The 72,089-nt window shown below is 37.2% G+C and overlaps 1 pseudogene; it reads right to left on the bottom strand.

The window, feature by feature from the left end:
- Positions 1-40,469: 40,469 nt before the first annotated feature.
- LOC132226574 (ATPase inhibitor, mitochondrial-like) lies at positions 40,470-40,670 on the bottom strand (annotated as a pseudogene).
- Between the last annotated feature and the right edge of the window lie 31,419 nt (positions 40,671-72,089).

Raw genomic sequence — 72,089 nt, 5'->3', positions numbered from 1 at the left:
TTTACCTATCTTAACTTGTACATGTTGACAAGTCCAAGATGCCACTGTCTCTTTTATTTCTCTTCATTTATATTTTTAAGAATTGCAAAGACTCTGAAATTTTACCTTAATTGCAAATTCACAAGTTGGTTTGCCAAAGTTCTATGGATGCTAGTTGGAAGACATGTGATCCTGAGTCAGATACAAAGGATGTTACTGCTCATGGCACAAACATATAACAGCATCATCATGTTTCCATTATTTTCCCCTTTCCCCCCAAGACCCACGGAAACGTTGCAGAGTGACTCAGGTGGATGGCAAAGCACAGACTTACCACGCATTTGGGAAAGCCCTGAACTAATTTTTTAAGGGCATCCAGAAAATAAGCCCAGCCTTTGTGCTGGGTGGAGTCATCCTTTTTATTACCTCTAGCTCTACCTCCCAAGGCAATTTTACTTTAGGTGTTCACAAACATACTTAAAAAAAAACTGAAGAACTGTCTTGGAGAATTGTTTGCCAATACTTCATTTTCCTGGTGATCTCATCATGGTGATTACATGGTTTTCGTATCATCATTATATCTTTTTCTATATGTCTGGTCAGAAATAGAACCCAGATTCATGGTTAACTACTCTCCTGGAATGAATGCGAACCTGATGTGACAAGGACTGCCCACCCTATACTTCTTTGCCCCTTCAGTCTCCTCTGAATCCAACCAGGATTTACAGATAAATGAAAAACATCCCAAAAGGGGATTGCAAGGTAGGAGTAAAAAATTAGTCTCTCACTACTGCAGACTATACCACAGGTCACAAGGGAAAAGGATCTTTGACAAGAGGAAATCTTGTTCCTGAAGTCTCTCTATCCCCTGCATCCCCCTGCTTTCTTCATCAGATTGAAGTTGGTGTATGTGCAGGAACCCCTGGATTTCACTAATGATGTATTTTGCTTCCCAAGTTTGCAGATGACTTAGGTACTCCAGGACCCCTTCTCTAAAGTCAGTATGGATCATCTGCTCAGTCTCTCTCTCTCTCTCTCTCTCTCTCTCTCTCTCTCTCTCTCTCTCTCTCTCTCTTTCAATTTTTCCATCTATTGATGTGGAGATGTGCCAGTTCCCTTAAATTTTCTGTTCAGTTAAGCATATGCACATTTCCAAGCAAAAGTATTAATTTTAATGGATAATAGAGTTTTATCAATTTTAATGTAAAGATTGACTTCAAAAGTGTGTTCCTTTACAGACAGTCTCACTCTGGTAAGATGGCAGTGGGGCAGAGGTAGCCAGTTCTCTTTACAACTGCCATATGAGCTGATGTTAAAGATGGGATACAGAAATAGGAGCAAGGACAGGACTGTTCAGATATGAGAAACAATGAATGACCACACATAAAATCAAGTTGTGGGGAGTGCAAGAAAGCAGTGAATAATTCTGATTTGCCAGATAATAGTGATATGGGAAACAGTGAGCTCAATGCTTAGGAAGCAGATAGAATTATATCAAATTTAATTTTATATAAGTTTATAATTAGTCTTTATGAACCCAAAGGAGGCAGCATGAATGGAAAGGCTAAAAATGGCTCAAGTGAAGTGAAATCTGGACATAGTGAGACAGTTAAGGTAATAGAGGTGATGAAACCATACAATACCTTTTATCCATATTACCTCCAAGTCAGTAAATGCCTCTCTATTGCATAGAAATATCATGAATAATAAATTCATTTTTATATACGGATGCTTAGCAAGTTAATGTGAAAAACAAAATAATATGAGAACTAGGAATTTTGTAAACTATTAAGTTTCGCAGAACATCAAAATATAATGAAAGAAAAAAAGGTATTATCTAAAACTTAATTTAACTTAATTTTCAGATAGTACATTGTCTTGAGAGACTGTGCTGAGGCATGCTAACCATTTTAGATACACTGGTTAAAATGTTTTGATTCCTGTGATTTGTCTGGTATTAGCACCATATTAGACTGTAATACCTGAAACTAAAGTATACTACAGTGATTTATTTTTGAGCTGTAAATCTTATATTCTGTACCGCTATAAATGTGCTAGTGTTGTATAATGGGCCTTTCTTTGTGATAAAACCTGAAATAAAAATTTATAACAATAGTTGGTAAAATATATTATTAATAATCACTTAACTTTAAAGCAAGGAGTTATTTTTATTCCATTTTACAAATAAAGAAATTGGGACTAACTGAAGCTGGGTAAATTATCCAAGTTAATAAGCTGCAAAGCTGTGGTTCAAAATGGCTGTCTCCGAACACAGAGCTAAAGTTTATAAGAAGATTTATGAATCGAATTTGTCACTGAAGAAATTCTAGGATTCACCAACTTTTTAAAAAATATCAATTCAGTAGACCTTCATGCCAGGTCCTGCTGTCATTACCACCATCCATGATGCTCTTTTAAAATTACCACAAAAATAATAATAATAGACTTGCTTTCTTTATAGTGAATTTTATTTACTTCAGGAAGATATTTCCAATCTAAAGAGAAACCAGCCTCACACTTGTCAGAATGGCCATCATCAATAAATAAACAAAAAAGTGTTGGTGAGGATGTGGAGAAAAGGGAACCCTTGTACACTGTTGGTGGAATTGAAAATTGGTGCAGCCACAATGGAAAATAGTATGAAGTTTCCTAAAAAAATTAAAAATAGAACTATCATATTACCCAGTGATTGCACTTTTGGGTATTTATCCAAAGAAATACAAAACACTAATTCAAAAATACATATGCACTCCCATGTTAATTGCAGAATTATTTAAAAATGCCAAAATATGGAAGGAAACTAATTGTCCATCAACAGACAAATGAATAAAGAAGAGGTGGTAATATATACAATGGAATATTACTCTGTTATTTGCAGCAACAGGGATGGACCTAAAGGGTATTATGCTAAGTGAAATAAGTTATACAGACAAAGACAAAAACCATATAACTTCACTTATATGTGGAATCTAAAAAAACAAAATAAACAAAACAGAAATAAACTCATAGATACAGAGAACAAATTGATGGTCACAAAGTGGGAGGTGGATTGCAGATATGGGTGCAAAAGGTGAAAGGATTAAGGAATACAAACTGTCATTTATAAAAATAGGCTTGGGGATGTAACGTACACCTTAGGGAATACAGTAAGACTCTAATAGCTATGCATGGTCTCAGATGAGCACTAGACTTGTCGGGGTGATCACTTTGGAAGTTATATAAATCTCTAATCACTTTGTTGTACACCTGAAACTAATATAACATTGTGTGTCAACTTTAATTGAAAGAAATAATAATAATACATAAAATCTGTTATTTTGGAGCCTACCTAGGGAGAAGATAAGAGCATCTCCTTGATTTTCTGGATCAATGTCATACTTTTCAAAATTCTAATATTACTCATTTCATTGTGCAATGAGACCTAAACATTCTCAGGAGTTTTTCACCATGGTAGGTGAAAGAAATTAAGCCTAGAAATATGGGAAGTGTCTTAATTCCCATTTAGGGAAAAGAGCACTGAGTGGGAATCAGACTTTCTGAGGCATGATTTTAAATTGGGAATTAATGTGCTATATGATAAGAAGTAAGCATTTCCCCATTTCTCTACAATGAGGAAAATTAATTTGATTATTGCTAAAGGTTATAATAGTTTTGAATGTATTTCTGCTGTACTAGTAAGATTCTTGAAATAGGTCAATAATATTGATTTTTCTCAAATGACAGGATCTGACAAATAGTATGCTCTCTATGAATATTTATCAAAAGAATGAATGAATAAATGTAATTTCAATAAAAACAGGAAAAGGAACCAGTGTTAGCCAGTCTCAAGCTGGCAAATGCAAAGTATTTTTGTTCCTTCTTATTTCAAACTTGCCTTCTTTTTAAATCTTCAATAAAATACTCAATTTTTTTAGTAGGGTAAATGAGCAAAGCAAGAACTGGATCTTTCTCCTTACCCTTCTCTTTTTATAGGTTCATTACCAAACTATGTCAAATGTTTTTCCTATTTTTCTCTACTCTCCATTTGTTCTAATTTTTCTTCAATTGAATATTAATACTACTTCCTTCTTCCAAAGAGAGGCTCTAGGAAACATTGAGAAATAGAAAGCCATTTTTCCATCATCAAAGTCCAACTCATAGCTTATGATACTAGTGTCTTCCCATTTATCTTCTTATCCTTAAGTATTAATATCATAACTTAATTTCAGGTGAGGATCTAATTAGTGCAAATATTATTAAGGCCTAAAGAATGTATTATTTTCACTGTAATAAGGGGTAAAAGCCTGAGTTGCAGAAAAGGATCTCAATTATGGAATTAAGGCCTTGGAAAGGTGGAGAGAAACTCTTTAGGGAAGAGAGATGCAGCATGGAGATAAAGGCCATGGTTCTCTTCTCATTCTCTCTAAAATAACCAAACTATGCAGCCAATTATATTCCTCAAACATATGTGCAGCCTTGGTGATTTTAAAGTGCTGATATAAACCATTCCTGCTAAAAGAAACTTTGATGACACATACATAGAACACTAACTCAACTATGATAATTATATTTTTTAAATTTTAATCCACTCCTTCAAAAACCATCTAGATAATCAGTTAAAACTAGGAAGTAAATCTGAGGAGGCAGCTGCACCATTGAAACACTGATAATGGAAACACAACTGTAATTTTACAAACTAAGAAATGTTTGGTAGAGGTTAACTGAAAATGAACCATACATACTCAATACAAAATGTGTAAGATCTAGCTCTAGCTGGTTTTTCTCAGTGGTTAGAGCATTGCCCCATGGACTGAAGGGTCCTGGGTTTGATTCCAGTCAAGCGCATGTACCTGAGTTGCAGGCTTGATTCCTAACATTGGTCCAGGTGAATGTGGGAGGCAACCAATCAATGTGTCTCTCTCACATCAATATTTCTCTCTCTTGTCTCTCCTGAACCCTTCCACTCTCTCCAGAAATCAAGGGGGAGGAAATATTCTCCTGTGAGGATTAGCAACATCAACAAAAAATATGTAAGATCTATTTTATAATGCATAAACATTGGTAAATGAACTAGTTTAAAGAAGAATCATGTTCACTATTGAAAGTATACTTTCTGTGTGTAGAAAATCTTTTATAGCCCTTCCCACATCTTATAAGATCATCTGTTTGCTCCAGGCATTGCTGGGGCACCCAGCTGCATACAAATGTAGGCTAATGCCACCAGCCTCAGCTATTATAGACATATCTCTCCTTTTCTGTCCCGGTCCTCTCTGGCACCACCACAAAGGATGCAGTAGCCCAACTAACCACTTAGCCCACACAAAAAACACACCTGGAGACATGAAGTGTTTATGCTCCCTGGGGCTCTCCTTGAAAATAGAGAATGGAATAAAACCAGTAAAACAGTCCCTCATTCCTGTCTCAGGCAGATAATACTGTGGGGTATTTCACATGGTTCCTCAGAGGTCCCCATGTGGGGTTGAGGCCCAATTGTCTTCAATGGTAACCAGCTTGATGATGTCCTTTATCTAGCTTTCTCTTCTTTGTTTCATTCTTTTTTGTTCTCCCCTTCTGTGCTTGACCAAGAAGTTACTAGCAAGCAAGTCCTTGTCTCATATTCTGGAACAGTGGGTTATGGAAGTGGTCTTAATAGTAGTCAATAGACTGGTTACTTGGTCATAGACCTGAAATAAGAAAGATTAGAAGATGGAGGGCAAGGAGTTCCAGGTAAGTGACATTATGAATGGAGGTATAGGAGTTGGAAAATATGAAGGCTTTTAATCACATGTGAATTTCAAGAGAACATCTATGGTGGAAGAGGTAATAAGCTTCCAACGTATAATAACATATATCAGAAATATTTAATAAACACATTTGTTAAATATTTGTCCCCATAAAGAAAATGACCATTTTTAAATAAAACTTGGTATGTTGTTTGGTAGATATATGATCCTATAGTTATAGGCATACCAACATCTAGCTGTCTATAAGTATTCTCAGAGGGGGAAAATTGTGTAATAAATACTTCACAGTGACACCTGCTCCCTTGTGCTTAGGGTTTAATTATTGGTGTGCCTGATAAGTTTCATCTGAAAGTTTTAGAGATATGTGATATGGTGGCTTTGCGAACTCTTCCAAGCACATTCACAATGTTACAGTTTCTTTAATGACAGAAAAATATAATACAACATAGAATTACATGAGAAAATCTATAGAGTATATGCACATTTAAGATTTTATAAAAGGCAAAGGCATTTGGGCGAGAGTAAAGATCAATTTCTAACTGGCTTCTGAAGGAAAGAAAAATTGGGGAATGGCAAGGAGCAAGAGCAAAGTTGAAGGTGCACAGGGATAGAAATAGTATGTGTGGTGGAAAAGACGAGAGCTCATGCTTATTGTACTCTTTGTATGAGACAGGTCATGCCCTGGGCCACACCCAGACCATGCCCTCTCCCAAATAAAGTCCTCCTGTTATCTCAGCTTTCTCATCTCAGTAAAAATGAAATCTACTCTTATAGTTGATCAAAAACATTTTGGTGGGCTATCTATTTACAAATCTTGTGGGCTCTACTTTCAACATATATCCTGAATCTAACACTTTTTATCACATCTGCCATCAACAAGTAGCCTCGTCTAACCCACAGCCATTTCTCCTGGGCCATTTCTACAGTCTCCTAGTTTGTCTTCCTGCGCGTAACCATGCTCTCCTATAGTCTCTTCTTCCACAAGAAACCGGAGGAACAATGTCATAGAATGCCAAGACAGACCATGTTATTATTCTGCACAAAATACTCTAATATTCCTCTTCCTGATGCAGAGTAAAATCCAAAATCTTTGTTATGGCTTCACAAAGCCTGGAACTTCTCCCCATACCTCTCTAATATAATCGCCAACCACTTTCCTTTTGCCAGGGTGTAACACATTGTAAGTAATTTGAAAATATTTAGTGAATGACTGAATTTATTACTTTAATTTTTTACAGCACTGTAAAGTAGGTAGCACTCCCCATTGTACTAAGAGGGAACTGCACATAGAAATATTAAATGCCTTTATTACAGTCAATAGTTAATAAGACTTATAATTCAGATTTATACCGAGGGTGAAGAGTCTTCATTTTTAATAAACATTTTATACTGCCTTTTAAGAATGGAACTATAAGAAGAGGAGGCATAAATGAGCAGAAATTGTATATTAGTGAGTAGTAAAAGGTAAGGTTTGATAAACTGTCTTTTCATACTAGGTCATAATATAAAATCTCCCAAACTTAAATCCTTCATTTGTTAATGATTGATTCAGGGGTTATAATAAGTTGATTTCAGCTCATAAATCTAACTTCAAAAAGAAATTAAAAATAACTACTGCTGAGATTGTAAATGTTATATATTTTATTGCAATAGCAAAGAATAAATACTTGAACATATCTTCCCCATTAAAAACAAACAAACAAACAAACAAACAAAAACAAACAGGAAACACCTAGTATTTAAGTGCTGTTTGAAAAATTTGCGATTTCCCATGGGAAAAAAATAAAAATAGCAAACTATGTTGCTGCCAGAGGTAGGGGAAAACATTGAAAATATGATTTAGGAATTACTATTTGTTGATGGCCGTAGTTTGGAAGTATATATGTAAACAAATGTGTTCATTTCCAGAGTAAGTATTACATTCTTCAGAATGATGTCAATCAAGCTGATGAAGACTTGGGCCGTAATCTTAAAGTACATTATTAAATACTAGTACAACCATCTCCAAATATTTCATACTGAGTGATACCACTAAATTGTCTTATGAGATACACTACCTGAAAAAAACAGCATGCATGTAGATGATATATGAATGACAAATTAATTTTAATATCCTAAATCATATGTTAAATCAATGAGCTTTTAGAAAACATAGATACTATCCTCAACTCACCAATAACTATTTATAAAATGTTTCTTGTCAATGTTTTAAATTTATAAAGTAAGATAGTTTCATTAAATGCCTTCATTTTTTGTGCTGGTCTCATGCTCTGCATGTTTACCTAGACTCCGAATTCACATCATTGCTTACATTGAAGCAACTTTAAAAACCATTCGGAGAAAGATAAATATCGCTTGATCTCACTCATTTATGGAATATAATGAACAACATAAATTGATGAACAAAAACAGATCCAGAGACCGAGAAGCATCAATCAGACCGCCAAACCTCAGAGGGAAGGTAGGGGAGGGCAGGGGTAAGGGGGAGGAGATCAACCAAAGTACTTGTATGCATGCTTATAAGCCTAACCAATGGACACAGACAACAGGGTGGTGAGGGCATGAGTAGAGGGGTGTGTGTGTGGGGGGGGGGGCGCAATGGGGTGATAAGGACACATATGTAATACCTTAATCAATAAAGAAAAAAATTTAAAAAACATTTTTTACTCTCCAAATTTCATTAGTAAGTAATAATTTTTTTAGTTGTTTTAAGTAAGTTAGCTTTATCTCTCAGTGTACATGAGAAGTTTTACTAGGGCTTAATATTGTCTTACCCTTTTTTTGCCTTCAACAGCACTAGTTTAGTAATTTGTGATTCATTTAAAAATTAGAGATATGATATTAGATGTCCTTACTTTTCACTATATAAAGAGAAAGGCAGCCAAATAATACTTAATTTAATCAACACCTGTGAAAGGAAGCAAAATATTTCTTAATTGAAATTCAATATAGTGACATTGCATATATAAAGTGTGGATATGTCAATTCAAAGATATGGCTTTCAAGGAAAAAAAAACACTTAATGGGGCCACCAGTATACAGAGTGACATATGAATAGCTTCATACTGGTTTTAATTTTCTCTTCCAACATATAAAGAAGTTATCATTCATATTTTTTATAAGAAAGAAACTAAATAAATAAACTGAAAACGAATAACTTTTCTCATACCCAACAGAGAACTGAGTCCATGGGGCAAAGAGAAAACCCAAAATATGGAGACTGAAGAATCCAGAGAATATAACAGTTTTGGTTTGCTTACCCATAGCAGAAACCTCTGGAAAGGTAAACTAATTAGAGCTGAGGCATTTCTACTAGTTCCTTAGTGGAACCCTGACACTGGTTGATTTTCTTTCCAGGAACCCTGGCTGGTTCTCCACAGTAAAGAGTCAAGTAAAGATCCCCTTATGGCTCTGCAGAGGGAGGGGAAGAGTAGCCATTATGAAATATGCTCACGCCTTTTTCCACAGAGCTACTTTCCAGGAGGAAAGACCCTATCAGACTTCATCCCACCTATGGTTAGAGCACTGAGACTCCAGTACCCTCCAGTCTTCCTGTATCACGGAATAGGGTGGTGTGGGCAAGGTAAGAAACTCTTGTGAAGGTCACAGTCCAGAGACACAGACCCATTTATACACTGAGATATAATCACATGTTTACAGAACATTTCCCCTCTCCCAGACCTTACCACAACCACAACAGGGACCTAGTATAGAAATGGTGGATTACACCTCAAAGAGGTCTAAAATGAAGGCTCTGTTTTAGGGAAGCACAAAGACAGCAGGAGAAACAAAAACAAGAACACTAGCGTATTTTAAACTTCTGGAACCTACAGCTATATCAAACATTAAACATGACCTAACTTTCAGGCAGATTAACATTCGTTTTAACATAAAGGCCTGTTTACCTCAGTTCCTTTTACCTAACACACCGTATCTGGCTTTCAACAAAACAACACAATGCATGATAAAAGTCAAGAAAAAAGTCTGAAGCTATAAAAAAAAAGTATCAGAATAAGACTCAGGAAATATTTTTTGAAATATCATATAGGAAATTTCAAATAACTATCATTAATACATTAAGATTTCTTATGGAAAAAAGTGTACAACATGCAAGAATAGATGGATAATATAAGCAAAAAGATGAAAACTCTAAGAATCAAAGGGAAATATTAGAAAACAAAAACACTACAGCAGAAATAAAGAATACTTTTGATGGACTCATTAGTAAAATAAACAAGAGAGAAGAAAGAAGAAAGAACCAGTGATCTTGAAGGCAGGTCAATAGAAACACTACACACTAAAATGCAAACAGAAAAAGAATGATGAGAACAGAACAGAACATCTGAGAACTGTGGGAAAACTATAAAGGGTGTAATATATTAATAATTTTAATGCCAGGAAAAGAAGAAAGACATAATAGCTGAATAAATAATTGAAGTAAAAATGGCCAAATTTTTTCTGAAATTAATGACAGACCCAGCATACATCTAAAAAGCTTAACGAATACCAAGCAGATTAGCTACCAAAAAATCTACACCTAGTCATATCGTATTTAAATTTCAGAAATCAAAAACCAGTAGCATCATACTACTGTATTAAATTTCATTTTGATTTAAAATGAGGTTTTTAAACATTATTTTCAGCACTAGGGTGCTGTCTTGAGATTAAATCTGATATAGAAGACCAAGGTGTGAAGCAGATAAAAAGTACAGTAGAAGAGAAGAGCTGCACTTGTTTAAGAAAGTTCTGTATGGGGAGGAAAACACTGTTGACCCTCTGTCTCATACACCCCATATTCTAGAATAGCTTTGCTTAATACATATCTAATATAAGCTACAGGTGTTATTTTAAATCACCTAGGAATCACCTTTTCAAAAAGTAAAAAATCATAGGTGAAACTAATTTTATAACTTTGTTTTATTTTACCTAATATATAAAAAACATTATTTCACATGTAATCAACATAAACTCTATTAATGAGACATTTTAATTTTTTTTCTTTCACTAACTCTTCAAATTCATTTTTTGCTTATACATCTCAATTCAGATGTTTAATTTTCAATGGAAATCTGAGATTTCATAAACATTAGAGTTAAAAAGGTATATTTGCATACCAATGTTCTTCTAAACATAATTATTATGTTTTCCAAACTAAAATAAAAAGCCATTTTAACTCAAATTGAAATATTAAAATATGAAAAAATTTCAATTTTAATTAAAATTTAATTTTTCAGTAAAATTAATAAAATTTAAAATTCTGATCTTCAATTTTACAAGCCATATTTCAAATGTACAATATTTGTCTGGCTAGAATTTGCCATATTGGACAGTGATTCTAGAGCTTCACATAATACAGCTTGAAAACTACTGGCCTAATCATAAAACTTCTTAATACTATCATTCAGAGGCTAATACCTTACTCACCAAAAAGCGTTCTGCTTTTATTTGACATCTGGGTGCACTGATAAAATCCTGTTCCTAGACCTATAAGGTGGAGTTTCAGACCACAGACCTCATTAAATTCACTGACGATAATATCCTGTGAAGGACTGGGAATCCAGCTAGCATGCTGGCAGTGCTCCCTTTCAGCATGCATATTGCTTTCAAAATGTGAGCATAGCATCACTCTGAGACTTTGCTCATCTCACAGATGGCAAAGTCAGCTCCTTAAATTAATCAGCCTAACCTGAAAGACGTAATAAGTATGAAATAAATTTGGCAGGAGTTATTCCCCAAAGGTTTGTTAATCCATGAGTTTAAAGCAAAGCTGATCGTTGCACTAATAGTTGCTGGTAGTTGCTGAAGATAGCTGAAGAAAGATAGAAACCTCCCAGGTGGACTGTTAAAAGTGTGTGTGTGTGGGGGGGGGGGGGGGGATAAGAACTTCACTGCAAAAGCATAATCATAAAATAAATTATAATTTCAAGCAATAGTAACTTAATTGTGGGCAATAAAAGGTACAGAAATATGAAGGAAAACAATAAAATAAAATTAATGTCTTAATTTAGGCTATTGTAGTTCACAAAAAAAAATGGTAAAAAAAAAAAATTAAAAAGCAATTCTTTAGGAAGCACTAAATCTTGAAAATGTTGGGAACCTTTACAAGGGAATTTTAGCTATCAAATTCCTGAATCGTAGATATGGACCTCCTAGTAGAGAAATAGACAGTAGAAATTCACTATGGGAAACTCCTCTTGTTCTCTTCTTTTCTCTCTTGGTCCTTCTATAGTCCTAGGGAGTGAAAATGAACACCGGCATGGTAATTTACCCTGAATTTGTTGCACTTGAACTCACTTTCCCCTTCTGTCTTCCCAAAAAAGGAGACCTGATCTTACAGTTTTTTACATAAGTTTATGAGTAATGTGAAAAGAAGTATAGATTAGATATGAAATTATAAACAGTACAGAATAGATTTCAAATAACATTGGATGGTTCTATATGATTTCACATGCTCTAATGCAATTGTAATTTTCTCCTAGTTAGTTGGATACTTACATCAAGCGTCAAATCCATGCACTACCTTACTATTAGGGGTGGAGTTTTTTTGTTTTGTTTTGTTTATTTTTAGATAATTAGAGTATTTAATCATGTCACCTACTTCTTTTAAACAAATAACCAACCAAACAAACATTAATCCTTAGCTAAATCCTGAGCATCACAGTCAAGGCTCTCCACAGTATGTTTTCAATCTTTGTTTTCAGATATATCTTCCATTCTAATCTATTTACCCAGGAGTTAAACTGAAAACACATCATTACCACCATGGTACATTTACTGACTGAAAAAATATTGATGTTACAGCTTTGGTCTGAACCAGGCTTTCCTGATTTGATCCTGAAAGGTATGGTGAATCCCAAAAAAGTTCTGGCTGGACAGAGAAGAGGGGCGTATTTTAAAGAATAAGGCTTAACTGTCAAGTGGAATCAAAGCAGTTCGATATTTTAACACTCAGAATTGCTGTGTCAGTGTGTGCCAGCGAGTGTCAATCTGAATGATAAATCTCAAACTTCCAATCATCCCTCATGCACATAATCAAGCAAGTAAATATTGCTTGAACAGAGTAAAATTAAAAATCTACACATTTTCATGTCTCATAGTCTGCTCATAAGATTTCTCTTAGATTACTCTAGTTTTTCCACTGTCTACTTTCAACTCAGCTTTTATGAATCAGCTACAGCACCAGCACAGCTCTGCAGCCTTCCCACATCCTTACAATTGGAAGTAATGGCTGCTTTCTCCTCAGGGTATAGCCCTATCAACAGCTACCATTGGGGGATTTAATTATGGTTACTTCTACATGGGTTAAGGGTAAGGTTTTTTGTATGTTCATGCTGTATATCTATAATGGCAGCCCAGCTGAGTGCCAAATAGAGAAATTTAAGAAAAACCCATAGGTACTGCATGAGTAACCCTAGTTCAAATTTATACCCATTCAAGAACAGCTAAAAACAACTCTTTTGAGTATGTTATATTAATCAGTACATTATCTTTATAAAAGATAAGCTATTGTGAGCATATAGAAGGGAAACACAAAACTAAGGGCTGCTTTTATAAGATGAGAAAGGCTAGTACTAAAGCCCGTTTTTAAACTTTTATGTTTCGACCGTATATTACTTTAATAATTCAGTGGTTTAATTTACTTTTAATAGTTGAATAAGTACTATAATGACCTTTTAACTGTAAATAAAAACGGTAATTTGTTCCCATTGTAACACTGAGTGGGTGTTCTCAACTTTCTGCTGAATAGGCAAGCTGAAGTAACTTGAAATCAAACTTCATGAGCACAGTGACGCCAACCTGCAAGAAAAGTCAAAGCCTTCTTATGCTTCTTTTCTAGATGACCGTCTTGTAACCTATTTTGATTTTATATTTTCACATATTTATGTGTAAAGATTCATTGAACACTAACAAAAATTATTTGAATTTTAGGGCAAAATTGCTTTTAGCTGCATGAAGATAACCTGGCAACCTTACATCCATTCAGGCCTACTTTCCAACTGTGAAGATATTCACTGCATCAGAAATGAAACCTTGTTTTTGAGAGACAGTTTATTATATGCAATACACAGCTTCTGTTCTACTCTGTGTATCCTCAACCTCATATTTATTTGTTTCTGAGACAGAATATGGTATTTTGTTAAAAAGTACTCTATCTTTTTTTTTTATGATCAATCCTTCATTTGTTTCCAGCCTTGAATTTCACAATTCTTTGTTACAAGTTTTAAAGGAACTGTGAATAATAGATCTTCTATTGCTATTTTCTATGTTCTCATTTTTGATTTTTTATTTCAGTATAATCTCTTCTAATGACTATTATGTAGCTACAAGTGGTTTCCACCAGCACAGGTAATCAAAATAACTTCCTGTGTTTGTTCTATTATCTACACCACCTAGTTTCCCTTAGGCTCATGCTAAATGACAGAGAAATTAATTTTCTATACCTTCACTTCTCCTTTTCACCTCTGATGCATACATACACCAAATAAGGGGACAAATTAATATTTTCCTCAAAAGTATTTCAACACCTCATTTTATTTTGTCAATGCTTTTCTTTCAGTATGTTATGCAGTTACTAAAATAGTTGTGGGGGAAAATATGTTAGCTAATAAGACTTTTTAATGTTGGCGTATACATATTCTTTAGTTTTTTTGTTCCTATGTTCATGAAAAATTAATGATATCACAACTTATTTGGTGTATTTCTGTAGCTAATTTCATGTACACTTAAATATCACATTTTCAGCAGTTTAAATTATTTCTCTTTTTTTTACTTTCTCTGAGGTATCTCTATCATAAAAACCCTGTGGTTGTGACACCGTCATGGTGGAACGACCAAAGACTGGACACCAGTCTTTACATGCTTGGCAAGTCACATATGAGTGGGCGGGGCTGTATGCACAGCAAAGTGCACATGAGTGGGCGGGGACTTGACTCTGTGTACCACAGAATGGCAGGACTTGAAGCTGGGTCCTGCGGCATAGCAGGAGTCAGTCTGGATTCCACGTCCCACCTGGCATGGCAGGAGTCAGTCTGGGTCTCACGTGATATCACATGCTGGGCCTCTAGTTTAGAAAATAAAGTGAGAATCTTAGAAGAGATACCTTGTAATGGGCTTAGGTTGGTAGCAGAGTAGGACCTAAAAGGGATTGTATGTCTAAATTTATATTTATACTAGAGACCTGGTGCACGAATTCATGCATGGGTGGGGTTCTTCAGCCTGGCCAGTGATCAGGGCCAGTTGGCCAGCCAGGGGGAGGGACTGTGGGAGATTGGCTGTGGTAGCACACTGACCACCAGGGGGAAGCTCCTGCATTGAGCGTCTGCCCCATGGTGGTCAGTGTATGTTGTAGTAACCAGTCAACCAGCTGTAATGGTCACTTAGGCTTTTATATTTATAAATATACTAGAGGCCCGTTGCACGAAGAGGTTCATGCAATAGGCCTTCCTTCCCCTGGCTGCCAGCACCAGTTTTCCTCCGGCACTCAGGACCCAGGCCTTCGTTGTGGCTGCAGCAGAGAAGCCAAGCCTGTTCAGTCTTTAGTCAGCTTCATTCTTCAGTCTTCAATCTTTACTGGGGCCAGAGCCTTCAGTCTTCTCTCCATGCCTGCATATGCAAATTAACCGCCATCTTTGTTGGGTTAATTTGCATACTCTTCCTGATTGGCTGGTGAGTGTAGCAGAGTGACACCACTTTGCATGTTTCTCTTTTATTAGTGTAGACTAGAGGCCCGGTGCACAAAAATTTGTGCACTTGGGGGGAGGGGGGTCACTCTGCCCGGCCTGTGCCCTCTCGCAGTCTGGGACCCCTCAGGGGATGACCACCTGCTGGCTTAGGCCTGCTCCCCGGGGGATTGGGCCTAACATGGCAATCAGACATCCCTCTGGAAGCCCAGCAGCCCTCGGGGGATGTCCACTTGCCAGTGGGGAGCAGGCCTAAACTGCAATCGGACATCCTTAGCACTGCTGAGGAGGCAAGAGAGGCTCCCACCACCACCGCTGTACTGGCAGCCATCAACCTGGCTTGTGGCTGAGCAGAACTCCTCCATGTGGGAGCGCACTGACTACCATGGGGCAGCTCCTTCATTGAACATCTGCCCCCTGGTGGTCAGTGTGTGTCATAGTGACCAGTCATTCCCAGTCATTCTGCTGTTAGAGTCAGTTTGCACATTACCCTTTTATTACATAGGATAGAGACCTGGTGCATGGGTGGGGGCCGGCTGGTTTTCCCTGAAGGGTGTCCCAGATCAGGGTGGGGGTCCTGCTTAGGTGCCTGGCCAGCCTGGATGAGGGGGTGATGGCTGTTTGCAGCTGGTCACACCCCCTTAAGGGTGGGGGTCCCCACTGGTGTGCCTGGCCAGTCTGGGTGAGGGGCTGAGGGCCGTTTTCAGGCTGGCGGGTGACTGAAGCTCCCAACCTCTCCATTTTTTCTTTTTTTTTTTTTTTGTTCTGGGATTTATTTACCTTCTATGGCTGTCACTGGAGCTGAGAGCTGGCTTTAGCTATAAGGCTCGGATCCAGCTCTGAGACCTCAGCTGCTGAAAGCAGGTATCTGGGTTTGTTTGACTTCTATAATTGAAACACTGTTGCAGCTCCAGCTCTGAGTCCTGGCTGGCTTAAAGCAGGTTTCTGGGCTTTGTTTAGCTTCTATAATTGCAACATTGTTTCTTAGAGTGCAGTGGCAGGCGGGGAACCTTGGCTTCCTCCATCACTGGAGCAAGCAAGCCTCCTGTTCACTTCAGTTGACTGGCTGCCGGCCGCCATCTTGGTTGGCAGTTAATTTGCATATTGCTCTGATTAGCCAATGGGAAGCATGTCAGAGGTATGGTTAATTACCATGTTTGTCTATTATTAGATAGGATTATATGCGGCAAGTTAAGACTTTCTCTTCTTGCTTATTACAATAATTTACATTATTCTGTAAGCATGTCCCAATGTAAAATACATTAAAAGTTTTACTGAAAGAGATATATTTTTATTCCATGTTCCCTCTTTTATACTTTCTATATAATTTATTTGAAATATAATTAAATATAAAATTAAATTAAATTAAAATAAAATTAGAGATTCTAAAAAATTATTTTTTAGAAAAATAAAATTAAAGAGATTCTAAAATTATTTTTAACCAGCCAGTGCACTAAAAGAAATGAACTGTTGCTAAATATTGGTCTTGAAATTTAATGAACAAGCATAAAAATAATTTATGTAGATATGGCTGTAATTACAAACTAAAAAAAGAAAAAATTTTAACTTCAAAAAAAAAAAGTACCAGCCCTTAAAACCTAATATGGCATCCAAATTTGAAGAGTAATGAACTACTCTTTTATGTATGTTATACTATGGAAAGATGTTCAAGGTCACTAATCATCAGATGAAAATTAAAACCACAATAAAATATTATCTCACACTTGTCAGAATGGTTATCATCAATAAATTAACAAACAACAACTGCTGGGGAGGATGTGGAGTAAAAGAAACCTTCACATGCTGCTGGTTGGAAGGTGGATTGTTGGGAAACACTAATATGGAGTTTCCTCCAAAATTAAAAATGCAACTGCCTGAGATACAGTAATTCCACTGTTGGGGATATATCTGAAGAAACTTGAAACACTAATTAGAAAGAATATATGCACTCCTATGTTCATTGCAGTGTTATTTACAACTAGAGGCTCGGTGCATGAAATTTGTGCATGGGGGTTCCCTCAGCTTGGCCTGCATCCTCTCACAATCTGGGACCCTTCATGGGATGTCCAATCAGGCCTAAAACAGCAGTTGGACATCCCTCTCACAATCTGAAACAGCTGGCTCTTAACCGCTTGTCTACCTGCCTGATTGCCCCTAACTATTTGCCTACCTGCCTAATTGCCCCTAACAGCCTCTGCCTCAGCCTCCACTGCAGTGGCTACATCTGGAAAGACACACGGAATGACGTCCAGAAGGTTGTTCAGCTGACCAGTCTAATTAGCATATTAAGCTTTTATTATTATAGATAGCCAATATTTGGAAACCCATCAGAAGAGTGGATTAAAAAAAGCAGTGGTACATTTACACAATGGAATACTATTTGACTGTAAAAAGAAGAAAATCTTACCTTTTGTGTCAACATGGATGGACCTGGAGAGTATAATGCTAAATGAAGTAAGCCAGTCAGAGAAAGACAAATTACCATATGACTTCATTTACACACGGACTCTAATGAACAAAATAAACATACAAACAATATAAAAATAGAGTGGTGCTCTAACCACTGATCCAGGGCTACATACACTTTTTTTGATGCTGCTATTAACATAGGGATTTTTCTATCTGATTAAGAAGAAAGGGGAAGCATGAGATATCCCTTGAAATTACCTACTTTTTCCCAACCTAGTTGAAAAGCAATTTAAGAGTTATTCTTTCTTACAAGCCAAGAGAGAATTAGCCATATATCCTATTTAATATAGAAGAATGATTAACCTTCCTTCTGCCACATTCTCACCTTGCAGCTCAGCTGAGAATTTTACTCTATGATGAACTGAGTTACCGTATCACATCAGTTCTAATTATGTCAGAAGATACATGTCTCCCAATTTGAGAACATTTCCCTTGTCTAAGTAGTCTTTCTGCTATTTGGGTTAATGAATTCTTTCCACCCAGGTGACTATCAGGACACTTTAATAAATATATATTGATCTCCTCTCAAAATAAAACTATATTTATTATTTAAATTTTAATTTTCTCTCTAATTATGAAAAATACTAGAGGCTCAGTGCATGAAATTCATGCATGGGTGAGGTTTCTAGGCCTGGCCAGTGATCGAAGTGCAAGTGTCTGGTGTGGAAGGACAGGTGCCAGCTGACCTCTGGGTACTGGACAGCATCTGGAGTCCCGGGCCCCCATGTACCCCCCTCCACCTGAGACACAGTGACTGAGTCCCCACGTGAAGATGCAGTGATCACGGCTGTATGCCATGGGCTGGGGTGCAGTGTGGTCCTCTGAGCTACCCTGCAGTGCCACAAGAAAGCTAGGCAGGTAGTATGCTCTCTCCCTGCAGGCCTTGCAGACTGGCTCCTGCACAAACCCACAGGGAGCCCAACCAGCCCCTGTGGCCATGGCGGCTGTGGCCCAGCTCACCTGGAAGATGCTGCATGGGTGCGGGTCTGGCTCCTCACGGGTGCCCAGCACCTGAGCACACGGAGGCTTCCCTGGCGCACAAGCTCTGGTGTCCTGTGGGGGGATAGTAGGGGAAGTAAGAGCAAGCTCAGCGGACACTCTGCATTCTCACCGCACCTTCATTCTTATCACCCCCGCCCCCATGTTACCAACCCCACCATGTTTCGTGTTGCCCCATGATGGTCAGTGTACATCATAGCAAGTGGTCGTACTCCCGGTTGAACAACAGCCTGAGAGGAAAATTTGCATATTAGGTTTTTATTACATAGGACTAGTGGCCAGGTGCACAAAATTCGTGCACGGGGGTGAGGGTGTCCCTCAGCCTGGCCTGCATCCTCTCCAATCTGGGACCCCTGTGGGATCGGGCCTAAACTGGCATTCAGACATCCCTCTCACAATCCAGGACCACTGGCTCCTAACCGCTCACCTACCTGCCTGCCTGATTGCCCTTAACCACTCTGCCTGCCAGACTACTTGCCCCCAACTCCTCCCACCCCTGCTGGCCTCTTGCTTCCAACTGCCCTCCCCTGCCAGCTGAATGGTCCCTAACTGCCTCCCCAACCAGCCTCATGGCCCCCAAATGTCCTCCCCTGCTGACCTCATGGCCCCAACTGCCCCCCTGTGCCAGCCTTCTCACTCCCAACTGCCCCCACCTACATTTCTGATTACCTCCAACTGCCCTCCCCTCCTGATCTGATCGCCCCTCACTGCCTCTGCCTCAGCCCCGCCACCATGGCTTTGTCCAGAATGATGTCCGGAAGGTCTCCTGGTCTAATTAGCATATTACCCTTTTATTAGTATAGATTGCTGATGCATTTCATATTTAGCCATCTTTACCTTTAATACCATATTTTAAAAAAAGAATCATAAAATTAAGTTCCTTATCTTATGATTAATTAATGTCACCTAATTAAATTGTCTCAACACTAGTCTCTAAATTTATGCACAAAAATCTGAAATTATCAAGAAACTTATAAAAAGGAACCAGCTAATGCTAATATTTACCTAAATGTAAAGCAAAAGGTGAGTAAAATTTTGGTTGATGAAAGTTAAATCTAAAATGAGTATAAAATAATAATGGTATAATTAAAGGAATTCCAAGGAAAGAAAAATATATGTATTTTTCTCAGAGACTATTACAGTAATAAAAATGAAGTATTACTCCTTTAAGAATCACATCTTGATTACTATTTAATGCTTGGAGTTATATTTACTCAATTGATCTCATTATAACTTATGGCATCAGTTCCTCAATACTGTCAATGGATAAAATATTTTTTAACAGAATACTCACTAAGATGTATGGAGTGATATCATATGAAACTTATCAGCTTAATTTTAAAATATACATCTTTTAAAAAGGAAAATAAATATTTTCATGTTCTATAATGATAAGAAAATAATTTATTATATTAAAGAAGAAAAATTATTAGCTATTAAAATATAATACTTAGTAAAACTAAGTCAATGAATTAAGGGAAATGTGTATAAAATAGCAGAATATTTTAAATTGAAAGAAATTATAAATAGCCTTGCCAGCATTGCTCAGTGGTTAAGCGTTGACTTGTGTCGAGCCAGCAAGACCATGGGTGAACCAAGAGGGGGCGGCAAAGGATTTAGAAAAGACAGACAAGAGAAAAAAGCTGGGGGTAGGTGGGATGCTGCTTCTCTGGAGGAGAGACAGCACCACATCCTGCAAGCCGAGTCTTTATTTTATAGCCAGATTCCATGAGGCAAAGTAAGGGCATGGTCAAGATGTTTACAATGTTCTTGCAGGTTTCAAATCTACTCAATTACATGCACCTGATCAAGCTTTGTTTATTTGCTGCACCTCCCTCCGCCTACATCACTTAGCCACATGGGACCGCAGGTTCAGACCATAAGGTCAAGCTTACAACTATTAGCCTTTGGCTATAATTGTGCTGGGACTTGCATGTGGCTTTGCCACGAGAAGACCATGCCCACTCATTAGTCTGAGGCTTGAACCTGCCCAAACACTGAAGCTGCTCTTCACATTGACTTATGAACCAGGAGGTCATGGTTTGATTCCCAGTCATGGCCCATGCCAGGGATGTGGACTCAGTCCTCAGTATGGGGCATTCAGGAGGCAGCCAATCAATAATTATCTCTCATCATTGATTTTTCTATCTCTATCTCCCTCTCCCATCTTCTCTAAAATCAATTAAAATATATTTTAAAAATAAGGAAGGCAATCCTACTGTAGACCTGCAAAATCAGGTACCACTATCCTAGATCCTTGGAGTATCGTGTTATGACCTTCCCTTGACCATGCCTTTCCCACTGGCTGAAGAGTCAATGAAACCAATAGGATGAGCACACTTTGAGCCAATTATCAATTGTAGGCTGTGCTCTGGTTTCCAAGACTCTGGGATATCTTCTTAAATTCCTTGTGTCCACCTCTAGGGCCCATGCAAGTCTCTTCCTGATTCTGTCTTCTTGAGATAAAATGAAGCTATTTATATGCTTAGCCATAGATTATACTTGGCCTTTCCTGTAATACACATATGCTATCAAATGCAAAGATAGGTTGGCAGGTGAAAAGAGAAGGGTATAAAATAAATAAGGACAGATTAGACATTTTACAACGTGTGGCTCTTACCTTCCTTACCAAAAGACAAAACAAAAATACTTTTCTTTGCCTCACTGGCATCCAGTTTCATATTCTTATAGTTTGTCATAAATTGCCTTAACATAGCACTTGCTACTCTTTGCTGAGCTTGTACTTTTTTTAAAATATATTTTTACTAGAGGCCCAATGCATGAAGATTCGTGCAAGAATGGGCCTTCTTTCCCCTGGCTGCCGGCACCACCTTCGCTCTGGCCGGAGCTGCCTTTCTGCCTTCCCATGCTGCCCAGAGGCCTGGAGCAGCTGGGGCAGTGTGAAAGCCTACATCATCACCATGGCAAAGTGTCCCACCCTACCCCCAGCCACTCGGCGCCTGTGTATGCAAATTAACCTGCCAGCTTTGTTGGGTTAATTTGCATATGCATTCCTGATTGGCTGGTGGGCGTCGCAAAGGTAAGGTCAATTTGCATTTTTATCTTTTATTAGTGTAGATTGATTTTTTTTACAGAGAGGAAGGGAGAGGGATAGAGAGTTAGAAACATCGATGAGAGAGAAATATCGATCAGCTGCCTCCTGCACACCCCCTACTGGTACATTTCCTTGACCAGAATCAAACCTGGGACCCTTCAGTCCACAGTCCAACACTCTATCCACTGAGCAAAACTAGTCAGGGCAGAGAGTATACTTTATTTTAGCAAGAATTCCCAAGATTTAATGCAAGGTCCTGTGTATGGTGAGCGAGAATCTACCTGGTATGCAGAGTTTTTTTAGTAGCCCTTCATATCACACTAAATAATGTTATGTCTTTGTTGGCAGCTGGAAAGCTCTAGGACCAGTATCTACTAGGCAGCATTGCCATGTAAAAGTGTGCTGTCTCTGCATGCTAAATAACTTACAGCACTTTTTTTTCTAAGTTTGATGGCCCTCATGAATTGTTGGGATTTTATATCAGACTTTCTTTTTGTACACAAAATGAAATCTACATATATTAGATGTCATATTCAAAACTACTCATATTTCTCTAATTGATCAAAAAATCATATTAACAGATAGTCCTCACAGTCTGATAATTGACCACAGTAGGAATTACTTATAATAGCTATCAATTCAGAGCAATTAATGGGCAGTAAAGCTTACTGAGAAAGCAACATGGACTGGAGGAAAGTGCTTTTAAATCAATAGAGCTTTTAAAATCTTCTAAATTTCAGGGAAGAAAAAGAACCCCTGATGAACAGACAAATTTCAACCACTTATAAACATCCCCATCACAGTATTATGAATCTTTCAGAGAGTTGGCACAGGAAGGAATTCTGGTTGAATTGTGGAAAGTATGTTTCTAATTATATATAACCTTTTAGATGGTAGTTATAAGACAAGAGAATATAGAGCTTGAATAGTGGATAACTCTATAAAATCAAAGGTACTTCTCTATTCAAAGTTCCCACCCTTTATGCCTACTCAGGAAAGTTCCAACGTAAAGAAGGATTCAAGGACAAAACAAAAGACACTCTTATCACCCAGGAAATTCCAAGGGATTTAGGAGCTCTATATTAGGAACCAGAAACAAAGATCAAATGTTAGAATAAAATATGCTCCTGTGCCACGAACCTAGAGTGGAAATCAATATACCATTAAGTTATATATGGGAATACACATAATTTGGGAATATATATATATATATATATATATATATATATATATATGTAAAATGAATTTAAGGAATATATGTATGTAGAATAAATATATGTTAATTCTTTGTTATAATTTTTCTAGTATTCTATAATTGACCCATATATTATGATTACTCATTTGTATGTCTGTTCTCTCTAAAACTAGGGAGAACATTAGGAAAGGGATCTTAAATCATAATTTTCACCCTTCAGTATATAAAGGATACATTAAGAAGCAAGGAACAGACTCCCAAATCTCAGCGGGAAGGCAGGGGTGGGTAGGTAGGTGGGAAGAGATTAACTTCTATGCATATATGCATATCCTACGGACACAAACAACAGGGTGGTGTTCTCCAGGTCCATCCATGCTGTTGCAAATGGAATTTCCTGGGTGATAAGAGTGTCTTTTGTTTTAATGTTTTGATTTTTTTAATGTTAACATTTTAAACAATAAATATTTGGGACCCTTCATATTATCAAGATTATAAATGCAGTAATTTAAAATTCCTGTTTCAAACTATTGGTCAAAATGCAGTACTGATGCTTCTGAAGAAGAACACAGGATCACATGGACCAATTTGAAGGATACCTAATTAGTAGTTAGATACCAAACAAGAAAGGAAAACTCATACAGATCAGATTATTCATATTTAAGAAGTCTGTGTGAATAAAGAAATGACTCCTTCAGTGTTTTAAATGTTAAACTGATAATATCACAATTGTGAAGATCAAACATTCAATTTGCCATATACCTTAAATTTAGAGAAAAGGTTAACTCAGCTTGGGCAAATATACAAAGTCCTACTTTTTTTTATTATGCTGTCATTTCTGTTTAACTATTGAATTTTGTATATATTATACTTTTATTGGAGACAAAAAAGTGATACTAAATTATACCCCATTTTCTAATTCTTTCATTAAAACATTCAGATCTTAATGATTAAGATCAGAAATTTTAGGTGTGAAATTAAATGTGAAAAAATTAATTACTGCTTGATTTCATATTTTAAAGCAATTTAAACCCATTATTGAAGGCTCTAAGTTTGAACCAGTAATTTGTAAATATTTTTTAATGCTGTAGAAAAAACAAGGAAGGAAGGAAGGAAGGAAGGAAGGAAGGAAGGAAGGAAGGAAGGAAGGAAAGAAGGAAGGAAGGAAAGAAGGAAGGGAGAAAAACTCATAGACACAGAAAACAGTATAGCAATTACCAGAGTGAAAGGGGGATGGGAGGAAGTAGAAAGGGTAAAGGTGATGGAAGAAGATTTGACTTGGGGTGGTGAGCACACAATGCAATATACAGATGATGTTTTATGAAATGTATATCTAAAACCTATATAATTTTAGTAACTAATGTTATTCCAATAAATTAAATACAAATTTAAAAAAAAAGTAGTGAGGGAGAATAGAATTTAAAAGTTGAAAACATTTTAAAATGCAGTCATTTGGGTGAGAATCTGAGAGTAAAATACAGAACAAAATAGAAATTTAAGGTGTAAAATTTACGCTATATACAGATTTAGTATGTACTCAGAATGTCATTTCAATCATGAGGCAAGAAGAAATTTAAAAAGTACTCTTGGTGCTATAAAACCTCATAATGGGGGGAAATAAAACCTACTGATTTTATATATTATTAATAAAAAACTATAAATATTAAAATTTTTTAAATAAAACAATTTATTGAATAGAAGAAAATAAAGGCTATTCATCATTATGTTTAAGTGCATGAACTATGGAGTTAGATCACCTGGATTGAAATCCTGGCTCTGTAAATTACTGACTAATATAACTTTGGGAAAATTACTTAATAATTTTATTCCGGTTATTCATCTGTAAAATATGACAAGCGTAACGACTTCGTACAAGGATTTTGTAAGGATTAGAGGAGTGAATATATTGTAAAGAACAGTGCCCGACACATAGGAAGCTTCACGTAAATGAAGTAGACACGTGAAAACCATTCTGTGTTAAACCAGATAAAGTAACAATACAAGAATGACAAATGAATATTTTAGAAAAAGTCAAACTACTTAAAAATACTGTAAATAGAACTAACAGAGAAATAACAAAGTGAAAAAACTGCCACATTAAATTTAATGGATAGTATCCTTGATGTAAATTTGCAAATAAAAAGAGAAACAAATGAGCCTGTCAAAGGGAAATGGGCAAAGCCAGGAACTTCATCAAATAGTAAATAAATGACAAAAACATGCTTACCCCAGACACTAAGCAAAATAGTAGCTCATAAATAACTTTAGTATAAAAAGGAACTTAAAACTGCAACAATAGTATATTTTTAAAAATCCATGAATCTTCACTTGGATCAGGTTGGCAATTTGACAATTTGAATCAAGATGCTTAAGTAAGTTCAAGTTCCTTAGCTCAGAAACTACATACCTAATATTTTTTCATAGTATAACATTAGGCTTGTGTACAAAAAAATTTACAAAATGTTCATCTAAGCATTTTTCTATTATAGAAAAAAAGTTAAAGCAATATGAATATCAAAAAATAAAGATATATTAAATTATATGCTGTATTTAAATTAAAATTATAGAAGAATATTTTGGGATTTGATAAAATGCTTACAACATAGTATTTGAAAGTGAAATATTACAAAGCTATGTAAGTGGTACTACCCTAATTTTGTATAAGATAGAAGAGAAAGAAAACATTAAAAAGTTATAATAGGTCTATTAGTACCATGAATTTTTAGTGATTTTAATTATTTCATATATTTTTTCATTTTCCTATTTTATAGAATGTGTTTTTGTAATAATTATACAAATTATAATATATTTTGAATGAAATTGTACTTTCTAATCAGACACAAAATACTAGAAACTCTAAGTGAGCAATTTGAATCAATTTTTCATAGTGATTTCATTTTAAATACTAAAGTAGTTTGGGTTTCTGCCTTTACTCTTACAATTACTTGAGTCCAGTGCCATACATGATATAATTTGAATATTAATATTAGAACTAGTTACATTCTTGAATTGACTATTAACATTGGACCAAATGATGCATTAGCCTCAAGTTAAAATTTTTAAATATATTTGTATTGATTTTAGAGATTAAGGGAGAAGGAGAGAGAGATAGAAACATTAATGATGAGAGAGAATCATTGATCAGCTGTCTCCTGCACACCACACACCAGGGATCAAGCCCGCAATCCAGGCATGTGCCCTGACCAGGAATTGAACCATGACCTCCTGGTTCATAGGTTGATGTTCAACTACTGAGCCACATAGGCAGGGCCTTAAGTAAAATTTTTTATAACAAATAACAGTTATAACATTTTGATTCACTTTTCACAAGTGATAACTATACTTAATTTTAAGAAAAATTAAGATACACAAAGTGGGAAAGTGCTTTTCACTAATTTATTTATGCAACAAGCACTTTTAAAAACCTACCATTTACCATGTACTTTTCTAAGCAGTAGAGAGACATCATTGAACAAAAGAATTTTAAAAAATTCTTGTCTTATAGATTTTATATTCCATGAGGTGAACAGCGAAATTAAAAATAAATAAGTAAACTACATAATAAGCTAGGGGATAAATACTATGAAGAAAAATAAACCAGGGAAAGTGTGTAGTCAGTGACAAGGTAAAAGTGATGGTCAATTTAAACTGATTGGTCAGTAAACTTTTCTCTGAGGAGGTTATATTTGAACAAGTATTAATATGAGGTAAGGGAGAGAACCACAAATATGTCTGGAGAAAAGACATTTGGGCAGAAGAAAAAGCAAATGTAAAGTCCTAAAGGTAGAAGTATTCCAGTGGAGAGAACAGAGAGGACAAGGAGCATACTGGAAATGAGCAATCCAGGAAACAAGAACCAGATAATTTGGGACAAATGAGATGGAAATTTGAATCCAGGAGAGTGAGATCACTGTGAGACTGAGTGTGTATACAGAAGAGATGGCCAGCAACTAAGGCTGGAGCATGCTTCTGTTAATACCTTCAGAGAGGAGAGACATCCCACAAAGGACTGAGGAACAGACAGACAAGATGGAAGGAAAACATAAAGATATGTTTCAAAGAGAAGAAATGACAATTTTGATGAAATCTACTGAAAGGTCAGTGTGACTTGATATGAAGGTTGACCACTGGATTTAGTAATGTGCAAATCATTGGCAACTTTGAAAAGGCTGGGTTTAGTGAAAGGTGGGAACAGAAGAACATCCGAGAGGAAGAACATGAGGCAGCCTTTTGTGGGGAGACTTGAAAGTAAGGGGAACAGATCATTGAGAAGTAGCTCGAGGAGGAAAGGTGGTCAGGTTTGATGGCTGATCAGAAACACTTAACAAAAAGGAAAAAAACCATGATCCCTTAGATAGTGGAGAGATTTGCTGGAGGGATGTCCTTAGAAAAGGAAAGAGATGGGATTTAGTTAACAAATAAAAGTTTTAGCTTAGCAGGAGGAAATGAGGAATGGCCTGGAGGTCTGTGCTCTTGCATGACTAACCAAACAGAAGCCAGTTGCACAATGAGGTGATGGCAGAAAGCAGATAGTGGTAGCAGCACCCTTCTCCACTCTGGCAAGTAAAGATATGAAAACCCAGTGCGGGCAATACAGGGTTAATCTATCTCTGAGTTGGTGTAGATATTTCTTTAAAACTGCTAAGGGAAGTTTGAAGATTTAAGATGAGAAAGCCATATTTCAGCATGCAGGAATCTCTGTAGATTCCTGCTGATGGAGGCAAAAATACCAGGGAGGGAATTCAAACATCATAGAAATGTTTGTTGGCAAGAGAAAACATGAAACTTAAAAGGAACAGCAACAGGGGGATACATGTGGCTTGCCCTATGTGCAGTGAGGAAAGTAATATGAAATAGAGACAAAGTTAAGGGGGCTATCAGGAACAGAACGGGAAGAAGCTTGAAACTCATTTTAAACACCGGAGGTTTTTTTCCTAATGACATTGTGAGAATTCTATTAAGGAGATTTAAGCAGAATATTGTCAGATAGGTTGTAGTGTTTGCAAAATATCCCATCTACAAAATGGACAGTGGATTAAAAACACAAGTGGATTTTATATAGTTTATTTAACTAATCTATTTTTAAATGGAAAAAAATGTGTTTTTATTTTATTTCAAATATATATTTTATTGATATTTTACAAAGAAGAAGGGAGAGTTAGAAACATCAATCAGCTGCCTCCTGCACACTCCCCACTGGGTATGTGCCTGCAACCAAGGTACACGCCCTTGACTGGAATCAAACCAGGGACCCTTGAGTCCTCAGGCCGACACTCTATCCACTGAGCCAAACCAGTCAGGGTGAAAAAATGTGTTTTTAAAATAATTTCAATAAAGATCTAATAGCAAATTAAACATGACTGGTTCCTCAAGAGAGTGACGTTAGGGATGTAATACATAGGCTCCTTCCTTTTGAAATTTTCTGTAAGGCAATCTCCTGCTTCCTTTACCTAGGTTTTTAAAGTTCAGGAATCATTTCCCCTTGAACTGCTTCCCAGACTGCCAAAGCTCTTCTCCCTTCCACCTGAGCAGCTACACGGGTGACTGAACAGATAGTTCAAGCATTTTCCTCCTCCCCAGAATCTAATTCCTCACAATCAGAAACTATATTTTATTTAGTTTTGAGTACTAGTGTACAGAACAATGCTTCATACACAGAACTTAGTAAGAGATCTTTACAAATTAATTTTTATTGAATTAGCAGAGTTTGTGAGTTTTATGGTTATCTAGTTAGATATGCAAATATCTAGCTCCCCAAAACTAAGAACAAGTAAGGAAAATCCATATATTCTCTTCAAAAATCAGTCCTGTTATATATTTAATATATGCATATCCTTAAGTATCGTTTTGCTAATGAAACATGCAAGCAGCATAGAAACAAACTAGTGATTTCTTTTAAAAAAACAAATTTCTTAACTGATATTAGCACTATGTCAGGCAAAAAAGTTTTAATCAAAAATGTGTTCCCAAATAATGTTTACATGAATATGAATATAGCATGGGCAAAAGTATGTTTATAGTTGTTCATTTGGAAAAATACAAATTAATAAATAATAATACTAGAACAAACTGTGTTTCACGTATTCACAATGATAAGCCTACTTTTGCCAATCCCTGAATATGTATATACTAGAAGCCCAGTGCGAGAAATCGCATGGCCCCGCCCACCCACGCTGGTCTTTGGTTGTTATGGCATTAGGGCCACTGGGTTTTTATAATATAGATATGAAATTCCCTTTGACACTCTTAATCTATTTTAAAAGAGTTGTTTAGAAAGTTTCTTTTGAAGAAATTGTCTTGACTCTAGTGTATGCTCTTGCCTCCTTTGTCAAATATTAATTAAGCCTAATGACTGGATTGATTTCTGGGTTCTTTCTTCTCATTCCATTGGTCTACATGGCCGTTCCTATGCTAGTACTAGGCTGTTTTGAGTAAAGTGGTTTTGTAGTATAACTTGATATCGGATTTGTGATCCCTCTAACTTTGTTCTTCTTTCTCAAGATGGCTGTGGCTATTCAGGGTCTTTGTTTTTTATTCCATATAAATTTTTTCTATGCCTGTGAAATATGCCAATGGGATTTTAATAGTGATTGCATTGAATCTATAGATTGCTTTGGGTATTATGGCCATTTTAATGATGTTGATTCTACCAATCCATGAACATAGTATATTCTTTCACTTGTATGTATCTTCCTCTACCTCTTTTTTCAATGTCCTGTAGTTTTCAGAGTATAGGTGTTTTACCTCTTTGGTTAAGTTTATTCCTAAGTATCTTTTTGTTATTGTTGTTGTTGTTATTGTTGCAATGGTAAATGGGATTTTTTTTTAGTATATCTATCTGAGAGTTCATTATTGGTGTATAAAAATTCCATTGATTTCTGGGTGTTAATTTTATATCCTGCTACATTGCTGAATTCATTTATTAAGTCTAGTAGTATTTTCATAGTGTCTTTAGGATTTTCTATGTACAATATCATGTCATCTGTGAATAATGACAGTTTTACTTCCTCCTTTACAATTTTCCTTTTATTTCTTCTTTTAGTCTGGTCATTATGGCTAGCACTTCCAGTACTATATCAAACAGGAGTGATGAGAGTGGACATCCCTGTCTTGTTCCTGTTCTTAGGGGAAATGGTTTTAGTTTTTGCCCATTGAGGATGATGTTGGCTGAAGGTTTGTCATATAGGCTTTTATTATGTTGAGGTCTGATGTCTCTATTCCCACTTTGATGACAGTTTTTATCGAAAATGGATGTTGGCCCAACAAGCATGGCTCAGTGGTTGAGCATCGACCTATGAACCAGGAGGTCACGGTCAGGGCACATGCCTGGGTTGCGGACTTGATCCCCAGAGTGGGGTGTGCAGGAGGCAGCCAGTCAATGATTCTCTCTCATCATTGATGTTTCTATCTCTCTCTTCCTCTCCCTTCCTGTCTGAAATCAATAAAAAGTACTAAAAAGAAATGGGATTTGGATTTTGTCAAATGCTTTTCCTGCATCAATTGATATGATCATGTGGGTTTTACCTTTCAGTCTGTTTATGTGATGTATCACATTTATTAATTTGCAGATATTGTACCAGCCTTGCAACTCGGGAATGAATCCCACTTCATCATGGTGTATGATCTTTCTAATGTAATTCTGGATCTGATTTGCTAGAATTTTGTTGAGGATTTTAGCATTTATGTTCAACAGGGATTTTGTCCTGTAATTCTCTTTCTTTGTAATGTCTTTTTCTGGTTTGGGGATTAAGGTAATGCTTGTTTCATAGAAGGAGTTTAGAAATGTTCCTTCTTCTTGAATTTTTTGGAATAGTTTGAGGAGGATAGGTGTTAGTTCTTTGCATGTTTTGTAAAAATCCATTGTGCAGCCATCTGCACCAACGCTTTTGTTTGCTGAGAGTTGTTTTTTTTTTTTAAATGCCTCAATTTCATTTGTAGTATTGATATATTCAGATTTTCTGATTCTTCCTGATTGAGTTTTGAAACATTATATTTTTCTTGGAATAAGTCCATTTATCAAGATTTTTCTGTTTATTAAAATACAAAATATGGTGTTGGGAAAATTGGACAGATATATGCAAAAAAAAATGAAACTAGACCACCAACTTATACCATACACAAAAATAAACTCAAAATGGATAAAAGACTTAAATGTAAGACATGAAACCATAAAAATCCTAGAAGAACCCATAAGTACCAAAATCTCAGACATTTCTCATAACAATATGTTTACCAATACTTCTCCTAGGCCAATGGAAACTAAGGAGAAAATAAACAAATGGGACTACATCAAAATAAAAGCTTCTGCACAGCAAAATAAACCATCAAGAAAATAACAAGAGAGCCCACAACATGGGAGAAAGTATTTGCCAATGATAGTTCCGATAAAAGGTTAACCTCCAAAATTTATAGGGAACTCATACAACTTAACAAAAGGAAGATAAACAATCCAATTAAAAAATGGGCAAAGGACCTAAACAGATAATTTTCCAAAGTGAACATACAGAAAGCCAAAAGACATATGAAAAAATACTCAAAATCACTAGTCATCTGAGAGATGCAAATCAAAACAACAATGAGGTATCATCTCACACCTGTCAGAATGGTTATCATCAACAAATCAACAAACGACAAGTGCTAGCGAGGATGTGAGAAAAGGTACCCCTTGTACACTGCTGGTGGGAATGCAGACTGGTACAGCCACTGTGGAAAACAGTACAGAATTCCCTCAAGAAATTAAAAATGGAGCTCCCCTTAGACCCAGTGATATCTCTTCTAGGAATATATCCTAAGAAATCAGAAACACTCATCAGAAAGAATATGTGCACTACCATGTTGATACCAGCACAATTTACAATATCTATGATTTGGAAACAGCCTAAGTGCCCATTAGCAGGTGAGTGGATTAAAAAAACAGTGGTACATCTAGAAATGGAATACTAAGCTGCTGAAAAAAAAACCTCTTGCCATTTTCAACAGCATGTATGGACCGGGAGAGCATTATCCTAAGCGAAATAAGTCAGTCAGAGAAAGATAAGTATCTTATATGTGGAACCTATTACAACATAAAATGATGAACAAAAATTTACTCAGAGACATAGAAGCATCAAACAGACTATCAGACCTCAGAGGGAAAGCAGGGGAGGGTGGAGAGGGTGTGAAGAGATCAACCAATGAATTCATATGCTCATATACATAACCCATGGACATAGACAATAGGGTGGTGAAGATCTGGGGCGGGAGCAGGGGGAAGGATGGGAGAGGTCAATGGGAGAAAAGGGAGCATATGTAATACTTTCAACAATAAAGATTAAAAAAAAGAAAGAACATTTTTATTTTAAAATAAAGTTTGAACACTAAATAAACAATGCCAAAAATATTTCTAGTTTTTAAACTTTTAGTTCTCTGGAGTCCAAGATTAGAGTAAGTTCTACTAAAACCATTTCAAAAGTCATACTTTGTTGTCAAATTTAATTGTTTGCTTATAGATTTTAACTTTATTTTATTATCAAATAAATTATTTTCAGCCAGTAAGTCACTGGATTTGATTCCTCACCTCAAAATATGTGTCAACTAAAAACATGTCAAACGTAAGTCTATGACAAAAATATTTGCTTCTAAACCAGTAGAGAATCAACCGCTTGAAGGCAATATAGTACAAAAGGAACACCATTTACTCTTTTACTTAAAACAACCAAGAAACAAAGTAGATGTAATATACGCAACGTTTTTTTTTTAAGACATTGGACTTTATGCAACAAAGGACTGATCCCTGAGAGACAGGACAAAAACCTTTGGCCCTATGACTGTCTCAGCTCATTGTTTTAGGAGAGTTTCTAGAACATGACATAGACATGAAACTGATGGACTTCCTGAGTTGAATCTAAGATAACCAGGGCAGAGAACCACAGAGCAAAGAATGAAACAGAAAGAGAAATCCTAAGATTTGAAGTGGGTCTTCTCTTCTGGGTATTTAGCAGAGTACTGATCAACACATGCATTGAACAAACTATCAAAGGCCAAGGAAAGTACTACCCAAAAGTAGTAGAGACAATAGCAGTGGATGTTCCCATAGGGCCAAACTGTAAAACATCAAAATTAACAGGGCATTGATAAAGGACAAAAATAGCTTTAGTTTAAATGCTGCTCTGGTGTTGTCTAACACATTTGATATGAAGAACCGAAAAGATCGAACTGTTTACAAGTAACTTATCTGCATCTCAGAGCAAAGCTCAAGTGTATTTGTAAGAATGCAAAAATATCCAACCATCAAAAGATAAAATTCAAAATGTATGGCATTGAATCTAAATTACCAGTCAGCAAAGAAGCAGGAAAATATGAACCATAATGAGGAGAAATAATCAACCAATCAAAACAACCCAAATTCTAACAATACAACTGCTGGAATTTGCAGCAAAGACCATTAAAACAGTTATTAAAATATATTGCATATGTTCAAAAACCAATGTAAGTGTTAAATAAGTTAAGTATGGATATAGAAGTTAGAAAATAAACTCAAATAATAGCTCTAAAGATGAAAACCACAATGCTTGATATGAAAAATGAACTGAATGAAATTAACTGCAGATTAGATAACACAGAAGAAAATGTAAGAAATATGAAGGCTTAAAAATGACATTAATACAAATACATATAGAAGAAAATAAACAATAAATTATCAGGGGATCATGGAGCCGTTGGACAACTTCAAAATATATAAACTATTTACAAAAGGACAAAAGAAGAAATGCTGGTTGAAATCAGATAATGCTAGTATTAGATCTTCCTTACTTTTAAAAATTGTGTTGGCTATTTGATATCTTGGCAATGCCCATTCCCTAACTGCTAAGTTGAGCAAATGGTTTTCTTTATATTTTGTTAATCTTCTTAATTATATTAACTTATTTTTACATGTCAACCCAACAGTGTATTCTTGGGACAAATGCCACTTAGTCATGATGTATTTTCGTTTTTATATATTATTGAATTAAATTTGCTAAAAATTTATATTGGTTGTGTGTTGTGTTCTAAAGTTCTTAAATAACTCAACACTTGTGTAAAAACTGCAGGAGAAAAATTAATAAATCAAAAATACTTCTGGCCCACTTAAGCATTGACCCATGCACCAGAGCTCACTGGTCTGATTCCTGGTCAGGGCACATGCCTGGGTTGTGGGCTCAATCCCTGGTGGGAGGCATTCAGGAGACAGCCAAACCATGTTGATTCTCCCTCACCAACGTTTCTATCTATCTCTCACTCTTCCCCTTTCTCTCTCTCAAAAGAATAAAACATATTAAAATACTTCTGTTTAGCTGAATTGTTATTAATGATCATATCTCTGTCAAAAATTATACATTTACTAGAGGCCCGGTGCACAAAAATTTGTGCACTGGGGGGGGTCCCTCAGGCCAGCCTGTGCCCCCTCACAGTCTGGGACCCCTACAGGGATGACCATCTGCTGGCTGAGGCCTGCTCCCCAGGGGATTTGACCTAAGCTGGCAATCAGACATTCCTCTGGCAGCCCGGCAGCCTTTGGGGGATGTCCACTTGCCAGCGAGGAGCAGACCTAAGCTGCAGTCGGACATCCTTAGCACTGCTGAGGAGGCAGGAGAGGCTCCCACCACCACCATTGTACTGGCAGCCATTAGCCTTGTTTGTGGCTGAGCAGAGCTCCTCCATGTGGGAGGTCACTGACCACCAGAGGGCAGCTCCTGCATTGAGCGTCTGCCCCCTGGTGGTCAGTGTGTGTCATAGTGACCAGTCATTCCCAGTCTTTCTGCTGATAGGGTCAGTTTGCATATTACCCTTTTACTATATAGGATAGAGGCCTGGTGCACGTGTGGGGGGCAGCTGGTTTGCCCTGAAGGATTTCCTGGATCAGGGTGGGGGACCCCACTAGCGTGCCTGGCCACCCTGGATGAGGGGCTGATGGCTGTTTTCAGGCTGCCTGCACCCCCTTCATGGTGGGGGTCCCCACTGGGGTGCCTGGCCAGTCTGGATGAGGGGCTGAGGGCTGTTTTCAGGCAGGCCAAGCCTGCAACTGAAGCTCCCAGTCTCTCCTTTTTGTCTTTTTTTTTATTCTGGGATTTATTTACCTTCTGTAATTGAAACTTTGTTGTGGCTCCAGCTCCGAGGTCGGCTGGTTGAAAGCAGGTATCTGGGGTTTTTTTAGCTTCTATAATTGAAACACTGTTGCGATTCTGCTCGCTCCAGCTCCGAGGCTGGCTGTCTGAAAGCAGGACTGGAACCTTGGCTTCCTCCATTGCCAGGGCAACCAAGCCTCCTGTTCACTTCAGCTGCATGGCTGCCGGCTGCCATCTTTGTTGGCAGTTAATTTGCATATCACCCTGATTAGCCAATGGGAAGCATAGCGGAGGTACGGTTAATTACCATGTTTGTCTATTATTAGATGGGATAGAAAGGACTGTAAGTTGTGTGGATCTGGTAATGCCATCATTGTCCATAGCATATTCTAACTCCTAGGGGAATCAGTGATGAAGTCCTGATGAGACACGGATGTATTTTACTAGAGCAAAGAGTAGATTAAATTAACCATAAGTATTTAGTCTCACCTACACATGACTTCTGCTTCCCTAAAGGCTCACATGCTAGATCTTGTGTCTCTAACAAAGAAAGGTAACACCAGCCCTAACTGGTTTGGCTCAGTGGATAGAGCATCGGCCTGTGGACTGAAGGGTCCCAGGTTCAATTCCGGTCAAGGGCATGTACCTTGGTTGCGGGCACAACCCCAGTAGGGGGTGTGAAGAAGGCAGCTGATCAATGTTTCTAACTCTCTATTCCCTCTCCCTTCTTCTCTGTAAAAAAATAAATAAAAAATATTTTTTAAAAAAAGAACGTTAACACCAGAATATTATAGAAAAAGTGAGCCTGGTATTCTTAACTATTGATAATTAAAGGAGTAGACCAGCTTCAACGATGAACTCTGGCATATCTCAGATATTTGTCAGACTGCATCAGGGATTGATGAAATTTCCAGGACTTCTTTTAGTCCAAAGTATGATATGTTATCAAAGAGAGGCTTATACAAACCCACTCATAAAAGAAGTAATTATACAGGACTGAACTGACTAATAAGTAAAAAGTAGTCGTGGCAATTTTATTTGATATATGGTTGGTATTAATTTTTAATGTTCTATGTTCTTATAGGCATAAGAGAGGATTTTTATTCATCTATTTTCAACTCAACTCAATATTTAATGTTTTTATCAACTGAAATTAAAAAAAAATTTTAAATGGTACCTGATTATCACTTACTCTTCAGAATTCAGAAAAAGAAAATAATTTACAAAGGATTCTTTGTAAGACTTTCCACAAAAATCCTTCTGTGCAAACAACTTTTTAAAAAAAATTGAGGTGAGCCCTAACCAGTTTGGCTCAGTGGATAGAGCATCGGCCTGTGGAGTGAAGGGTCCCAGGTTCAAATCTGGTCAAAGGCATGCACCTGGGTTGTGGGCACATCCCCAGTAGCGGGTGTGCAGGAGGCAGCTGATCAATGTTTCTCTCCCATCGATGTTTCTAACTCTCTATCCCTCTCCCTTCCTCTCTGTAAAAAATCAATAAAATATATTTTTTAAAAAAAGAAATTAAACATTTAAATGGTACCTGATTATCACTCACTCTTCAGAATTCAGAAAAAATATAATTTACAGAGGACTCTTTGTACGACTTTCCACCAAAATCCTTCTGTGCAAACAACTTTAAAAAAAAAATTGAGGTGAGCCCTAACCGGTTTGGCTCAGTGGATAGAGTGTCGGCCTGCAGACTGAAGGGTCCCAGGTTTGATTCTGGTCAAGGGCATATACCTTGATTGTGGGCCCATCCCCAGTAGGGAGTGTGCAGGAGGCAGCTGATTGATGTTTCTCTCTCATCAATGTTTCTAACTCTCTATCCCTCTCCCCTCCTCTCTGTAAAAAATCAATAAAATATATTTTTTAAAAAATTGAGGTAAATTCACATATTATAAAATTAAATAATTTAAGTGTACAATTAAATGGATTTAGTACATTCACATTGTTTAACAACCACTATACCTATCTAGTTCTAAAATACTTTTGTATTACCCCAAATGGAAATCCCTTACTCTTTAAGTAATCATTCTCTATTTCTTTTCTTCCCAGCCCCTATCAATCACCAATTTCTGTCCCTATGGGACTATATATTCTGGATATTTCATATACATGGAATCGCACAGTATATAACCTTTGGTTTAAGCCTTCTTCACTTTGTATAATTTTGAGGTTTATATATGTTGTAGCATTTATTAATACTTCATTAATTTTTATGACTGTTCAATATTTCATTGTATGTCTATGTCATATTTTGTTTATCTATTCACTGATATATATTTGTATTCTATTTTGTGGTTGGCTATTGTGAATGGTGCTATGAGATATTTAGTTTTGCATAAATATTTGTTTACACAACAAAATTTGCCATAAGGGGAAAAAAGGACAATATAATTACATATCTTTTAATCAAAATTAATTACATTATTTTTCCTTACCAAAAAATTTTAGGTAAACTATTGGAAACTTGCAGATTCAGGAAAAATATAATCCAAATTCTTTTCTTTGTTTTTAATTATTTTTAATATACAGTGGGGCCTTGACTTACGAGTTTAATTCTTTTCGTGACAGAGCTCGTAATTCAAATTACTCGTATGTCAAATCATAAAGTGAACGAGTGAGACACGTGATGCTGGGCTGATGTTGTGGCATTCACTGTGACATTCCCTGCACCAACTAGCGGTGGGGTATCTGAAGCTGGCTTGTAACCCGAATTTTAGCTCGCAACTCAAAGCAAAATATTGGCTGAGAGTCAGCTCTTATCTCGAAAAACTCGTTAGTCGGGACACTCATAAGTCAAGGCCCCACTATAGATGGACCTACAAAGTGTTAAGCTAAGTGAAATAAGTCAGACAGAGGAAGATAAATACCATGTGATTTCATTTATATGTGGAATCTAATTAAAAAATAATCCAAATTGTTTAATAGTTTTAGAAATAAGGCCATTAGGGATTATTATCATTGGTTGTGCTAAAGGATACTTTGTCTGGTGTGCAGCCAGGGAGAGCCAAGTGGGGCAAATAAAGCATGCGATTAAGAAGCTTGAAGTGAATTATTGAGCATAGAAAACAGAGCCAACGAGATGGAGGAAAGAATTAGTGATATTGAAGATAGGAATCTAGACATGACACAAAGGAAAGAAGAGACGTGAGCATAAACAAAACCATGAAAGAGTTCTATGAATTATCTGACTCAATCAGAAAAAAAGCAATATTAGAATAATAGGCATTTCATAAGAATAAAGAGTGAGAAAGGAATGGAGAGTATATTCAAACAAATATGAATGAGAACTTCCCTAGCATATGGGATGAACTAGATTCTCAGACCCAAGAAACAAACACAACACCTTGTTACCTCAACCCAAAGAAACCCTCTTCAAGATACATTGTATTAAAACTCTCAAAGTTCATGACAATGTGAAAATTCTTACAGCAGCCAGGGAAAAGAAGGAAATGACCTACAAAGGAAAAGCCATCAGAATATCATTTGACATCTCAGCAGAAATTCTGCAAGCCAAAAGAGAGTGAAAATAAATATTCAAATATCTGAAAAAGAGAAATGACCATGAATAATATAGCCAGCAAAATTATCCTTTAAATATGGAGGAGAAATAAAGACATTCCAAGACACAAAAGCTGAGGGATTTTATCACCAGAAAACTTCCATTGCAGTAAATACTCAAGGGAATCATTCTACCTGAAACAAAAACATAAGGTCAGAATACTACAAGTAAGATCACAAAAAAACTTAGTTTGTGACAATAAAAATGTTAAAGGGGAGTGGGTAAAGGTCTGAACTGGCAAAGGAGAATAAAGGTCTGATGCACTCAAAAGAAAAAAAAACCTGTATATATGAAACTTTATTTTTTATAAACTTAATGGTGACCACACAAAAAAATCCCCAAACCAGGACACATAGCTTACAAAAAGAGGAAATGGGAAAAAAATGGTGACTAAGTAAGTGGAAGCCACACTGACACTCTCCCAGGACCAAACTGGAATACAACTAAAATAGAAATATCACCCTGAAAAATCAACTGAAGACTAGCAGGAGAGAACCCTGATAACCAAGGACAGAAAATGTAGACAGCACAGAGACTGGTAAGAAGTGTGCAGTGTGAAAGGGCTGGCTGGGCTCCCAGAGATATCAGCTGAAAGGATAGCAGCTGCTGTGGGGGGTTCCCAATGAGAACTCTATGTTCTAAACCCTAAACTGGAACCACCCAGTCCAGAGGACCAGAACTGAGAAAGGTGCCCACATAATATCTGGCTGTGAAAAGCAGCAGGGTTGCTGTCTGCCAGGGAGAGACAGCTGGAAATGCTGGCACCTCTTAGAATTCCAAGGCAAAATATTTCATGGGCAGCCACTGACCTTGAGCGCTGGCAGAGGGAGGTCAGAGTGGACTAGAGCTGCGTGAGCGAAGTCCAGGGTTGGGGCCTCTGGGGTTGGAGCCATCCCAGTTTCCTGTGCTGAGTCATTCCCTCGGGCTGCAGAGGACATCTTTCTCCACAGACCTTTGCTATCCAGGTGTTTTTTGCCTGGGGGGAAGGCAGCTGCCCCATCCTGTGGTCAATACTCTGAGGCTAATCTCTGGAGGCTTTTAGCCTTTGCCTGATCTCTTTCTGGTCCTGGAGCTATGAAAAACAAATCCTGGTGCACATCTTGGTCCTTCCCAAAGGCACCCAGGCATTGCAGAGGGAGCCACAAGTTGTGAATTGCTGGCAGCTCCCAACAGGGTACTCAGAGCCAGTCACAAACACCATCTGGCATTGTCCTGCACTAGAGATTGGTAGGCATAGATCTACCTAATACACAGACACAATCCCTTCCCCGGCTCTTCAATGATAGCCAGCAGCTCAGTATATTTGCTCTGGGGAACCAGGCTCTTCCCTGTTCCCTGTGTGCCCCTGTTCTCTGCGTGTAGCCAAGAGATGGTGGTCCGTAGTCACTCAGCAGCCTGCGGTACTGGGGGTACTGGGAGGAAGTCACCATGCTGGTGGAAGGCGGGTGGTCGCTCCCAGCAGCATCGCGGGAGGCAGCGTGCATGTGCGGTCAAGTTCAGTTTGTAAGACATCCCCCGTGGGCCATGTGCCCTTTGAGCTCCCGCACACTTTTTGTTGCTGACAGCTCTGGCCGCACTGGCAAATATGGCTGTCTCTCACCCTGACATCTCTGCAGCGTCATGATCTTTCAGTTTCTTGATGTTCTGCTTAATTTCTTTCTGCAGATGTTCAATCTCCTTTTTATGACGAGTGATTTCTTCTTCATGTTGTTTCTTCAGGCTGCCAGCTGTTCTTTAGTCCGCTCTCACAAGTATCGTTCCTCTTCAGCCTTCCCTATTTTTGCAAAGGTCCCACCGGCTTCCCTGATCATGCCCGCCTGGGAGCTGAAATTAGTTGACCAATCGCAGCCAAAGCCTCCATCTTGCATGGCCCTCACTCCCCACACTCCAAGCCGCAGCCATACCGCCTACACGGAGACTGCCATGGTTGTGAGTGGCGTGCAGCTCCGGACCACCCCACCTGCTTTTAAATGCAAACCTGACTTGGACAGGCCTTGAAGGTCTTTTGTCCTTCTGTCTGCTCACATTCAAGTGCTGGCAGTGCTGGTCCATTGGTGCCTGGCCTGTCCTCTTAAGATTGACCCTGTAGGACTGCTAAGGAAACCAGTCTCCAGTTCCGCCCCACTCCACACCCTCCTGTTCCGTGGTGACCCGTTATGGTGCCCCAGCTAATTAGCATATTTCTCCATGTTATATATGTAGGTATTCTCGCATCAGGACTTTTCCTAGGAACAGCACAGTGCTGTGGAGACTCACTCTGTGAAACTTTGCTTGGAAGGGCAGTGGTAGATTCCAGTCTCATTAATTTTTTTTTCTTTTAATAATGTTCCTTGAAACTCTAAGATGCTTATTTTTCCACTTAAATGCAAATTTGTGTCAAATTTGAATAAAATATGTCAAGTTTAACTGAAAGTTCAAAAATCTTATAATATAAATTGTAAATGATTGATATTTTGATAAACAGATATCAAACTCAATCATTTATTTTGTGTTCAACACCCCAAGTCAAGTGTTCTTCCATCACCATTTATCCTCACTTTACCCTCTTTTACCTCCTCCGAACCCCCTTTTTCTCTGGCAAAATCACCATAATGTTTTAAATCTTGTTTTATTTTTTTAATAAATAATAAGATGCTTTTCTTCATATATATTTACCTTTTTATTAACTCTAATTTATTATGAAGTATTCTAAGTCATATCAACAAGTTTAAAGTAAATAACATTCATGTACCTTATAGCCAGTATGCTCTTGATGCTCCCTAAATATACTTCCTGGAATCCATTCTTTCTTTCCTTCGGCAAAAGTGTTTTAAATTCTGACTTCAGTATTTATTATTTACATGCATCCATTTAGATGTTTCTGTAAACAACTTATCCATAATAATAAAAGGGTAATACGCTAATTATACCAGACATCCTTTCAGTCATCCTTCAGGGCGACCTTCTGGATGAAGCTGAGGCTGCTAGGGAAGCCCAGATTCCAGGTGTCAGAGGGAAGCCAGTGCCAGCAGCCAGGGGAAGGAAGGCCTGCTCTTGCACCAATTTCATGCATCGGGTCTCTAGTAATGTTATATTTTATTTGTAACATTTATATAAACTGTATCATCTTGTATGTATTCTTCTGAAATGTGTTTTCACTTAGCATTATGTATAGGAGACTTATCCATATTGACATAGTTTTTTTTAGATAAATTATTTTAGCTAATCCTATTTCTATTTCCTTTGATTAAATGTGATTATTTCCAGGTGTGTTTTTAGTTGATATAATGTTTCTGTGAATATTTCTATACATAGGTACTTTTATCTGAATGAACATTTATTTATGTATATCTATAGGCATAGAAAGAGGGCTTTATTGGGCATGTGTTACTTAACTTTTCAAGAAACTCCAATTTATTCTACCAAAGTCTTTTTACAAGTTTTATTTCCACCACTGTCCTAGCCAGGGCAATTAGACAAGAAAAGATTAAAATGTCTTTAAATTGGGGAAGGAAGGAATAAAATTGTCACTGTTTGAAGATTACATGATACAATATATAGAAAACCCTAATTTATATACAGAAATTGGTTGCATTTCTATACACTGATAATGAACAACCAGAATGAGAAATAAAGAAAACAATGCCATTTATAATTGCATCAAAAAGTAAAAAATACATAGTAATAAATTTAACCAAGGAGGTGAAAGGCTGGTACTCTGAAAACTGTAAGACACTGAAGTAAGAAATTGAAGAGCACACAAATAAATGCAAGGATATACCAGGCTCATGGACTGGAAAGATTTATACTGTTAAAATGACCATACTACCCACAGCAATCTACAGCCTAAAATATAATCATTTTTTTAAATTCTCTGTCGGTAGCATGATTGTTAATTTTAAAAAATATATATTTTATTGATTTTTTACAGAGATGAAGGGAGAGGGACAGAGAGTTAGAAACATCCATGAGAGAGAAACATCGACCAGCTGCCTCCTGCACACCCCCCACTGGGGATGTGCCCACAATTAAGGTACAGGCCCTTGACTGGAATCGAACCTGGAACCCTTCAGTCCGCAGGCCAACGCTCTATCCGCTGAGCCAAACCGGTCAGGACATGATTGCTAATTTTAAGGTATGTTTCTAAGTAGAAATATAGCAACATGTGTGAAATTATAATTAAGACAAAATTAAAAAGATATAGTTTATTGCTATAGTGTCAAGAGAAATAGACTGAGTGTAGGCCATACATAGCCTGCTGCTAATTAGCCTTAAGACTTTATTTTTGGGTCTTTATTGAATTCTACATGTGGGAGATCTAAGTGTTAAGAAAGCCATCCTGGAAATAAGTCAAACCCTAATGTGCACCTTTGCAAATTTACTAGCCATGTAATCTTAAACCAGTTTTCTTCTAACCGTAAGTATCCTACATTACAAAATGAGAACTAATATCCCAACTTCCTGTGGCTGGTATGAGGATAAACTTATATTACATTAATGTACATAAACTGTGTAACAATGTCTTGTATAAGTATTCAAAAGTAGAATTAGTTTTCCTATAATTTCTCTTCTCCTCTTAAAATCAATCACAGCATTTCCACTGTTGTTTTTATTATGACTGTAACTGGTGATTTTTATGTTCATCAAATGGCTTTAAAAATTATGTGAATAATAAAACTGTGGCTATGAATACATGACAAAAATGTATAACTGTATCACAAAAATAATTGAACTTTAAAGCTCATAAAATCCCTTTTGTGTATTTTAGATAAAATACTTTCAACTAAAATATCTTTTAATCTCGAATTTTCCATAACTACATTAAAAAGAATACAGCATCTTGCAAAGCAAATTTATTTTTCTCAGAAATATTTAATGTTTTCATTAATGTCTGCTGAACAAAAAACAGTTTGAAGTGGTAAAATTATATATCTTTTTGCACATATTTGGCACCTCAGACAATTGTTTCAGTGCTGTCAACAAGGTCACCTAGTACTTTGAAAGGAAGGTTAATTCTTTGGCATTTTCCATTTCAATCCATTGGCCCACAGTTTTGCTTTTACATAAGCCCCTTTCATCATGGCTCCTATAGAGCAAAATTCTAACTGCTTTGTTTTTATTTTTTTTTAAGTATAATATTTTCACCAGGTTATCTTCTAAATAATAAAAATTTGGAATGGTTAGCTTTAAAATAACAGGAATTTATATTTTCCTTTGTAACAATTTTTCTATGCAAGGAAAAAACTTCACCTCTCAAATCATACCTACAATATAAAGATAAATCATCATTTTTTTAACCACAAATAGAGTAGATGCCTAGTTGTAATGCAATCTTAACCAATCACACAAAATTAACCTTTGATAAAATTGATTTCATTATATGTCATTTCTCTTAAAGTCTCAGAACCTATTGACAATATTAAATGGGGACTTAGCATAGTTACTTAGAAAGAATTTAAGATTTCCTTTCAAAGATTTCCATGGGAAAATGGTGTCTGCATTTATGACAGATGGTCTTTGATCCAAGGATTTTACAGGACAAAAGTGGAAATACCATAAATTTAAAACATTTATGAGTATGTCAAACACAGCTCAAAGAAATGCATCATAGCAAACAGACATAGTTATCAAAATTATTCACAATACTAGAGGCCCGGTGCACAAAAATTTGTGCACTTGGGGGGGGGGGTGAGTCCCTCAGCTGGCCTGTGCCCTCTGGCAGTCTGGGACCCCTCAGGGGATGTCCACCTGCTGGCTTAGGCACGCTCCCCGGGGGATTGGGCCTAAGCTGGCAAACATACCTCTGGCAGCCCAGGAGCCCTTGGGGGATGTTCACTTGCCAGCGGGGAGCAGGCCTAAGCTGCAGTCAGACATCCTTAGTGCTGCTGAGGAGGCGGGAGAGGCCACCACCGCTGTACTGGCAGCCGTCAGACTGTCTTGTGGCTGAGCAGAGCTCCCCCATGTGGGAGCGCACTGACCACCAGAGAGCAGCTCCTGCATTGAACGCCTGCTTCCTGGTGGTCAGTGTGTGTCATAGTGACCAGTCATTCCCAGTCGTTCTGCTGTTAGGGTCAGTTTGCATATTACCCTTTTATTATATAGGATAGAAGCCTGGTGCACAGGTCAGGGCCGCTGGTTTGCCCTGAAAGGTGTCCCGGATCAGGGTGGGGGTCCTGCTGGGGTGCCTGGCCAGCCTGGGTGAGGAGTTGATTGCCCTTTTTCAGGCTGACCACACCCCCTTTAGGGTGGGGGTTCCTAATGGGGTGCCTGGCCAGCCTAGGTGAGGGGCTGAGGGCCATTTTCAGGCTGGTCACAACCCCTTCAGGGTAGGAGTCCCCCACTGGGGTGTCTGGCCAGCCTGTGTGAGGAGCTGATGGCTGTTTACAGGTTGTCCAAACCCCCCAACGGGGACCCTCACCTCATGGGGCTGTGGCCAGCCTGGGTGAGGGGCTGAGGGCCGTTTTCAGGCTGGCCATGCCCCCCAGCGACCCAAGCTCCCAGCCTCTCCTATTTTTCTTTCTATTTTTTTCTGGGATTTATTTATCTTCTATAATTGAAACTTTGTAGCCTTGAGCAGAGTCCAGGTCTGGCCAGGGCAGGCAGGAAGCTTGGCTTCCTCCATCGCTGGGGGCAACCCAAGCCTCCTGCTCACTCCAGCTCTGTGGCTGCTGCCATCTTAGTTGGGTTAATTTGAATACTCGCTCCTGATAGGCTGGTGGGTGTGGCTTGAGCATAGTGGAGGGACAGTTAATTTGCATGTTTCCCTTTTATTATATAGGATTCTTTTTTATTTTTTTATCTTTTAAAAAATCTATCTTTATTGTTGAAAGTATTACAGATGTCCCCTTTTTTTCCCTATTGACCCCCTTAATGCTGCCTCCCCCAAGCCTTCACCACACTATTGTCTGTGTCCATGAGTTATGCATATATGCATATAAGTTATTTCGTTAATCTTCCTGCCCAGCCCACACCCCCACCTTTCCTCTGAGATCTGTCAGTCTGTTCCATGCTTCCATGTCTCTGGACCTATTTTGTTCATCAGTTTATTTTGTCCATTAGAGTCCACATATAAATGAGATCATGTGATACACGTCTTTCTCCGACTAGCTTATTTCACTTAGCATTATTTTCCCCAGGTCCTCCATGGTATCTCAAAGAGTAAAGAGATCCTTCTTTCTTACAGTTGCATAGTATTCCACGGTACATGTACAACAGCCTCTTAATCCACTCATCTACTGATGGGCACTTGGGTTGTTTGCAGATCTTAGCTATTGTAATTTGTGCTGCTATGAACATAGGGATGTATATATTCTTTCTGATTGGTGTTTCAGAATTCTTAGGATATACTCCTAGAAGTGGGATCACTGGGTAAAATGGCAGTTCCATTTTTTTTTTTCCTGGGGAAACTGTACTATTTCCCACAGTGGCTGCACCAGTCTGCATTCCCACCAGCAGTTCACAAGGGTTCCTTTTCCCACATCCTTGCCAGCACTTGTCATTTCTTGATTTGTTGATGGTGGCCATGCTGACAGGTGTGACATGGTACCTCATTGCGTTTTAATTTGCATCTCTTGAATGATTCGTGACTTTGAGCATTTTTTCATACGCCTCTGGGCCTCTGTATGTCCACTTTGGAGAAGTGTCTATTTAGGTCCTTTACCCATTTATTAATTGGATTATTTGTCTTTCTTTTGTTGAGTTGTATGAGTTCTTTATATATTTTGAAAATTAACCCTTTATCAGATGTATTATTGGCAATATGTTCTCCCATACAGTGGACTCCCTTTTCATTTGCTTGATAGTTTCTTTTGCTCTATAGAAGCCTTTTATTTTGATGTAGTCCCATTTGTTTATTTTCTCCTTAGTATCCCTTGTCCCAGGGGATGTATGGGCAAACATATTGCTAGGAGAAATGTCTGAAATTTTGCTGTCTATGGTTTCTTCTAGGATTTTTATGGTTTTACATTTAAGTCTTTTATTCATTTTGAGTTTATTCTTGTATATAGTGTAAGTTGGTGGTCTAGTTTCATTTTTTTCACATGTACTTATTCAGTTTTCCCAACACCAATTATTGAAGGGACCATCTTTACTCCATTGTATACTCTTGTCTCCTTTGTCAAATATTTATTGAGCGTAATGACTTGGATCAATTTCTGGGGTCTCTGTTCTGTTCTTTGATCTATATGCCTGTTCTAGTGCCCAAACCAAACTGTTTTGATTATACTGGCTTTGTAGTATAATTCGGTATCTGGATTTGTGATCCTGCCAACCATGTCCTTTCTCAAGATTGCTGCAGCTATTGGAGGTCTTTTTGGGTTCCATATTAATTTTTGGAGTATTTGTTCTAGGTCTGTGAAATGTGCCACTGGTATTTTAACAGGGATTACATTGAATCTGTAGATTGACTTAGGTAGTATGGACATTTTAATAATTTTAATTCTACCAATCCATGAACATGGTATATTCTTCTACTTGTTTCTATTTTCCTCTATCTCTTTTTTCAACATACTGTAGTTTTCAGAGTACAGGTTTATGTTTTTTTTTTATTCACCTCCTTGGTTAAATTTATTCCTAAGTATCTTAATTTTTTTTATATAGCAATGGTAAATGATATTGTTTTTATACTTTCTCTTCCTGAGAGCATATTATTGGTGTATTAAAAATTCCATCGATTTCTGGTTGTTAATTTTGTATCCTGTTAAACTGCTGAATTTTTTGGTGGAGTCTTTAGGGTTTTCTTTTTTTTTCTTTTTTTTTTTAAGGAAAAAATATTTTATTGTTTTATTTATTTTTTATTTTTTTATTGCTTAAAGTATTACAAAGGGTATTACATATGTGTCCATTTTATCCCGCCGCCCTAGACAGTCCCCTAGCCTCCCCTATTCCCCAGTGTCTTATGTCCATTGGTTATGCTTATATGCATGCATACAAGTCCTTTGGTTGATCTCTTACCCCCCTACCTCCTGCCCCCCAACCCTCCCCGGCCTTCCCGCTGCAGTTTGACAATCTGTTTGAGGCAGCTATGCCTCTGTATCTATTATTGTTCAAAAGTTTATAATGGTCTCTATTGTCCATGAATGAGTGAGATCATGTGGTATTTTTCCTTTATTGACTGGCTTATTTCACCTAGCATAATGCTCTCCAGTTCCATCCATGACGTTGCAAATGGTAAGAGTTCCTTCCTTTTTACAGCAGCATAGTATTCCATCGTGTAGATGTACCACCGTTTTCTAATCCATTCATCTACTGATGGGCACTTAGGCTGTTTCCAGATCTTAGCTATGGTGAATTGTGCTGCTATGAACATAGGGGTGCATATATCCTTTCTGATTGGTGTTTCCGGTTTCTTGGGATATATTCCTAGAAGTGGGATCACAGGGTCAAATGGGAGTTCCATTTTCAGTTTTTTAATGAAACTCCATACTGTCTTCCATAGTGGCTGCACCAGTCTGCATTCCCACCAGCAGTGCACGAGTGTTCCTTTTTCTCCACATCCTCTCCAGCACTTGTCGTTTATTATAGGATTCTTAAAACCACTGCCTATTAAAAAAAAAAAACCCTTATCAAATCAAATCAAATTATAGCAAAGCATCTACTCTGCATAAAGTTATTTATAGATTATATTGAAGAGTCAAATTAGCTTCAATCATATGGAACCACATTAAAATAATTTAACTAGCAAAAAATTTCTGTAACAAGAAGAGATCCTTGAAGTCATAATTCATACATAGTTTTAAATCAATTCTACAGGCCCGTAGAAAATTTCAGCTTTGAGAACTTTTTAAAAATTTATAAAATCTAAATAAAGTGAAGCATTTTTCATTTTAAGAACAAATTTCATAGATACATTTTTCATGTGAGAATGTATCAATGTGTTTATTGAAATTAAGCTTTAAAATTTACATATTTTAACATAATTTACTTAAATAAACACAAAAAATTGGGAAAAGAATAAATTTCCAATTTTCAGATACCCATGTGATTTAGAAGTCAGGGTCCAGCTATACAATTATTAAAATTATTTTTTTAAGAAATAATGAAATAAGAAACACACACTAAAGCCCTTAGTAAACAAAGTAATATTTACCCCACATATTAATAAAACCCTCCTTGTAGCTATTAAATACTCTGGGGGTAAAAATAATTCTACATTATATTTGAGGAAAATAGTATTCTGGCCAGAAGGGGACTATTCATGACATTTGAATGGATTTTATATCTTCTGCATATATTTCATTGGTTATGATAAAAGATATTAAATGTCCCAAGTTAATAGAGAAGTAACATTAATGTAAAATAATGTGGTTGATTTAATATTTTATTCTTTATAATATTTATTTTTGATGTTCATATTAATGGTTCTTTCTTATTTCTCTAGTAAGCTTTGGCTACAAAACCAGTTTTCTGCCATTAACCATCTTATATGATAAAAGGCTAATATGCAACTTGTTCCCTCAACTGGGAGTTTGACCAGGGGGCAGGGCTGGCCCACCAACTGACTGCAGCCCCTCCCCCAGCTGGCCCTGCCCCCTGATTAACCCCTCCCTCCCTGATTGGGGGTCAGGGATGGCCAGACCCCACCCATGCACAAATTTGTGCATCAGGCCTCTAGTTTTATTTATATTCAAATTTGCATATGTGGTATGAAACTTAATTAGGACTTTGATTTTTTTCATTTAAATAAGTATTTTCTTAAAACTTAGCATTCATACTATTGAGTTAATTTTAGTAATTAGATAATTGTAAAGCTTCTTTTTAAAACACAAAGTACTATACAAATAAAAAGAATTATAATAGATATTTCTGCAAGTAATAGATAATAAAGAATTATTATGAGCCATTTCCAAATTATTAGAAATCTCTTTGCTATACCTGTAATGAAAACTCTTATTTTAATAAAGTGAATTATATAATACATGATTTGAATATAAGTAAATTTTAGTGTTTCTATGGTTAAGATCTACTATTTTATTCACTTTATAGGAACTTTGCTTCCCTTATGGTTTGAGCTTATAAATTATACATAATTTAATATACTACCCTATATAATAAAGAGGTAATATGCAAATTGTCCACCACACCCTCACAAAGATCGCTGCCCCCATGTGGTCAAAGATGGCCACCACAAGATGGCTTGCAGGGGAGGGCAGTTGTGGGCGATCTGGCAGTAGGGGAGGGAAGTTAGGGGTGACCAGGCCTGCAGGGGAGGGCAGTTAGGGGTGACCAGGGCTGCAGGGGAGGGCAGACAGGGGGGACCAAGCCTGCAAGAGAGGGCAGTTATGGGTGACCAGCCTGCAGGGGAGGGAAATTGGGGGGGCGAGGCCTGCAGAGGAAGGCAGTTGGGGGCTACCAGGCTTGTAGGGGAGGGCAATTAGGGGCAAACAGGCAGGCAGGCAGGCAGGCGATTAGTTGGGAGCCTGCAGTCTCATATTGTGAGAGGGATGTCTGACTGCCGGTTTAGTGCCAATCCCAGGGACATCCCCTGAGGAGTCCCAGATTGGAGAGGGTGCAGTCTGGGATGAGGGACACTCGCACCCAGTGTATGAATTTTGAGCACCAGGCATCTAGTCAATAATAAAAATAATAGTGATTCTGCTTGAGGTATTCTATTTGTGTTATTATATCTATCGTTTCTCATCTCCATACTGCTCTCTGATGTTTGGAAGCTGACTTGTACAGACTTTATCAAAGCATTCCCTTTCTCTTCTCTTCTGATTGGGTGTGGGATTGGTGAGTGGGAGGACTGGATTTAGAAAGAGAATCAGGTTAGATAGTGAGCTTAGGACTGGTAAAGGCTTTATGTTTTTGCTAGGGCCTAAATAACACTATCTCCTGGTGGTTTTCCTAAATTCTGCCCACATCTTTGTACATAGGCAAAGTTTAAAACCATCCCCAAATAATCAGTTTGAGAGTGCATCTTGCCACTGCTAGGACCTTGCTGGATAGAAAGGCATTAGAAAAGAAAACAGATACTAGTAAGTCTCAGAGATGAGTTAATTACTATACTTTACACATATAAACTTGTGTAAATTATTTTTTCAGCTGCAGATTTTCACATGACTTGGGATGTGAAGATCTGGTGGAACTAATTATGTCCTTGAAACACTTCACATAATCCTTCTTTTTTTAAAATTTAAATTCTTTATTGTTTAAAGTATTACATAAATCTCCTTTATCCGCCAGCCACTCCCAGCATATGCCCTCACCCCCAACCCCACATCTGTGTCCATTGGTTATGCTCATATGCACGCATACAAGTCCTTTGATTGATCTCTTATCCCCTCATCCCCGCCTTCCCTCATAGGTTGGATGGTCTGCTTGATGCTTCTATGACTCTGTTTCTATTTTTGTTCATCAGTTTATGTTGTTCATTATATTCCACAAATGAGTGAGATCATGTGATAGTTATCTTTCTCTGACTGGCTTATTTTGCTTAGCATAATGCTCTCCAGTTTTATCCATGCTGTTACAAATGGTAAGAAGTCATTCTTTTTTTACAGCAGCATAGTATTCCATTGGGTAGATGTACCACAGTTTTCTAATCCATTCATCTGCTGATGGGCACTTAGGCTATTTCCAAAGCTTAGCGATTGTAAATTGTACTGCTATGGAACAGAACAAAGAACCCAGAGATCAACCCAAGCCATTATGCTCAATTAATATTTGACAAAGGAGGCAAGAATATACAATGGAGTCAAGACAGTCTCATCAATAAATGGTGTTGGGAAAATTGGAAAGATACATGCAAAAAAATGAAGCTAGACCACCAACTTAGACCATACACAAAAATAAACTCAAAATGGATAAAGGACTTAAACGTAAGATGGGAAACTATAAAAATCCTAGAAGAAGCCATAGGCAACAAAATAGCAGACATATGTCATAACAATATCTTTACCGATACAGCTCCAAGGACAATGGAAACTAAGGAGAAAATAAACAAATGGGACTACATCAAAATAAAAAGTTTCTGCGCAACAAAAGAAACCATCAACAAGACAACAAGAAAGCCCACTGCATGGGAGAACATGTTTGCCAACTTTATTTCAGATAATGGTTTTATCTCCAAAATTTACAGGGAACTCATACAACTTAACAAAAGGAAGATAAACAATCTAATCAAAAAATGGCAAAGGACCTATATAGCCACTTTTCAAAAGAGAACGTACAGAAGGCCAAGAGACATATGAAAACATGCTCAAAGTCACTAATCATCCTAGAGATGCAAATCAAAAGGACAATGAGGTACCATCTCACCCCTGTCAGAATGGCTATCATCAACAAATCAACAAACAACAAGTGCTGGAGAGGATGTGGAGAAAAATGAACCCTCATGCACTGCTGGTGGGAATGCAGACTGGCGCAGCCACTGTGGAAAACAGTATGCATTTCTTCAAAAAATTAAAAATGGAACTTCCATTTGACCCAGTAATCCCACTTCTAGGAATATATCCCAAGAAAACAGAAACACCAATCAGAAAGGATATATGCACCCTTATATTCATAGCAGCACAATTTATAATAGCTACAACTTTGAAACATCATAATCCTTCCTAATCAATTATTTGAAGTGAAAGTTGTTCCATTTCCCATTCATCATTTATATAAACACTAAAGGGGCCTGATGCACAAAATTCATGCATTGGGGGTGGGAGGACAGTGTCCCTCAGCCCGGCCTGCATCCTCTCACAATCAGGATCCCTCAGGGGATGTCCGACTGTTAGTTTAGGCTCTATCCCTGTGAGGTCCCTGTGGGATCCCTGTGGGATCGGACCTAAACCGGCAGTCGGACATCCCTTTCACAATCCAGGACCACTGGCTCTTAACCGCTGGCCTGCCTGCCTGATCACCCCTAACTGCTCGCCTGCCTGCCTGATAGCCCGTAACCACCTCTGTCTCAACCCCTACTGCCATGACTTTGTCTGGAAGGATGTCTGGAATGATGTCCAGAAGGTCGTTTGGCTGTCTGGTCTAATTTACATATTATGCTTTTATTATTATAGATTTCATGATGAATTATGATGTCAGGCTCAGTATCAGACAGTAAAAGTAAGCACATCTGAGTAAGACAGTTGTCAATTCCTTAAAATGCTCACAGACTAGTGAGGATGTCAGAATGCAGAAAGATAAAAGTGATTTTAATAGACATGTAGCGATACTGTGGAACCTTGGTGGATGGATTGACTAATTTCAGCTCAGTTGGTAAGGAGAGGTTGATTAATGATTTGATATTTAAGCTGAATTCTTGAAGTGTGAGAAAACATTCAATGGTGGAGGGTGACAGAGGTGAATTAACGATAAACAGGATGTGGGCTTGGTGTTGTGAAAGACAGAGTCATTCTGCAGATCTGCCAATGTTCAGTGTGGCTGGAGCACAAAGTGCCTGTGAATGAGCAGTCGGACTGGATCTCGGCCCCCCTCCCACTCAAGGACTTTGCTGCAAGTAGTTGGCAATGCTCAGTGATGCTTCAAATCTTTCTTCTCACTTCCATTAATTAAAAAACAAAGCAAAATAACCCACTTAAAACTGCTTACAAAATAGAAGCCCCAAGATAAGTAAAACCCTCCCTTGGCTATATTATGCCCTCCCCATCATTCATGTATATATATTTTGCTTTACAACACAACCATTAGAAAGAGCTAAATAGCTGAAACTGGTTTGGCTCAGTGGATAGGGTATCGGCCTGCGGACTGAAAGGTCCCGGGTTCGATTCCGGTCAAGGGCATGTACTTGGGTTGCGGGCACATCCCCAGTAGGAGATGTGCAAGAGGCAGCTGATCGATGTTTCTCTCTCATAGATGTTTCTGACTCTCTATCTCTCTCCCTTCCTCTCTGTAAAAAATCAATAAAAGATATTTTAAAAAAAAAGAAAGAGCTAAATATACTTATTTCCACTCTTTAATTATCTTTCATTGTTGTTCTTTACAATCAGTTGTGAGTATACAAATTAACCAAACAAAGAAGGTGGGATAATTTGCATATGCAGGCGCCAAGCTGGGTGGGGCAGGAAGCTTGTGTCATCACCATGGCAATGACACAGGTGTTCTGCACCGCCCCAGCTGCTCCGGGCTTCTGGGCAGCTCTGGGCAGGAGCAAAGACACAAAGGCAGCTCCAGCCAGAGTGAAGGTGGTGCCGGCAGCCAGGGAAAGGAAGGCCCGTTCTTGCACGAATCTTCATGCATCAGGCCTCTAGTATTTAATATAATTGCTTAGAAACCAAAAATACATATAACTTATGTATATGATAGACATATATAATAAAAAATAAAAGAAAACCTGCATGCATCTATGACGCAGATAAAAATATAGAATATTCACAGTATCCTCTCCCTAATCCCATTTCTTCCCCCCTAGGGATAAATTATTCCTAGAATTTTGAGTATTACTCTTTTGCTTTTACTTGTAACTTTACCATAAATGTATCCATACTCAATATATTGTTTAATTTGACAAAGATTAATATTTTATGAAGATTGGGTTATATCAAATTGTATGTATTCTGTGACAATTTTCACAGCTTTTTTTCCCCTGAGTGATGTCTATAGCTGTAGTTCACAAATTTTAACTTCTGTATAGTGTTTCACTTTATGAACAATTTCCAAATTCTTTAACTGCTTACCTGTCAATAGAAATTTGAATTGTTTCTATCTTATTGCTATCACATGCGATGCCACTATGTTTATTGTTGAACGTCTCTTCCTGAGTCTTTGTGTTAATTTCTCTAGGGTGCTTTTGTTCACCTCTACCAAAATTGGTCTTCAAAGGCAGTTGTACAAATCTATACACTTCTACTAGTGTGCAAACTGCACTATTGTCTTACATTATTACTGAGACGTAGGATTATCAGAATTTTTAAAAAGAATCTTGTAGGTAAAAAATCTTAATGTAGATTTAATTTTTATTATTTTTTAATATAAAATTTAAGTGTATTTTTATACATTTATTGGTCTTATATGTTTTCTCAAATATTTGCCAATTTAGTTATTTACTAATGTATCTGTGTTTATATTAGTTTCATCTAGATTTTCAAACTTCTCTACCTGTGGAAACTTCTTTTGGTAACAGTGTCCTGCAGATAACTATATGGATCTCTCCTGTTCTTAAAGTGGCTGACATTCGCTAAAGTAACAGTGCCACACACACCCTTCTTCTTCCCCACACAGTATTTTCTATCTCATTATCACTTTCTATTTTTCCTAAAAGCGCCTATCATATAACTTTACATAATATAGTATCTTTTTAAAAAATGTATACACTTCTCTGATTGAATATAACCTTCACTAGGGCAAGCTTTTGTTTTAATGTTAGCATTATGTCACAATTGCCTAAAAAGATAACTGGAATATAGTATGTACTAAAGTATTATTCACTGCTGAATAGACATATTGGAATTAGTCATGTGCTCCCATGTGCCCCCTTTTCTAGAAAATAAAAAGGAAAAACTTAAGAAAAATTATAGTACTCAAAGTAGTAGTTTAATGGTGAAAACAGGTGGTTTGTGATATATAGTCATACAAACTGAATTGGCTTCTTCAATATGTAAGTTACTTGTCCACTTTGAAACTTACTCTCATATAAAAATTACGCTAATTCTTAAAAGTTTGCTATGAATCTTAAATTAGATAATGTTTATAGCTGAAGACCTATACACTTACAAATTCTTTCCTAGTGATGGGTTTAGTTAAACACTACTTTTATCCCTAAAGAAGTATCTACCAGGCTTCTAAAATATGCAAATAAAAGTACCTCAATATTGGAAAAATCTTTTGTTAGAGCAATTATTTCTGTGAGCAAGCTTGCACTCTTTATTGTTTTTCTGTTAGAAAGTACATACAGGAGGAAGAATTTCCAGTGAATTTATGTTTTTTTTTCTATAGGTTTATAAATATTATAAAAATAAATGTTTCTTTTAACTATAACCAATTTGTATCAATATGTACAATTTTCCTGCTATTATAATTATGTGCTAACTGCCATAATTCAATTGTTTATTTTTAAAATAAACCAAAACATATTTCCTTAAAAGTTACTTTCAGTAAACCCAATTAATTCCATCAATTATCCCAACTTTAAGTTTTTGGGCTTTTAAAAAAGATTTGTTATTGATATTTAGAAAGAGATGAAGGCAGAGAGAGAGGGAGAGGGAGAGGGAAACATTGATATGAGTGAAACATTGATCAACTGCCTCCTACACACCCCCTATTGGGCATGTGCCCTGATTAAGAATCAAACCCAACATTTAGGTGCATGGGACTGTGCCTCACCAATTGAGCCACACTTACCAGGGCTAAGTTTTTATCTATATCATAAAAGGCCTGTGGTCGTGATGCTGTAATAGCAGAATGACCAAACAACCGGTCAACAGGAGGTGCTGGAACACCTCTTGGGCCCTCCCCTCACCTCCAACCCCCCAGGGCGCTGGCCGCATAGGCGAAGCATCACAGGGTGCCGACAGTGTCCGCAGAGCATGCGAGGTGTCACGGGGCAGGGCGCCAGCAGCATCCTCGGAGCATGCGAGGTGTTGTAGGTTGAGGACATGGCCCTGATGGCAGGCTAGGCCTAGGGGACCCTACACACACAGGATTTAATCATGCACTGGGCCTCTAGGTTAAAAATAAATTTTCTAAATTTAATATACTGCTTTTTATTAGAGGCTTGGTACATGAAATTTGTGCACTTGGCGGGGGAAGGTCCCTCAGCCTGGCCTGCATCCTCTTGCAGTCCAGGAGCCCTCAGGGGATGTCTGACTGATGGCTTAGACCCGATCCCCACAGGGAGTGGGCCTAAGTCGTCAGTCAAACTTCTTTAGCACTGCTGTGGAGGCAGGAGAGGCTCCGGCCACCACCACTGCTCTCGCCAGCCATGAGCCCAGCTCAGGGCTTCTGGCTGAGAGGTACTCCCCCTGTGAGAGTGCACTGACCACAAGGGGAAAGCTCTTGCATTGAGCGTCTGCCCCCTGGTGGTCAGTGAGCATCGTAGCGACTAGTCATTCCGCCATTTGGTCAATTTGCATATTACCCTTTATTATATAACTTTAGTTATTTCTATGAGTTTTTATTTTTTCAGTACTTATCTTTCTAATAAGGTATGGGTTTTTAAAATGACTTGCATAAATCACACACTTTTATATTTTTGTTTTTTCCTGTTCACTATACAATAAGTAGTTTTAAAACTTTAAAAATATACTTTCTAGATTACAATTGGTATGGTAATCAATCCATTGCTGGTTTGTGATCATTAGCTCGAATGCTCAGTGCCATTCACCATTTCATCCCATGTTTCCTTATGCTTAGAACTTTAAATCACCTATCATAATAAATCAAACCAAAAAACAAACTGAAGTCATGAAAGATTTCACATTGAAGTTCTGCATTGACAATGTCCCACACTTGCTTTTTCCACCCAGCCCATCAAACTGAAAATAGTCAAAACCATGCTTATCATTTATTCCCTCTGCCACAATAAATTTCTTTTCCTTACTTTTCTATTTCTGCTAGTGGCACCATTATTCTTCTAGTCATCCATGCTAAAAATGTTGTAAATATATTTTGACACTTCCTTCTTGTTAGATACCACATGTCATTAAACACCATCTTTTGCACAATGAATCTTAGTAAAGTCACTTCAGTCTTGTGTTGTTTTTTTTAATTATCTCCATAAACTTACTTAATTCCCTCCATACCTCACACTTTGTCTTTTACAAGAATATTCTAAAACTTGCCATAACCGGTTTGGCTCAGTGGATAGAGTGTCGGCCTACAGGCTGAAAGGTCCCAGGTTCGATTCCGGTCAAGGGCATGTACCTTGGTTGGGGGCTCATCCCCAGTGGGGGGTGTGCAGGAGGCAGCTGATTGATGTTTCTCTCTCATCGATGTTTCTGACTCTCTATCTTTCTCCCTTCCTCTCTGTAAAAAATAAATACAATATATTAAAAAAATAAAAAAGAATATTCTAAAACAGAGCCAGCCACAGCTTCACGGGCTGGCCTTCTAGTCCAACTTTCCTGCCAGACAACATCCCCAAGGCATACCTTGACTATATCATCAACCTGCATATAGACTTCAACAGCTTCTCTTTACCCCCTAAAAGGTCTGAATCACCTACATTCGTTCCAAGTGGGAGGGATGTAGAGCTCTTAAGGATACCACAATAGTAAATTCTAAGATATAAGGAGACTCAAGATGAAAATGGGTCGGTTTTCAGCTATCCAACAGAAATTCAAAGCTAATTAAGGAAGACACGCAATTAACTTTTCTCTGGGCATTTGTCTTTTTGATCTTCTTATTATGACAATCACTTCCTGTTTTAGAGGAAGTTCTTCACAATGTGAGCTTCTGGAGGCAACAAAGCTCCTACCTACCAGGACAGCCTAAGAGAGATACTTTCCTCTCCCTCTATTCTGTGAGCCAAGGTGAGGGCAAATTATACAAGTGCAGACATTTTGGTGTGGGCCCTAGAAATGTCAGTCATGAAGAAATGTCCCAAGAAAAAATGGGTACAGTGGTGAGCTCATTTTAAGGATGGTCCTTGTAACGGTGGCCTCTGTCCATGGTGGTGTTGGAGCCTGGTTTGTTTTTGCTTAACTTCCACTGGTTCTTGTCCATTTTCAAAATATCATTCTCAATCTTTCTTGCCCACTTAGAGAGCTGTATGCAAAACATGTTTCCAATAAATTATTTTTGAATGAATTAAGTAGGTCAGTATCCATGAATTGAACCAAGAACTATAACTGAACTGAAGGCAGAATTACCTCAGAGAAATGTGGGGTCTGCTATTTGGTAAAATGGCCTTTGTATGTCAGAATGCAAAAAATTATATTGATACTCAAGTATTGGAATCTAACAGTTGATATTCAAGAGAGACAAAGGCTGCAAAATGGCCGTGTCTTCCTTCTGGTAAGCCGAGATGGGGCGTGATAATGGGATAGTCTGCAATCTGACATTCATTCTCCAATATTAGCAGTCTAGTTTCTACCTAAGCATGACTCTCCTGGCAAACAATGCTTTTTATGACTCTCATAATTTGTACACTTTCCAGATGCTGGCTTTTATCTATCTATTTATTAATACTGTTCTTTGTTTAGAAAAGACTTCCTCTCCGACTTTGTGCACCAAATCCTATGTACCCATCAAAACCAAATTCAGTGATAAGTTCTTCCATAAAGTCTTAGCTGACCTTCCTAGCATGTTGTACTAGGATAAATGCTGTGGCCCTGGTTAAGCCTCCGGCTGAAGTCTATCGATGAGTAGCAGAAATCAACCAAAGCAGGGAAGAGGCTCAGATGTGGACTAATGCAGGAGTTGCTGGAAAAATTCAGAATTAAGAACCTCAGCGCTGCCTATTAGCTGGATTATTGCACACAGGCTGGGAGTAAGGGGCCAAAGCCAGGTGTGCAGATATACCCAGGGACATCCAAAGCCGTGAGGACAGCTTAGTTCTTTCTTCCTCCTACTAGTAAATGGAAATGCTTGCCATTCTCCTAGGCCTGATTCTAGCTGAAGAGTAAGACAGGCCGCACATGCACATTATTGCTTGCACATAAGACCAGGATTGTGAAGTATAGTTCTCTTGTGGTGTATTTATCAGCACTACTCTTGTGTTAGTTATAAAGGCAAATAAAATTTACTATATCCTTTTGAGTTTCCCACAAAGCACTGTGCTATGTGTGTAGAAAAAGCTCAGTAAAATATTGTCAAAGAGATAAATGAACAATTTTCTCTATAAAATATATTATGTATCTAGGTGGGTGTATTAATGACTATTTAATTCCCCCATTTTTCCTCTTTAGCATCTAATACTGTAATCAATAAAAGTTGTCTCTCATGCTTTATTTATATTTAACACTCAAAAATATCACTCTAGTTTATCTTACCCATGTTACTTCCATCTTGTGGGTAGCTTTTAAATACATTTTTGTGAGTATATTTTAGTACAGAGTTAAACTTTTCTTAATTATACATTTTTCTTCACATCATCCCCAAATCTGAGTGACAGCCACTATATTTCTGTAAATAACTGGGGATTGATGATTATACACATTTTATGCCTTAATGTAATAAAATCCCAAATAGTAAAATCAGATACTATGAAAAATGTAGTTAACTCTTCTCAAAAAAATTCTTAATGTCTTAAGTCAACCTGCATTTTTATTTTCTTTGTGTTTACATTTGGGGAAATAAATAGACCAAGGAATTGCTGTATTCATAAACTGCATGCTTTTAAAAGAGTAACACATTATCATCTGATTGATTTTGTTCCAGGCAATTATGTTGAAATGGTCATCCTGAGTAATAAAGAGAGATTGGGTTGTTTTACTGGGGTCTTATACAGAGAAATAACAAAACATAGAGACAAGATGACACAATTATATTATCAATTTATGAAAAAAATGTAAAACTTAAAAAATGAGAGTTTTTATTTTATATTATGAGCTTTTACAGCCTAAATAGTAATAAAAGATTAGTTTCATTTTCCAGGAAATATTCTGAAACTTCAGAAGATGTTTAATAATATATCTAGGTAGTGGCATATACCAGACTTACTGCATTTCTATTTTGATAATCATTATGTATTTTTAGAGGCTTATTGCAGATTATATTTCAAACAGTCTACTTTAAAGTACTGTTGATTATGAAAATCATATCTAGCCAAACTCAGTTTTCTAAGTTACATACTCTCTCAACTGAACTTCAGCATATTTAACTGAATTTCACAAGACTTAAAATAGCATTCCCTATGTGCAAGGTAATGTGTTAGGTAATTAAAAAGATCAATGTTATTTCATTTAATCCTAGCAGTAAGCCTTTAAAATGAAAAACCTCAATTTCAAAGCAGTTTAATAACTTGCTCAAAGTCAAACAAGTTGTGACAATATTTGATATCATGAAATTAGGTCCTCTGACTAAAATTGCACTAGTTTTAAAGATACTTTCTCATATTTTGTACATGCATTATATATAACACACAGAGAGAGCAATTTTATTTACCCAGCATCAAGGAAATTTCCTGTTAAATAATTTTCTAGAAATAGTGTAAACCCTTAAGCATGAAGATGTTATTTAGTTTTATAATTTTTATAAAAATAAATTGATTACTCCTTTACATCCTATTAAATAGTGCAAAATAAAATGTATGCACTTTTTTAATGCTTTAAAGTTGCCAACATAATCAGATTGTGTAGGGAGGAATAATGTAGTCATGCATTAAATGATATTGAAGCTCTATTTCTCCTCACTCTAGTGGAATCTGGACTATTGTGCTTGCTTTTGATAGTTACTTTTTTATATACTTTAATTTTTCTACAGCACAATGGCTGTGAATTTGCCTGTTGCTGGGATGGTTATTTTTTATATTGAACATTCAAATGATTCTGTGGAATTTTCAGTATGAAGAAACATGATTTCACCTCTCATTTTAAACTGCATCTGAAGTATAAATTAACTAGCTCTGTGTGATGGCCTAAACATCTCTTAAATGAAGTCATTTTCATAGTCAATGATTCAATACATTCAATCACTCATTCACAAATATTAAATGAGCAATTACTATGTGCCAGAAACAGTCCCTGGTGCTGGGAAATCAGCAGTAAATAAAACAAACAATGATCCAGACACTTAAAATCTCACATTGTATTGGGAGAAACAGGCAAATAAAGTGTTAAAAGCAAAATATATAATGTTTAATGATGATAAATACTATAGAGAAAAATCACATAAGAAAGAAAAATAGGGAACTATGTGGGTGGGGCTGCAATTTTATTTGGAATGTTCAGAGAAGGCCAGACTGAAAGGAAATATATAAGAGCTGGATAAAGATTTGACAAAGGAGTGCGTTTGTCCTCAGATCCAGTGCTCAACCTTCTCCTGATCTGCTTTATATTTTAGGAATTCTGATCTAGGACAGTGGTGTTTAGCTGGATTAGGCTAACAAGGGAAAATCAAGAGTTGGGGGTGGGGTGGGTCCTGGCTGGATAGCTCAGTTGGTTAGAGTGTCATCCCCCCTACACCAAGGTTGCAGGTCTGACCCTCGATCAGCACATTATACAAGAATCAACCAATGAATGTATGAATAAGTGGAATAAATCAATCCATCTCTCTCTCTCTCTCAAATCAATAAATAAAAAAATAGTAAGGGGAAGGAAGAAGGCAAGGTGTTCTCTCTCCTTTTATTTTGATCAGTGCTCCCAGCAGCTGCCTTATCTGTGGTTCAGGAGCTTTCTGGTTAACTTAAGTTCTCATAACATTGCCTCTTCTCTTCATCTCTCCTGCTCAGGCCTAGATGGTTTCCTCCTGTTATTAACCCATGTGTTCCTAGCACTCCCATCCATGTATAACCAATTCCATGTGATAAATCTCCTTTGTCAAAATATTTCAAATGCTGTTTGAAAAAATAAGAAAGTTTATGAATCAATATTTGGGCCCTGATACTATAAAAAGTGAGAGGGCAAAACTGCTCATTTAAGTAAATATAATCCTGGAGCATGGGAATAAGTCCAGGGATGTTCATGACGCAGCAAAGATGACAGTGTGGCTTCCCTGAGGGAGGAGATGAGCCCAGATATGGTAAGAAATGAGTCAGATATAAAAGCAGTTGAGAATGAAGCATACCTTCCAGAGCCTAGTAGGGCATCTTCCTGACTTTGGCATTTACAATAAAAAAGATGAAAAGTTATCAAAGCTTTTTGTAAAAAAAATTATCTTTATTGTTGAAAGTTTTACAGATGTCCCTGTTTTTGCCCCCATTGACTCCCACTTCTTCACTCATGCCCCCTCATCACACCTTCACAACTCTCTTGCCTGTGTCCATAGGTTACACATATATGCATATAAATTGGTTAATCTCTTCCTGCCCCTGCCCCCTATTTCCTCTGTCTGAGAATCTTCAGTCTATTGTATGCTTCCATGTCTCTGGATCTATTAAGTTCTTTAGTTTATTTTAATCCTTAGATTCTATATATGAGTGAGAGCATATAATATTTATCTTTCTCTGACTGGCTTATTTTGCGTGGCATAATACTCTCCAGGTCCATCCATGCTGTTGAAAATGTTAAGAGTTCCTTTTTACAGCCACATAGTATTCCGCTGTCTAAATGATTGACTGCTTTTTTATCCATCCACTCATCTGCTGATGGGCACTTGGGTAGATTCCAGATCTTAGCTATTGTAAATAACACTGCTATTCTTTCTGATTGGTGTTTCATGCTTCTGAGGATATATTCCTAGAAGTGGAATCACTGGGTCAAATGGCAGTTCTGTTTTTAATTTTTTCAGGAAACTCCACACTATTTTCCATAGTGGCTACACACACCAGTCTGCATTCCACCAACAGTGTACTAGGATTCCTTTTTCTACACATTCTCACCAGCACTTGTTGTTTATTGATTTATTTCTGGTAGCCATTCTGACAGGTGTGAGGTGGAACTTCATTGTCATTTCAATTTGCATCTCTCTGATGATTAGTGACACTGAGCATTTTTTTTTATGTGTTTCATGGTCATTTGTAGGTCTTCTTTGGGGAAGTATCTGATCCTTTGCCCGTTTTTTAATTGGGTTGTTTGTTTCCTTTTGTTGAGTTGTATGATTACATATTTTGGAAATTAACCCCTTATCAGATGTATTATTGGCAAATATGTTCTCCCATACAGTTGGTACCCTTTTCATTTTGATGATGGTTTCTTTTGCTGTGCACAAGTTTTTTATTTTAATGTAGTCCCATTTGTTTATTTGTCTCTTTGTTTCTTCTGCTCTAGGCAATGTCTTAGTGAAAATTTTGTCACGAAAAATGTCTGATATTTTACTGCCTATGTTTCCTTCTAAGATTTTTAGTTTCATGACTTACATTTAAGTCTTTTTTTCCATTTTGATTTTATTCTTGTACATGGTGAAAGTTGGTTGTCTAGTTTCATTTTTTTGCATGTACTTGTCCAGTTTCCCCAATACCATTTATTAAAGAGATGGTCTTGATTCATTGTATGCTCTTCCCACTTTCTCAAATATTAATTGACCATAATGATGTGAGTCAACATCAGGGTTTTCTGTTCTGTTCCATAATCTATATGCCTGCTCTTGGGCCAGTACAAGGCCACTTTAATTACCATGGCTTTGTAGTATTCCTTGATATTCGGTATTGTGATCTCTTCCACTTTGTTAATCTTTCTCAAGCTTGCTTTGGCTATTCAGGTTTTTTTTGTTTTGTTTAGTTTTTTTTTTATTATTATTCCATATACATTTTTGGAGCAGTTGTTCTAGATTTGTGAAATATGCCAATGGTATTTTAATAGGGATTGCATTGAATTTATATATTGTTTTGGATAGTATAGGCATTTTTATGATGTTAATTATACAAATCCATGAACATGGTTTAGTCTTCCATTTGTTTATATCTTCTTCTATCTCTTTTTCCAACATTCTATCATTTTCTGAGTACCAGTCTTTAATCCTCCTTGGTTAAGTTCATTCTAAGTATCTTAATTTTCTGGTTTCTATGATAACTGGGATTATTTTTATTTGTTTGTTTCCCTTTCTGAGAATTCATTATTGGTGTATTAAAATGCCATTGACTTCTGTGTGTAAATATTGTATCCTGCTACATTACCAAATTAATGTATTAAACCTAGTAGGTTTTATTTTTGTTGTTATTGTTGTTTTGGTGGAGTCTCTAGGGTTTTCCATGTACAATATTTTATGTCATTTGTGAATAATGACAGTTTTACTTCCTTCTTTCTAATTTGGATGCCTTTTTTTTTTCTTGTGGTCTGATAACTATGACTAGGATTGACAATACTGTGTTGAATAAGAGAGGTGAAAGCAGACATCCCTGTATTTTTCCCTTTCTTAGGGGGAATGTTTTAGCTTTTTCCCATTGAGTATGATGTTGGTTGTGGTTTGTCATATTTGGCCTTTATTATGTTGAGGTATGATCCCTTTATTCCCACATTGCTGAGAATTTTTTTAAATAAAAAATGGGTGCTGTATTTTGTCAAATGCTCCTATATTGGGTATATATATATTTGATACCTTTAGTATTATGTAGTTACCTTCATTGTCTCTTGATATGGCCTTCATTTTGAAGTCTATTTAGTCAGATATGAATACTGCTATTCCAGCTTTTTCTTTTTTCATTCTTATTTACATGGAATATTTCCCCCCATCTCTTCACTTTCATCCCCTGTGAATCTTTTGTTCTGAGGTGGGGTGGCATTCTTGTGGCACCCAGTGATGTAGTCTTCTTGGTCTTCTGAGCTGGATGCTCTAGGAATGACCCTTGTGTGAGTTATATGGTTTCTCCGGTTGAATTTGGATATTGATTGCTATTGTTCCACTTGTAGTTTGACTCAGTCTTCAGGCTTGATGACTGTAACTCTCAAACCTGACCACATAGTGCCAAGTGTTGTACAAGAGTTGTCAGAACAAAACAAGACAAAACCTGACCAAACCAAAAAGAACACATAGAAAAAAAAGAAAGAAAGAAAAACAGTAACTAAAAAGCAAAAAATACAAGCATACCAAAAATATTTCAAAACACCAACAATACAAAAACCAACAGACTCAACAAAAAAATTAAAAACAAACAAAAACAGGCATTTAAAAAAATAAAGAAAGAAAGAATATTAGAAGACACCAGACTGAAATAATTAGGGGAGGAAAGAAAAAACTAAAATAAGTAAATAAAAGAGAATATGTAAACAAAGAACAAAGGATCCGGAAAAAGGGTAAGTATAAAAAATAAAAGATAGAAAATAAGAAATGAAATAATAATACTTTTTAAAATTAATAATACTAAAAAATAAAATATAGAATAGGAAAAGATAAATGGGAAAAGAAGAAATACATGGAATTAAAAATAAGAATTAACAAAAAATAAAGAAAATGCAAAAGAAAAATTTAGAGTAAAATAAAAAATAACCATTAAAGAATATTTGAAAAGGAGAGAAAATCCAAACAAAAAACAGAAGAAGAAGAAGAAGAAGAAGAAGAAGAAGAAGAAGAAGAAGAAGAAGAAGAAGAAGAAGAAGAAGAAGAAGAAAAGAGAGGGAAAGAAAGGAAAAGAAAAGGAAAGGAAAGGAAAGGAAAGGAAAGGAAAGGAAAGGAAAGGAAAGGAAAGGAAAGGAAAGGAAAGGAAAGGAAAGGAAAGGAAAGGAAAGGAAAGGAAAGGAAAGGAAAGGAAAGGAAAGGAAAGGAAAGGAAAGGAAAGGAAAGGAAAGGAAAGGAAAGGAAAGGAAAGGAAAGGAAAGGAAAGGAAAGGAAAGGAAAGGAAAGGAAAGGAAAGGAAAGGAAAGGAAAGGAAAGGAAAGGAAAGGAAAGGAAAAGACTAAAAACTAAACAAAACCTGAAACAGAAAATACCTTTGTGTCTGCTCTTTATGGAGCTTGCTGGATTTTGCTTTGATGCTGTTTTACCTGGCCCCTTAATGTTGGGTGCTGGGCCTCTGGGGCAGTTCTCTGGGGCAGTTCTCTGGTGCAGGCCAATGCGAGCCCTTGTCTCTGCCTGGCCCTGGGCAGCGTGGCTGAAGCCCTGCAGAGGAGCTCCCCAAGTAGTCCCGTGGGCGGGGCCTCCCTAGCCCAGAGGTCGGGTCTGTTTCAGGGCTGGCCCTTTGAACAAACTTGTTCTGGGCTGCTTTCTCTTCCCTCACAAAATTGGGCTCTGCAGGGTACCTGGTCCTGGTCAGGGTTTCAACAGATCTGTGTTGGGGGTGGTGCCCATAGCTGCAGAAGAGGTAGGAGGGTGATTTTTCTCCTTCCAATACTTCAGTTCTGCCTTGGTCCCTTGCACCCCCTTGTCACCACCTCTAGAGGTCAGGAATTACAAAAACAAACAAACAAAAAAAACCAACAAACAAAACAGCTCAGCTTGGCTCTCTAGTCTTCCAGCACAGCAAGTCCTCACTCGGCAGGGCTTCACCAACCCAGATGTTTCAGTTGTTGAGGACTCAGCCGCCAGGCCCAGCCATTGGAGTGCATATTTCCAGGCCATTGGGGAAGGGGTGCCTCGTTCCACTGGAGTCAGGGAGGATTGCATCTCTTTCTCGGACACTGACTAGCCCGTGTCCTGCACTCTGTTCAGCGTTCTTTCGGAGAATAATTGACCCCTCAGATTCATTGCTGGGCAGCCTGCTCACATCCCTCCGGCAGTCCGCATTTCTGCTGAACGGCCCCTACGCAAACACCAATCAAGGTGAGTTTCCCAGACTGGTGTTGCAACCCAGCACTCACTTTTTACCTGGGACAACACAGCCTGAGTCCCGCCAGTGGACTGATTACCATTGATTCCCACTGTAGAATGCTACACGGGCTCCTTTCCCTTCGCTGTTGCTCTGGTTTGGGGGTCCCTGTGTATGGTTGAGACCCCACACTCCCAGGGGCCAGGAGCTGCCGCAGCATCCCTCAGTTGACTCACCCACTCCGGCTGTTCTCCTGTCCTCTCTCCACTCTCTCTGCTTGCAGTATTACGATCAGCTTTTTCCAGCTGGCTTTCCAAGTTGAATGTTCTGCAGAAGAGATGAAAGTTCAGTCCAGTGTTTGGAGCAAGCAGACAGAACCTCCTTAGGATGCAGCCATCTTTTTTCACCAAAGCCAGTTGAGTCTTTTAGAACTTTCCAGAACTTTTTTAACTGGGGAGTGAGAAGGTCTAATTTTTGTATTAACATAATGAAATGAGTTTTAGGGATAAAATAGGCAGGTTTAGCGAGTTTTAGGAAGAAAGAGGGTCCATAGATGAGGGCTTGGAGCTGCCAGAAGGCATACACACACAGAGGGGGGAAAAGGGTGCCACAGGTTAAGAGGAAAGGAAGCCATCCATTCACAGAAGATAAGGAAAAGCCACAGAGTATGGGGAAAACGGAAACAAACCTTCACAGAGGATAGAGAAATGCAGACAAAAGGCAGAAAGAGGAAGACAGATTTTCACAGGAGATAGAGGAATGTTACAAGATAAGCAGGAGAGAATGAGGGGGACACCATGTAGGATTTGGGCTTTGAAGCTGATACTCTATAAAAAGAGTAACGGATTAGAAGGGAGCATGAAGAAAGAAAAAACTACAGCATTTATAAACCTTAGATAAAGGGGCTATGTGGGTTGCCCTTGGGACTCCTTTCCTATGTTGGAGTCTGTATTCACTTATAATATATTTCTACTCTTTTCATCTACCACCTTTTGTCTGTGGCTTCATTCTTCAAATCCATCTGGACCAGGACCCTGGAAAGAAATCACCCTTGCATCCTTCTCAGAACAACCCGAATCAATAACAATTCTTTCCTGAAAGGGACAATGGCAGAAAGGAGACAGATTTAAAAGGTATTTAAGTGTTTTGGTGAAAAACATTTGTGGCAGGAAAATAGCAGTGGCAGTGGTGAGGAGTGGTCAGATCAGGCATATTTTGATGGTCACACCAGCAGAATTTAAAGATGAATTGCATGTGGTAAAGGAGAAAAGAACTTTTTGAGTTTAAAAAATGTAGTAGACATTTAAGTGGAGATGTTAGGTATATGAGACTAAATTATATGAGTATAGACTCAACTGGAAAGTTCTAATATAGAGACAAAAATTTGGAAATCACCACATTAAATAGTATTTTTAAACCCATGAGAATGAACAACATCACTAATGGTATTCTCTGATTATTTGTAGTGTTTTTGGGCAGCTGTGCTTCTCCATAAATAATCATATCATCTGTATATTAATACTCTAGAAAATGTGTAGATTCTTTTTAAACAAAACTATGGACCCTTATGTTTTAAATATTCTTGCTACAGTATTCAAAGGGAGGCATTCTACATTTATCCCAAGTACTTTTGAGCTTGACTTTTAAACAGTTGTATTATTTAAGTCTCTTGTTACAATTCCAGCTCATATTAAGCAGGAAATTTATGAGGTACTAATGGTGTCTAACAGAACCGAACCCCAGGACACACAGTCAGGGCTTATACACTGTCAGGGCTCATAGGTGTCTCTTGCCTCAGACTCTTCACCTATCTCGGCGTCATTTTTCCCTTTCACTGCAGGCCAGCTTTCTCCACATGAAAGTATATTCACCATCAATTACATCTTTACATCATATGGTTTCTATGCTTCAGACAAAAAACAGTTCTCAGAGAAACAAGGAAAAAGGAAAGTACCAGAAACTTATGTTCAGTACAGTTTTCAAAGCCAGTTTTTACACTCTCTTAAGAAAATGTATTTTTTATTCTTTAATTGCCTACATATATTTTTAACATGAAATTATTAGTAGTTCTCCTTCAAAATTATGTGAGGCTAAACATAATGGCAGCATTAGAAACCATCTTCATTTTATATAATTTTTTAAAAATTCTTTGCACTTTATCCCAGTTCTCATAAAGAGAGTTAGGATTGATATAACAATTTGTCTGCAGTATATTTGATCAGTATATTATAATAAAGGCTAGCATTAGCTACATTTAGAAAATTATATTCACTAGAGAACTACACAGGAAAGATTATTTCATTTTAAACCCAACACTACATGCCATATTTTAGGATTATTCAGACAGCTACGCTTAAAATAATAATCTCAAAGATGTGGAGCATGCTGAACTTACCACTGTATAAGGTGATGATAAAATATTCAATACTGCATGTGAAAATAGATCTAAAAAACAGAAAGGAGATACATTTCAGTCATTTATTTTGAGTTATTTCTTCTTTTTTCTTATTTATTGCTTTGAGGGGTTGGGGGAAGAGAGAAAGAAGCTTGTTCCACATATGTATGCATTCATTCATTGATTCTTGTATGTGCCCTGGCCCTCAATGTTGGTGTATTAAGATGATGCTCTAACCAACTGAGCTACCTGGCCAGGGGAATGATCTCCTTTATTCAAAGGATAGCAGTATTCTGGTTCTAAAGAAAGAAAAAATTAACTGAAAAGATAAATTTGTATAATTGTAAATATTACAAAGAAGAGAAGCACTTTAAGTTTATTAATTAGGAGTCCAAACAATATCCAGGATTACTCCCCCCCGCCCCCACTACCACACAGTCTACCTCATCATCTCTGCTGGTGACCAGCCCAACACAGAAACAGCCTTGATCCTACTCTTGCTATACTGACTCTCCTCCACACAGAACTCAGACATTATGGAACAGAAATCAGACAGAGCCACTTTTTTGTGTCAACTCTCTAGGGATTTTTTTTTTTTTACATCCTTAGAATAAAACTCCAAGTTCCTCCCTATGCATATACCATCTGGTCCCTACCTTACTCTCAGAATCAGCCTCAATTCTCCCACTACTCTTCCTCTTACTTTCTGTGATTCCTCCCTTGTTCATTTTGCTATTCCTTGACTGTGCAAGTACATGCCTATCTAAAGCATGAAGACTTTCTCTTCTCTGAGCCTGGCATTCTGTTCATTCACATATCTCTTCTGGTTATTCCACAAAATTCAAGTCTCTGTATAGATGCCACCTCCTCACCCTTTGGATGACTTTAATTTTCTTCATAATGTTTATATCTAACTGGCAATATAGTGTAAATTTACTTGTTTAATATATATTTCCCCAAATGACATGTAAGTACCCGTAGAGCAGAGGTTTTGCCCAAGGCATAGAAGTGTATGGCACATAGGCGATATGCAATAAATTATTGTTAAATGTATTAGTGTATTAATTGTACCTATACATACTGTCATGTAAATGATATAAATTCCAGCTGACCACTTTCTAGTGTGAAGTTCCTTTGATAAGTTATCAGATTATTCCAAATGGATTCAACCACAACAAAACCATAGCACTTGAAATTAAGAAGCATTTTTCTGCTTTTCTGCCAAAAAAAAAAAAATGAGAATGTGAACATTTATTCACATGGTTTTGCATTGACCTGGTAATAATATTCAAAAGACTGATTGATTTTGCTGAGAACATTTTTTCTGGCACTCAGCCAAATGTTAAAATGGAGCCCTATAAATAGCATTAGTGTACTGTGAAAAGGCAGTAAAAACAGCATTCATATTATTAGCCTGATGTCAGTCAAATTTTTGCTGCTATTGCTGATGGGAATTTATCTTTAAACACTTAAAGTTTTCCAAGTTTGTTCATAAATATAGCTCAAGTTCCAGTGTCTCCAGTGTAGAGATTATAAGACAGTTTTATTGGCATTGGATATGGATTTATTTCAGGTGAGTTTAAACAATGAGTAGACAAGAATTTTACAAAAGTTGGCATTATCAGGGGACTGATTAATCTTACAAGATGGGAAAATATGTTTACTATTTCCTAAAATACTTGCTGGAGATCTACCAAAAAGATTGAGGATGTTTCATTACTCAATACGCCACTACAGTAGTTCCTCCTTATCTGTTGTTTTGCTTTCCACAATTTCAGTTAACTATGGCCAAGTGCAGTCCAAAAACATTAAATGGAAAATTCCAGACAAAAATAATTCATAAGTTTTAAATTATACACTATTATGAGTAACGTGATGAAATCCCATGCCTTTCCACTCTGTCCTGTCTAGACATAAATCATCTCTTTGTCCATTATATCCACATTGTATATGCTACCCACTCATCAGTAGGAGTTCAGTTATCAGATTGACTGCTTGTGTCTGAATAATACTCATTTTTTTTAATAATGGCCCCAAGGCAACAGAGTAGTAATGTTGGCAATTCAGATATGCCAAAGGAAAGTCATAAGTATATGTATGTATAGGAAAAAATCATTGTTTACATAAGGCTTAGTACTATTTTTAGTTTCAGGCATGCATTGGGGGTATAGGAGCATAACCCCCATAATGACAAGGGGTATAGGAATGTAAAAATAATTACAGCTTCCACCAACTTACAAAAATTTAATATTAAATAATTACAGCCAGGAAGAACACCCACATAAACATCATCATCTTTGACAAGGAAACAAAGACAATACAATGGAAAATAAAAGATAGTATTTTCAATAAATGGTGATGGAACAATTAGACAACTGCATGTTAAAAAACAAATCTAGACAGAAACCTTATAACCCTTGATAAACATAAACTCAAAATAAATTGTAAACATAAATGTAAAGTTAAAAACTCTAAGACTCCGGGAAGATAACATAGGAGAAAACCTAGATGACCTTACATATTATAATGACTTTTTAGATAATCACCAGTCACAATTTATGAAAGAAATAATTGATAAGAGGGACCTCATTAAGAGTTTTTGTTTTTAATCTACTCTGGGAATGACCCTGTCAAGATAATGGCAAAATAAAAACAGACTGGTAGAAAATATTTACAAAATACATATCTGATAAAGTACTGTTCCCCCAAATGTGCAAAGAACTCTTAAAATTCATATTCAAAACAAACAACTTGACTAACAAATGGGCCAAAGGCCTGAATAGAAACCTCACTAAAGAAGACATACAGTAA

Source organism: Myotis daubentonii, chromosome 1 (assembly GCF_963259705.1).
Source record: "Myotis daubentonii chromosome 1, mMyoDau2.1, whole genome shotgun sequence".
Taxonomy (NCBI): Eukaryota; Metazoa; Chordata; class Mammalia; order Chiroptera; family Vespertilionidae; genus Myotis; species Myotis daubentonii.
Note: the sequence above shows the minus strand (reverse complement) of the source record. Positions and strands in the feature narration are given on the sequence as shown.